Raw genomic sequence first — 72,089 nt, forward strand, 5'->3', positions numbered from 1 at the left:
GATCTGGTCTTAGGACTTCATTGGTATACAGAATTCCCATATAAGAGAACTCCCTCCATTAATGCAGATTGGTTCCTATAACAACTTGTGGTCTTAAAAGAATTTTGCAGAGGACTGAAAATTTAAGTAATTTAACCAAGGCCCACACAAGATACATTTGCATTGGATTAGAGTTCAGGTTTTTCCCAAATTTGAGTAACTTTATTTTCTTGCTTTACCTTTCACTTTTATGTTGCATTTCCTAGATTTTTTAAAATCAATTCCACTAAAATATAAACTTCTTGAAAGCATGAACTTTTCATTTTTGTCTTTATTTCCTTAATACTTTACCATTGTGTCATGCAATACAATAGTGTCATATTTCAATGTTTGGCATGTTCTTATTTTTGTCATTATCTAGTGAAAGTATTGTTTATATAATTTGTACTTTGATCATTATCATCATATATTTGATCATTAGCTTTATTTTTTCTATTAATTTTAATCTGTGCTTCAATGGTACTGTGTTGACTGTAATTTCTATTGCATTAGTGTCTGAAAAGGATGCATTTTATATTTCTTCATTTCTGCTTTTGTTTGTGAAGTTTTTAAAGTCTATTCCCTGGTCAATTTTTGTAAAGGTGTTGTTTACATTTTATTCCAGAAATATATTATACCTAAAGATTTCTAAAAATTATTCATTTCCTTAAATACTTTCTTATTTTATATTTAGATTTATAAAACTCCAAGAGGGGAAAGTTGAGAATCCTTTTACTATTTCCTTCAGTAACTTATTTAACTTTTCCTTTAAGAATATAGATACTGTACCATTTAATGCATATATATTATTTGTGCATATATATATATATATATTTTACTTGTCTATGAATCATTTTAGCAAGATGTAGTGTCTGCCCTTATCTCTTTTAGTTGTGTATTTGTTTTTGCTTTGTTTGAAATCATGATTGCTATTCCCACCTTTTTTTGCTCCAGCTGAAGGATAATAGATTCTGCTCCAGTCCCTTATTTTAAAAGGGACTGCATATCTCCCTGCTTCAAGTGTTTCTTCTAAACCATTTATTACATTTTTAATCAATTTTATGAGTGAATTAATTCCATTTACATTGAGTTATGATCATTCATTGTATTTGCCTCCAATTTCCTTTCCCTCTTTTTATTCTATCCCTCTTCAAAAGTCTGTTTCTAACCATGCCTTGTTAATCTGGTCTCACTCTTATCACCTCTTTTCCTTGATCCCTTTTTCCTTTGACTTTCCTATTGAAATATATATGATTATGCAATGAAATATATATGTTTATGCAATGATAGAGTTCAGCCAGTTGACAGCAGTTGAGCAGAACTAATATCTAATATGCTGAATTGGGCAAACCAGTGGCTAAAATGGCATTTGTAACCAAGAGTTTTCTCTACACTGCACACCAGTATGTATGTTCCTTCTGTCCAAAGGTGAAAAAAATTGACAAAACTATGCTTGTAAGATTTATTCATTTCTTAAAACTCATCATACCTTCAACTGAAATATTTTTTTAATTTCCTCATTTTTGTTTCTTCAGTAAACAATCATATAATGTAAAAAGAAAAAGTGTCAAAAAACCAGAGGATGACAAATTGTCATTTGTTTCTGCTTTGTGTTACACCCAAAACTCCACAGAGATATTATGAGTGCACTGGTGTTCTCTGAATGGTAACAAGTATAGAAAATTGGGACACAATGAACCGAAGTCATGAAAGTAGAAGAAAAAAAGAATACATAGAATGAATTTTGGTTCTGCATAAGTTCCAACATTGGCTGCTGTGATTATATGGCTGCTTTTGCTCCATAAGGATATGTTTGTTTACTGTGAGTAATATAATATAATCAAGTTTTGTGTACCTCTTTTATTATTCTTGAGTTAAATGAATGAAATATTAAATGCCATTTTGATATATCTATCTGTATACTTAAAATGGTCAATAAGGCAGAGACTGTTAATTTATTTGAATCCCACCACTGTACATATGCATATGGATATATAGTACATATATTACATATGTATATGTAATATACATATATGTATGCACACACACATATATGGGTTTAAACATAAAAATATTTTTCTTCTTTGAACCAATTCCAATAAGATTGAGGTTCAATGTCATACAGATACAGTAATATTATGATGAAAAACTGTGAAACACATAACTGTTCTGATGAACACAAGGATCCAAGATAAGTCCAGAGGACCTATGATAAAAAATACTATTCAGAGAGAACTGATGAAGTTTGAGTGCAGATTGAAGCAAACTTCTTAAACATTTTTTTCTTGTGTATTTTCTTTAGTGTATTTGGAAATATATTCTACATGACTTCAGATGTATAATATATTGTTACCTTCTCAAGAGATGGGAGAGGATGGAAAGATATGTATTTCTAGCTCAAAAATTTTTTAAATAATATTAAAATATTTTACAGGTAATTTGGAAATGTTTAATTAAATAAAACTATACTTGAGAGAAGTTCAGCCATTGTTTGCTCTGCCACCATTTTCTTTTCCACTATAAAGACTTCCTTGTACACCTCTTTTATGTGTGTGGTAATGTTCCCCATTCTTCTCCCATCCCCCATCTCCAAATCTATCCCTCTTCCATACCTTTCCCTTTTTTTGCAGAACATCTCAATACAATTTATTCACTCTTGTGCCCTGTCTGTGGAGTCCTAATTACCTTAATAATGCTAAATCGGTGAATCTATATAATGCCTTTCCACATAGTAAACTAATCCTTCATGATTTCTGTTTTATGTTTGCTTTTTTTTTATGTTTCTCATTTGTCATGTTTGCAAGTCAAAATTTCTATTTATCTCTTTTCATGCCTAAAAGTCCTCCATTTCATTAAATGTCCATTTTCTCCCCGAAGAATTATCCTCAAATTTTCTAGGTAGGTTTTTCTTGGTAATCTTAGCTCCTTTGCCTTTCTGAATAAAATAATTTATACCCCCTTTTAACATGGTAATTGCTAAGTATTATACGATCCTGACCATTGCTATATGGTATTTAAATGGTTTCTTTCTTCTGGTTGAACTATTTTCTCTTTAGTCTGTAACCTCTGGAATTTGGTTCTGATTTTTCTGAGAGTTTTTACTTTGAAAATTATTTTAGGAAATGATTGGTATAGTCTTCCATTTTTTATCTTATACTGGTTCTTGGATACCAGTTCAATTTTCTTTTATAATTTATTGAAGTTAGATATCTATTTGTAAGCATGTTTTCCTTATAAGGTAGTTGACATTTTGTTGTTTAAAAAAAAAATTTGTCTTTATTTCTTGATGTTTCATGGAACCATTAATTTCCACTTACCTAATTCTAATTTTTAAGGAATTACTTTCTTCAGTAAGCTTTTGTATCTTTCTCTATTTGGTTAATTCTACTTTTTAAGGTATTTTTTCCTTCAGTATTTTTGTGTTTCCATTTTCAAGCTATTTGTCCATTTATAATTTTCTTGCATTGCTCTCATTTCTCTTCCTCTATCTTATTTTATTTTTATAATCATTTTAGCTCATCTAGGAATTCTTGTTGGACTTGTATCCAATTCATAAATTTCCTCTTGAGAATTTACTTTTATTACATTTTTTAACAGTGAGTTTGTGCCTTTATCGTCCCTGTCACCATAGAACATTTTTATGGTCAGGTTAGTTCTCATTATTGTTTGCCCATTTTTCCAGATTATTTCTTGACTTTGAACTTTATCTTAAAGGCCAAATCTGTTCCCAGGTTGGGAGAAGGGTACTATCAGAAGCTTCAGTCTTTATCACATTACTGTTATCATAATTAGTTTGGGGAGTTTTAGGTGCTTCCAAGATAGTGTAATTCAGGAAGAGGTGTGGTTTCATCTCTCCTGTCTAATCTCTGGTCCTTTTTATAGTCACAATCTCTAATGCTCTTCAGCACCCCTGCTCCCTTGGTATTGTAAGAGAATTGCTCATTAGGGACCCTACTCCCTAAGGCCAGAAGTTGCCATTTTCTGCCCCATAACTAAAATCCAGAAGTGGCTATGAACAATGGAGTTTCCAAATAATGCCTTGTCCTGCTCCTAGTGCCAGCAAAGGGGTTCCATATAATTACTTTCTTATTATTTGCCTAATCCCCATATTATCTGGGTCTTGAGGGCTCTTAAAACTGTTGCTACTTCTATATATGCCCCCAAGTCCCATAGTTTCTGTTGTACCACATGGGCTTTAGGCCCAGCCCACATCCATCTGTCATAAATTTGTCTTTCCAATATTCTAAGTTATCTAGGACTAGACTTTTCTTTTTTACTTTGGTACTCTGGCACTTGATTTGAAACATTATTTTAAATTTATCTGGAAAAGAATGTTGAGAGAACTTGGCTGTTGTGCTTCCTCTGCTCCATCAGCTTGGCTCTTCCCCAAACCTAAAGTTCCATTAAAGTTCAAGAAAGCACTAAAAATATCGATGGGGGGGGTAGAGAAAGGAAACAGTAAATATGTCATCTATCTGTGTCCTTACAAATGTTCTGTACTGAAGAAACTTTGTATATCTACAGATAACAATCAACAGATAAAATTTCTGAGAAAAAAGTGGTATCAATAAGATACTTTTTGAATATTACTTTGAATACTCTTTTGGTATTGCACATCCTGTTTTTTGCTATCTTGCTTTGATTAATTGTCTTAAAGAAATAGAATTCATTTTTTTTTTGGATGCCAGATTAATTGCAAAGGAAGAAATGAAAACTTTTATGCAAAAAATGCAAATGTAAAGAAAATTTTGAAAAGGATGTGAAAGACCAGAGAGAAAGTTAAAAGGATATAGCAGCAATCATTTTCTACTTTCACTCTTTCATTGCATAAGACAAATACACCCCCAATAATATTTATTTACTCTCATTATAAGCTCCAAGGACATCAAGACAAAGATGTAGAAGTGTAGAGAATAACGTAGTATGCATGATTGTGAATGCCATACATTCTTTTTTTTTTTTTGCAAGGCAATGGGGTTAAGTGGCTTGCCCAAGGCCACACGGCTAGGTAATTATTAAGTGTCTGAGGCTGGATTTGAACTCAGGTACTCCTGACTCCAAAGCTAGTGCTCTATGCACTGCACCACCTAGCCACCCCCCATGCCATACATTCTTTCACAAATCCATATTTCCAAGGAAAGAAAAGGAAAAGGCAATAATAATACAATAACCTAGGTTTAAGAAATCTCTTTTGGGTATACTGACTGAGCCTCATTTTTCCAATTGGGGGTTATTTTAGATCATTACTACAAGTGATTTTTCCAGCAGGATAATTTTAATGTACACTGAAGGACAATTTCTATCATGTCTTCCTTATGGCTAAACTGCTAAAAGTGAAACAGAATCTTGAAGGCCTCTTCTTTGTTTCAACCACTCTTTAATTCCTTCCCTGACCATTTACTAATAAAAACCAAATAGGAGAATATACGATGTGATGTTCATGGCAACAGCGGTTTGAAGTTCCTATGTTTCAATTCCTTCCCTCACTAATACTTATTTTCATTGCTGATCATGTAATGTTTCTAAATCAACACTCTACTCATATTACCCCTTTTTTGCAAAAGACTTAAGAAAATGTCCACTGCCAATGGAAGGAGTAACCAAATTAAAAGATAAACTTCTCATTTTAGGAGTTAAGGCCCTCTTCAGTGTGGTTTCATTCTGTCTCCAAGCTTATCTCATGAAATTCTTGTTCATATGCACTACTTTACAGCTATCATGGACAAAAGCATCATTCATTGTTCTTTCCTTTTCCCTCTCTCATGTTCTTATTTTTAATCACTTTATCCGGAAGGCATATAAAGGATTCCTTCCAGCCCTGGCACTTTGCTGTCTGATAACATCCATTACTTATTTTAAGGTAAACTTCAGATATAAATTCTTGCATGAAGCCTTATGTACATACTGTGTGCCAAGCATTGTCTTAAGCAATGGAGAAACAAATGGAATAGTAAATAGTTCTTACTCTCACATTGGAACTGGAAAATTCAACTGCAGGGTACATGGCATGGTCCTGTGCTCCACCAGTTTACAAGAAGGATTTATTTTTATCTACCTAGCCTTTACAATGATTTTATTTGACCATCTATTGTGTTTTGTTTTCTGTGCACATCTTATCTTCTGTTTTGATCCTAAGTTCTTGTAGGGAAAGGGAATTATTTTATCTTTGTGCAAATCACAGTACTTTGTATATAGTACCCAGTTAATAAATGATTATTGAAATTAATTTAATTGTTCTACATTCCCCCATAAGTACAATACCTAAGAAATAATTCTAATTTATGTGAGTGACATTACATGGTTAAACTCTGCCACATAAAAGATATTAACAATGCTAACTACAATTTAATTACTATTCCATTTGGAAAAAAAGAACTCTAATAACTGTACATATAATTGAAGTCTACTAATCCTGCTATATCATTCCTAAATGACAGGTTTTGATCTCTTCTGTAAACTCTTCATTAATTTTTTCTATGTATTCCAAAAGTTTGTTATATATTTTAATGACAATTTGAGTTTTGTTTGAATCTCTATTAATAGTTATATTAGTTTCTCCCATCTTCTTTTTTCTCTTGTACATTCAACCAAAAGCTCAATACTATAAATGGAGAAGGCAAGTTATAGGAAATCTCAACAGTTCAAGACCAGTACAGGTTAAGGACATATAAAGAAATAAAGAATTGGGATGGAGAACAATGTGTACCTGGACTGGTTAACTACACAGTCAAGTTGTTAAGACAAGAAACTGATGATGTAATGAGACAATAAGGGTGAAGGTTAGGTTTAGGAGGAAAAAATAGGAGAAAGAGCTGGAAGGATAAGTGATAAAGATCATAGAGGGGAATTTCAAAATTCAAAATGTAAGAAGTCACCTTTGAATTCCTAGGCCAAGTTTTTGCTAATTTTCTTTGTGGCGATGGAAAATTCTCTTCATTCCCATTCATTTCCAGTTTAAAACCTTTTTTAACTGGTTTTAAACAATTCCAGTAAAATATATTCTTACCAATACCATTTAATCCATCCCTGGCAAGAGATCTCATCACTCTCTTTTATTCTAAGATCCAGAAATAAGTATGCTTTTTTTCCAGTCATCCTCCTCTTAATCAGCTGATCTTTTTTACTTTGATCAGCAGCAGTGATTAAAGGCAACATTTGTGCTCTTCAGGTTTTTTGTTGAAGGCTTCATAATCTTTAGCAATATTTTCTGGCTTCCTCCTGATAATATTGTACACATGCATGTGAATTTCTCCAAATGTGTAGGTCTCATCCATTTTGACAAACATTTGGATTTGGCAAATATTCTCTGGGAACAGAACAGGACTCTATTATTATATATCAGGTTGACAATAGCTGCCTCATTATTCCTCACCAGGGAATTACCAATCATTATTGACTCTTCTTCCCCTGACCCTTACTAGATTAACTCTCACCTTACATCCTTTTTGATCCACATCATCATTTCTCAGAAGACAAGCAGCTGTTTTCTTCTTCATTGATCTAGTTTCTTTCTCTTTGGGAAAAATTTTATATCTTAATTAAGTCTATGTCTTCAATGATTCTTCTTCTCTATCTCTTCTGTCATATGATTCTATCTTCCAAAAAGTGAGAAACATATCACAATTTCCCTCTGCCTTTTTAAAACTCTTTTTTCCTTCATTTTAGATACATATACTGAAGTCCTTCCATTTTTAAAGGAAGCTTTCAGTCTTCCTGATATCTTGAAAGTAGGAACTGAAATTCTTAGCTGACCTTTGCTAAGCAGAGATACAAATTACTTACCTATGAAAGAAAAACTTTTCTCATTCTCTACAGATGACTGATAACTTTTTCCTCGCTACACTTTCTGGAGGGAAAAGTCTTCTTATTAGAAAGTGATTGCTTAAAATTTGAGAAATCAATTAATAAAAAGTATTTAAATGCCAAATATTTAAATAAGACTTTTTTTTCTTTTCTTATTATTTCCAATTCAGAAAGATAATTTCAAAACTCTGAATACTTTACTTTTATAATGTGGTAGCTTAATATAGAGATGAAGGTATATCTTTCAGGATACTCTATCAACTAAAATATGCAAAAGTTCCATTATGTATACAAGACAAAACCACAAGCAGTTGGAAAGATTCCTTAGCTTTGGACCTGAATGTGGATATTCTTGGTCATTCTTCCCCATTAATTTAATAGTTACAGTTCCACTTGCTACTCACTAATTTTCATAGATGTCTTATATGTCAATGTTCAAATTCATCCATTGTGGAACTACTTTTTAGGAGCCTCATGCTGTCAACTATTTTCCTTAACATCAAAATTCATAGCAAAAATTGTAATGTCGATCGTTCAATACCTCAGAACAAATTTAACACAATGGATTTTTTTCTATGGGCATCTTTTTTTTATGTCATCTTTAAGTACAGAGTTCAATTCAATTTGATAAACCTTTCTTAAGGTATGCTATGTTCCAGACACTATGGTAAGCATCAAACAGATACAGTCTCTGCCCACAAGAAGCTTACAATCTATTAATGGGGGGGGGGGGGGAGAGACAAAATACAAAAGGCAACTCAACCATGAGGAGGGAAATGAGAAGCCATCAAAGGTCACCAGGCATAGGAACATGATATATTGTAGAATTAAATAAAGCAGCACTGCTAATGGAAAATAGAAAAATTTCCTCCTGTAGAGGAATTTAACACAGTAAAAATTAGTTAATGTAAATTATGATAAGTATGAAAATATAGTCCCATGTACCTGAAGTCATACTGGACTGACAGTCATTTCATTTTTCAACTTACACAAGACAACCCTGATAGTAATAAGTTGGAAAGTTTAATGAACATCTAAAATTATTAAATGTTTACTAATAGAAAACATAGTAAGGATGATGTGAATGTTAGCTATTATTATTAGATGTTTAATGGGTAACTAATAAGGGGTTTTTTTTTTAGATTTTGCAAGGTAATGGGGTTAAGTGGCTTGCCCAAGGCCAAAGGACTAGGTAATTATTAAGTGTCTGAGGCCGGATTTGAACTCAGGTACTCCTGACTCCAAGGCCAGTGCTCTATCTACTGCGCCACCTAGTCACCCCCACTAATAAGTTTTTTTTTAATGAATTGTTGTTGCTATTATTTTTAGTAGCTCAATAGAAAAAGAAAAAAATTCTACCTAATCTGAATCTTAATAGTTGGGAATCTTAATAGTAGTCATAGGGGAAAATATGAAGAAAGACACAGAAATAGACATTACAGGACAAAATCAGAGAATGAATCGGTCTGACATTAATGTAGAAGTTGAGATGAGGAATACTGTAAGATCAAACTGAAAATGTAGGTTAGTGTAAGATTGCAGAGACTGATTAATTGTAAGGTGAAAAGCTTATACTTTATTCCCCAGATAAGAGGAAAATATTAACTATTTTTGAGTAGGAAAGTGATATGGTCTAATCTAAGCATATGGAAGATCATTCTGTGAATAGTAGAAAAACAAGTTTGGAATGGCATGAATGCAATGTATACAGTTCATAGTTTATGGTAATTTTCCCAGCAAGAGGTAATTAAGTGCAATACTAATGTGACCATAGTGATGAAAACAAGTTGACAACTTTATAAATGCTGCTGATGTAGAATAGACAGAATTTAGCAACAATTGGACATAAAGGATAAAATGCTTATCTTGTCTAGGATATCTTTTTACATTTTTTTTTGTCCTGAATATCAACACATTGTCCATTTGTATCCATCCAATTTCAGTATATGTATATCTATAATAGTTTTCCTACTTTGCTTAAATTGATCAGTAACTGTGAAGAAAAGAGGAAAGTATACAGTCATAATATGATAGTGAGCAATATGAGGGGCCCCTCTGGAAAAGAAACAAGGAGGAATTGTTAGAGCCCTGAAAAAAGAAATAAACATTCATATCTCAGATGCTTTAGACTTAGAGTTTTTATTAAATTATATACACAAATACATTTACCCCACACTTGGGTTAAGTTTCTGTCACTTTATTTTTCTTAAAGGTTGAAGAAAAAAATAGGATCCAACATTTCTTCACCTAGAGAGAGGGAGTGGATTATGCATAGCCAAAAAAAGGATTTGAGATATTGAATTTCCATTTTCCCAAAATCATAAAATTACAAAGTTGGAAGAGCCATCAACAGTCATCTTATCCAATCCCCACTCAAAGCATGAATCCCATCTCTAAAATCTCAATAGGTGTCTTTCAGCTTTTACTTGGTCACCAGTGACAGGGTATTTGCTCACTCCTAAGGCAAACTATTCCACTTGAAAATAGCTCTAGCTGCTAGGAAGATGTTTTATTCCTTATTTGAAATCAAAATCTGTTTTCCTTAATTCATATCCATTGAAGCTGATTCTTTCCAGGGTCAACACTCTTCTCCATAACAATCCTTCCCTTCTTCAGGTTAAACATTCTCAGATCCTTTAAGCAATCTTCTTATGATATTGTTTAAAGACCTCCTAGCACCCTAATCATGCTCCTTTAAATTTATTCTAGATTGTAAATGTTCCTTCTTAAATACACAGCAGAACTGAACATGGTAACCCTGATATGATGTTATAGAGCAGAGAATATTGGAGCTAAATCACTACTTTCTTTGTAGATAGTGTTGTTGTCTTAAGAAAGGCAATGTGGAATTTTAAAATGAATAATAATATAATGAATAGTCAATTCAGAACCAGAAACATTTCTCCAAAACATTCTGGCTATGTCACTCTAGGCAATTTATTGAACATTTCAGTGGTCTAGGAAACTATGATTTGAAGATTATGAGAAGGTGAGGACCGACATTATTATTTCCTCATCTGAGGAAATCCCAGGTTCTGTTTGTTAGCATCATATTCATGCACTATAAGATATCATTAGTTTGTTTAGACTGCCACATCAGAAGATTTTGAACTGGAAATTCACAAGAATTACTTTCTAACTATATCTGCTCCACCCTATCCTTTGGCTCCATCCTTTCAAATCCAATTACAAATTATATTTTTCCTTTTAAACTTGATTTGTCCACATCATCCCCCCCTCATAGCATACAGTTGTTTCCCATTTCTATTACTGAATATATGAATATATTTGTCATCTCCAAACAATCTAAATTCCATCTATGTATTCATGAAAGTTATTGATAGAATATTGAGCAGAATCAAACCCAGAACAGAGACTTTAGTCGTGCATCTTTTGATTGGTATTGACCCATTATCAATAATGAGAGGTGGTACTGCAGGATTGTCTTAATTTCCATTTCTCAGGTTTTCTGGTCAAAATGGTGGAGTGAAGCCAAGCACTGTCCTGAGCATCTTTGGCTTTCCCTCAGAGATAACATGAATTGAGCCTCTTAACAGAATTTGGATCTGCAAAAGCCAGAAAAGAATCTAGGAGAACATCTACCAACAGGTCTGTCTCAGGGGAGCATGGGTGAGCTTGGGGCAGAGAGCAGAGAGCCAGTGCAGGGACAGTGGGGTGAGGTTCAGGGACTAACCTGAGAACAGCAATGGAAGCTTTGGCTGTGGGAGTGGTGGGTGGAAGAGTTCCAGTGAGGTTGGAGGGAGAGTTTCAGTGTAGTGGGCAGCAGAATTCCAGAGTGTGCCTAGACATCAGTCCAGTCAGCTCATTCTTGTGGGAGAAAGAGATTCTTCTAAGAACAAACATAGTAACATTACCCCCACTCCCTGCCCCCCAGACTCAGGTGTGGGCAACAGACTTCCTCGGTGCTGAGTGAGGTTTAAGGAGATTATATATCTGAGGGCCCAGTCCACATTGTTGCATGATAATCCAGATTCTGCTGCATCCCTCCACTCCCCACCCCCAACTCAGACCGAGGGAGCAGGTCACAAGTCAAGGTCACAGACATTCCAGAGAAAGTATCTAGCATCCCCTACTGACCAGCCCACTCCGAGTTACTAAGCCCAGTGAGCAAAGCCTCTAGGGTTTTCCACACTAAAGGTCTATGAAACAGACCCTCTCCCACACAAGATCCTAGGAAAATGAAGAAAAGTCAGCAGAAAGGGGAGTCCTTTGAAAGCTACCTCAAACACAAAGATCTCGATGCAAAGAGAGCTAGAACCTCTGAAGAGAATATGAATTGATCTCTAGCCTAGAAAGACTTTTTAGAAGAGATCAAGGAGTTTAAAAATCAATTGGAGGGGTGGCTAGGTGGCTCAGTGGATAGAGCATGAACCCTGGAGTTAGGATTACCTGAGTTCAAGTCCCACCTCACATACTTAATAATTTCCTAGCTGCATGGCATTGGGCAAACTGCTTAACCCCACTTGACTTGCCAAAACCTAAAACAAATCAATTGGAAACATTGGGAAAAGAAGTGCCAAGAGAAAATTAACACTACAAGAGAAAAATTTCATCTTACAAGAAAACAAAAATACAACTGGACAAGTGCAAAAAAAATAATTCTCTCAAAACCACAATTGGACAAATGGAAAACTCTTTCAAAAATAGAACTGACAAATTAGAAAGGGAGTTGGGAAAAGGTAAATGAAGAAAATTCTTCTATAAATGATTGGAATCTGTGGAAACTAATGACTTCATGAGACAACAAGAATCTGTTAAACAAAAACAAAAAAAATTGAAAAAATAGAAGAATATGTAAAATACCTAATTAGCAAAACAACTCACATAGAGAATAGATTCAGGAGAGATAAATTAAGAACACTGGGCTTCCTGAATACATTGAGGATAAAAAAAAGCCTGGACTTAGTATACTGAAGGAGAATTGCACTGATATCATGGAATCAGAAGACAAAATATTTATTGAAAGAATACATCAATCCCTTTCCGACAGGGATCTCAAAATGAAAACACCAAGGAATACTGTGTCCAAATTCTAGAACTATCAGATAAAAAAGAAAATCCTGCAAGCATCCAGAAAGAAATAATTTAGATATCAAGGAACCACAGTAGGATTTACACAGGATCTTTTTGCATGAACATTGATGGAACAAAGAGCCTGGAATATGGTATTACAAAGAGTAAATGAGCTTGGAATGCCTGCAAGAATTCACTATGCAGTAAAACTGAGCCTTCTTTTCCAGGGAAAAGATGGACATTTAACACAATAGGAGACTTCCAACTCTTCCTGATGAAAAGACCAGTAATCAGAAAATTAGGATATCAACCAGAAGACTCAAGAGATACATGGAAAGGTCAAAAAAGGAAAAGAAAAAAACTGTCATCCAATAAACTAAAACTGGCTATGTCCCACCTGGGAGAATGATTCTCATAACTCTTAATAATTGTAACTCCATTATATAGATACTTAGCCAGAAATAATGAACACTCATGATTTGTCTGAGACTCTGATAGAATGATTTAAAAATAGTATTTCCAGGGGCAGCTAGGTGATGCAGTGGATAAAGCACTGGCCTTGGAGTCAGGAGTACCTGGGTTCAAATCCAGTCTCAAACACTTAATAATGACCTACTTATGTGGCCTTGGGCAAGCCACTTAACCCCATTGCCTTGCAAAAACTAAAAAAAAACTAAAAAAACTAAAAAATATAGTATTTCCTTAAAAAGGGGCAACGGTAAAGAGAGGGGAGGATGGAAGAGATTAAATGGGATAAATTCAGTTTCATGAAAAAGCGCCTATTGCAATAGAGGGGAAGAAGGGAGGAGGTGAGAACCACCTGAATCTTACTCTCATCAGATTTGGCTTAAAGAAGCATTAACCTACACACACTCAGGTAAGTTAAGAAACTTATCTTACCTTTCAAGTATTAAGAGGGGAAAGGGGGAGGGGGGAGGAAAAGATGAAGTGACAGAAAGAAGGGAAGGAAGAAGGGGTAAAGGGAAATGGGAAAGAAAGGGGAGGGAGGTTGGATATAAAGGGGCAAAAACATTGAAGGAGGTGGTATTCAGAATCAAAATACTGGATAAGGTGAAAAAGGGGGAAAATACAAATGAGGGAAGATATCATGAAGGATGTTAAGGAGGTAAATAGAATCTTAGAAAAATCTAGACATGATAGACCTTTGGATAAAATTGAATGGGGATAGAAAGGAATACACTTTTTTTCTGCAGTATATGGCACCTACACAAAAATTGACCATGTACTAGGGCATAAAAACCTTATAATCAATTGCATAAAGGCAGAAATAGTGAATACTTCCTTCTCAGATCATAAAGTAACAAAAATCACATGCAATAATGAACCATGGAGAGAGAGACGTAAAGCTTACTGGAAACTAAATTACCTCATTTTAAAGAATGAGTGGATCAAATAGCAAATGTGGATAGAATTAATGATTGCAACTTAGACAATGACAATAACCAGAAAACATAGCAAAACTTATGGGATATAACCAAGGGCAGATATTGGGGACTATATTATATATTTAAAAGCTTATATGAATAAAATAGAGAAAGAGTAACTTAATGAACTAAGCATACAACTAAAAAATTAGGGAAAGAACAAATAACTCCCCAATTAAATACCAAATTAGAAATTCTAAAAATTAAAGGAGAAATTAATAAAATTTAAAGCAAGAAAACTATTGAACTAATAAATAAAACCAAGAGTTGGTTTTATGAAAAAAACCCAATAAATAGATAAACCTTTGGTTAATTTGATTAAAAAAAGACAGAAGAAAGCCAAATTACTTTGGTTAATTTGATTTAAAAAGAAAAGGAAGAATAAAGCCAAATTCATAAATGAAAAACATGAACTCACAACCAATGAGGAGGAAATTAAAGTAATAATTTGGAACTATTTTTCCCAACTGTGTGTCAATAAATATGAAAATCTAAGTGAAATGGATATTTACAAAAATTTAAGTTACCAGTTTAAATAAAGAGGAACTTAAATAACTCAATAACCCTATCTCAGAAAACAAATTCAATAAACCATCATTGAACTCCCTAAGAAAAAAATCTCCAGGCCAGATGGGTTCACAAGTGAATTCCATCAAACATTTAGGGAAGAGTTGGTTCCAATTCTATATAAATTTTTGGGAAAATAGGTGAAGAGAACTCTGACTAACTCCTTCTACGACACCAATATGGTGCTGATACCTAAACCAGGAAGAGTCAAAACAGAAAAAATATTATAGACCAATTCCCCTTATGAATATGGATGCAAAAATCTTAAATAAAATTTTAGCAAAGCAATTAGAGACCAAGCAGGATTTATGCCAGGAGTGTAGGGTTAGTACAATATTAGGACAAATGTTGGTATAATTAACTATATCAATAACAAACCTAACAGAAATCATATAATTGTCTCAATAGATGCTGAAAAAGCCTTTGACAAGATACACCACCCCTTCTTATTAAAAACACTAGAGACTGTAGGATAAATGGATTGTTCCTTAGAATGATAAGCAGTATCACCAAGCATTATTTGCAATGGGGATAAGCTAGAGGCATTCCCAGTAAGATCAGGGGTAAAACGAGTATACCTGTTATTGCCACTATTGTTCAATATTGTATAAGAAATATTAGCTTCAGCAGTAAGAGAAGAAAAATAAATTGAAGGAATTAGAATTGGGAAGGAAGAAACAAAACTCTCACTCTTTGTAGAAGACATGATGGTAATACTTAGAGAACTCTAAAAATCATCTAAAAAACTACTAGAAACAATTAGCAACTTTAGCAAAGTCACATGATATAAAATAAACCCACATAAACCTTCAGCATTTCTATAATACTACTAGCAAGATATAGCAACAAGAGCTAAAAAGAGAAATTCCATTTAAAATAACTTCAGACAATATAAAATATTTGGGAATCTACCTGCCAAGGCAGATTCAGAAACTCTATAAAAACTATAAAACACTTTTCACAAAAATAAAATCAGACTTAAATAAATGGGAACACATCTACAGCTCATGGATAGACCAAGCTAATATAAAATAAAATGAAAATTCTACCTCAATTGGACTACTTGTTTAGTGCATTACCAGTCAAACTTTCAGAAAAATTACTTTAATAAGCTAGAAAAAAATCATAACTAAATTGATATGGAGAAACAAAAAGTCAAGAATATCCATGGATTTAATGAAAAACATGCAAAAGAAGGTGGCTTAGCCTTAGCAGTCTAAATCTAAAATTATATGTCAAAGCATCAATCATCAAAACTGTCTTGTATTGGCTAAGAAATAGAGTGGTTGATCAATGGAATAGACTAGGTGCAAAAGAGAGAGAGGAGGAAATGATTATAGTAATCTGCTGTTTGATAAACCCAAAGAGTTTAGCTTCTGGAATAAGAATTCTCTCCAATAAAAACTGTTGGGAACACGGGAAGTTAGTATGGCAGAAACTTGGATTAGATCAACATCTTATACCCTATACCAAGATAAGATCAAAATGACTACAGGATTTAGACATAAAAGACAATATTATAAGCAAACTAGGAGATCAAGGAATAGTTTACCTGTCAGATCTATGGACAGGGAAGCAGTTTATGACCAATAAAGAGATGGAGAACATTATTAAAAACAAACTGGATAATTTTGATTACCTTAAATTAAAAAAATTTTGCACAAACCACTGTAATCAAGATCAAAAGAAATGTAGTAAATTGGGAAACAATTTTTACTACTAGTACTTTTTTTTAGGTTTTTGTAAGGCAAATGGGGTTAAGTGGCTTGCCTAAGGCCACATGGCTAGGTAATTATTTAGTGTCTGAGGTCAGATTTGAACCCAGGTACTCCTGACTGCAAGGCTGTATCACCTAGTTGCCCCACTACTAGTACTTCTGACAAAGGACTCATTTCTAAAATATTTATGTATTTTAGATTCAAATTTATTTAAAAAAATAGTCATTCCCTAATTGATAAATGTTCAAAAAAATGCAAAGGCAATTTACAGATGAGGAAATCAAAGTTAATCCATAGTCATATGAAAAATTGCCCTAAATCATTACTAATTAGAGAAATGCAAATTAAGGCAACCCTGAGGTACGACCTCAGGCCTCTCAGATTGGTCATTATCACCAGAAAGGACAATGATCAATGGGGATACTAACACATTGTTGGTGGAGCTGTTGGTGGAGCTGGAAAGGATCCAACCTTTCGGTAGAGCAATTTGGAATTACATCCAAAGGGCAATAAAAATGTGCATACTCTTTGTTCTAACAATACCACTACTGGGTCTATACCCTGAAGAGATCATGAAAAAGAATAAAAATATCACTTGTACAAAAATATTCATAGCAGCTCTGTATGTGGTGACAAAGAATTGGAAATCGAGAGGATATTCATCATTTGAGGAATGCTTGAACAAATTGTGGTATATGTATATTATGAAAACATACATATATTAGAAACCAGGAGGGATGGGATTTCAAAGAAACCTGGAAAGAGTTGCATGAATTGATGCTGAGCAAGATGAGCCAACCAGAAGAACATTGTGCACCCTAACAGCAACATTGGGGTGATAATCAGCCTTAAAGGACTTCCTCACTCTATCAGTGCTATAATCAGGGACAATTTTAAGGTAGATTATTACCTTCCATTTTTTTTTAAAAAAAGAAGTTGTCTTATGAACTACATAATTTTGCTATTTTACTTTTTCCTCAAGGATATGTTTTTTCCTCTCAACACATTCAATTTTGATCAAGCATGGAAACAATGTAAAGATTATCTGATTGCTTTCTGTGAGAGGGAAGGAGGGAGGGAAGGGAGGGTGGGGGGAAAAGTGTAAAATTCAAAACCTTACCCAAAAAATGATAGGTAGCAACTACTATTGTATATAATTGAAAAACAAAATATTTATATAATAAAAAATCATTTCTCTAATTAATAATGAGTTAGAGCATTTTTCCTAGTACTATTGTTTTAAGAACTTCGAGTAACTAATCATTTTGATTCATAGAGAAAAGTACAAAGGACATATGAAGATGCTATCAGCTTCTAGAGAAAGAATTGATAAATACAAGTATGTATAGTATGGTTTATATGTATATATACATATGTGTGGGGGGGTGTCTGTGTGTGTATAGGAAAGGGGAGTGAAAGAAAAAAGGGAAATAATTTCCATGATAACTTCATTATACATTTAAAAGAAATAGGAACCTTTACATAGCAGATTTGCATGTTTTATGCTCTCTAATGGAAATGCTTGTTTTATTCCATATATTAAAAATAAATAATTATAAACGGTAAAGTGGGATTAGATTAAATGTCCTCTGAGTTTTCTTCCATTTCCAGATGTTTGTTATCAATGATCTTCAGATTTTAAAATGAATGGGTACTTGGTTTGTTGGAATGTGAAGTTTTCCTTAAGAACACCATTAAATCCAACCTTTTATGGTCTTTAATTTTGAATTACTTTTAAATGTATTGAATTCTTATATGAAACATATTTAATTCCATATGATGTTTCTATATTTATCAACAAAAAGAAATCAAATTTTTCCTTTGTACTTTTGAATTTCTATTGAAATTCTTTTTTTTTAGTTTTTTTTTTTTTTTTGCAAGGCAAATGGAGTTAAGTGGCTTGCCCAAGGCCACACAGCTAGGTAATTATTAAGTGTCTGAGACTGGATTTGAACCCAGGTACTCCTGACTCCAAGGCCGGCGCTTTATCCACTACACCACCTAGCTGCCCCTTGAAATTCTTCTTTACGATGAATTCATATTTTTGAATTTTCTCTAAAAGTGTGAAAAGTATCTAAAGGTAAAAGAACATGGTGTATCTAAAAATTAATATCATGCCTGAAAATATCAACAGATGTTTATAAATATAAACACCTTTTTTAAAAAAAATTAATCAAGATATAAATTTCTTGCTGTTGTTCTGTCTCCTTGCTACATGTTCAGTGATCTCAGCCATCTGATCCTGTGATCTGTTGTAAGGATGTGACTTCCTTCATTGCCTTATTTACCTACCTGCTCATCCTCTAGTTGTTCTCTTGTTTGTGAATTAATAGTTGAATCATTGCTACCTTCTGTATTGATTCATTTCTCACTCTCTGAAAATCATCTTCCTTTGACTCTTTACATTAGGAAGTTTTTTTTATTTGTTTGTTATTGTATTTTTTTTTTGATCCTGAAATTACCACCCAAGACTTTATCCTGGTCTGTTTCCAGATAATATGGTGTTACTTGAATTCTGTCACCTGTCTAATTCTTGCACTTTTCAGTTGACTGATTGCTCCATCTGCTTTGAAATGGAAAATCCATTTATTCTAAAGATTCTTTTCTTTTATGAAAGAAAGGAATCTAAGGAAAAAGTGTGGGTGAGGGAGGGGTAGGGATCAAAATTGTGCCTCCCTATTCTCAAATTCAAAGCTATTTGACATTTGACCCCTCTAGTAAGGTCAAATGTCAAAAGCTCAGAGGTGACCTTGTACATGCAAATAATGAAACAAACTACTTTTTTGCAAAGATGATTTGTATGTGTGGGATGGGGGAGGGGTACAGAGGAAACATAAAGAATAACCTACTTCAGTATGAAACTACTGAGGAGTGATCATGGAATTTAAGGACAACCCAACTATATTTGATACTCTGAAGTAAAAGAATCAGTAATTAGGAAAGAAAAAAGGGGAGAAAGGTAAAGAGGAGGGGAAGAAGGGGAGGGAAGATGGCAGGAATACAGGAGAGAAGTAAGGAAGGCAAGAAGAGAAAAAAAGGAATGATGGAAGGAAAGAAGGTATTGGAGGGATGAAGAAAAGAGAAGAGAGAGAGAGAGAGAGAGAGAGAGAGAGAGAGAGAGGATGAGAGGATGGAGGAACAAAATGTAGGAAAGAAAAATAGAATCATAAAGATGTGAAAGTAAAAAAGTAAATATGTTGGAAAAGGGAAATAAAATTTAAGAAATATCAGCTTCTCAATATTTTTCATATCAGATTTTCTCATGGTAGAAAATCAAGGTTAACATTGGATTTGAAGAAGAATCAATGGGGAGAGCGATTTCATTTATAAATCAGGAAAACAAAATTCAATTTAATCTTGATGTGATCAAGCTGAACCTACTAGTTTAACTCTTCAAAAGTTCTTCAAAGTGACCTTTATCTTTAATTTAGCTCTGTATGACTGACTTACTATTGATCCTTAGTAAGACAGATATATTCTCCATCTTTTTCTTCTTCCTTGTTTTGTTCTTTTTCCCCAATATAAAGTCTCCTGTACTGGAATTACAGCACCGTTTTGGCATTAATCAAAAGTGTAAATTAAAAAAGAATAGAAAACATTAGTGCAATTTACTAGAATGTAAAAATCTCAATCTAGTAGAAATTTCTAATACCAAGAGAGATCATGAATGAGCAAGGCTTATCAGGTGTTATCCATCAGCTATAGACTCTAAGTATGACCCAAGACCATTGACAATCTCTATTGTATATCTGAGGAGGCCTGGTGAAGAATTCATGATGGTCAAATGTGATAATCCTTCACAAGAGAAAGGAAAAGAATAAATGTAGATCTTTCAGTCACCAGTCCTGTCATCCAACCCAGCACACACACCTAGAAATATACTGGTGCAACAAGATCCAGCCTGCACACCAAAAACATTGAACTACTGACTGTATCAGCACCACTCAGAGAGCAGTGGGATTTCTGCTACATGAGAGAATGCAAGAGAATATATATAGTGGACCAGCAGCTGGAAAAGTCATTGAAATCTAATGCTAGTCCTGAAATAGTTGTATTTTACTTTTTTGAGTTTTATAAATTGTTAAAGAAATGGAATCCACCTCTGGGAAATAATGTTTCTTTATGTCTCATCATATCCCATTTTCCCCCAAAGATTAAAACAAATGATTCTATGGCTGTAAATCATCTTCATTGGCTTTGAGAAGTCCTCTGAGCTCAATTTTTATGTTATTTCAATAGACAAGCCATACAAAACATGTAAAGTGGCAGTCACTAGTCTTTAGAAAAGGGGGGTAAAAGAAACAGAATAGGATTGAAATAAATTAAGTATTGAGGTGTAACTATAATCCAAAGGTTGATAATTGTGCTTGGCCCTTGTATTTAAATCTACTGTTCTATGGGTTCGGCTTTAATGTCAAAAATGAGCATTGACAAATCAAATAACTACATGATGTCACAGATTAACTGGTATTCTGGAGAAAAATAATGCAGCAATTCCCTACCCTCCCATCTCCTATTTTCTCAGGGATGTGAGGCACAGGAAGAGCTCTTTATTGGTGAATATATACTACCTAAATCTCCCAAGTATCCATGATTTTGAATTTGACATGGAAGGAGGATCCTGTGTTTACAGAAAAGAATGCTAGGCTATAATGATGATGATTCACAGCAACAAATGAGGTAATTTGGGTTGCTTCTCAGAAGCCTTGGCTTAAAATTCAATACTATCCTAACTAGTTGGATAACTTTATGACTTCAGTTTTTGGTTACCTCATTTTTAAAGTTAGGAAGCTGGACTAGATGGATCACTAAAGGTATTTTCTGAGTGGCATGGACTTTTTTTCCCTTTTGTTTTACTATCTCACTCTAATCTTTTTGTCTCTCAGCAGTCAGTGATTTTTCTTAAAGTTCAAATCTGATCAAGTCACCAGTCAGTCCCTGTTCTATAAAGTCCAATATCTCCCCCTCCAGCATCTAATTTAGGATCTTCTATGTGATATTAAATAAATAGCCAGGTGGCTCAGTGGATAGAGAACTATGCTTGGAATCATCTTGCTGATTTCAAATCCAACCTCAGACACTTAACTAAATGTGTAACCCTGGATAAGTCACTGAACCCTCTTTGACTCAGTTTCTCATCTGTGAAATGAACTGGAGAAGGTAATGACAAACCACTCCAGTATCTTTGCCAAGAAAACCCAAAATGGAATTGCAAAGAGTTGGAAACAATTGAAACAACCCAACAACAACAAGGTGACATTTAAAGGCCTTCAGCATTCTACCCTTTCATACCTTTTCAACCTCTCACATACTCTTTTTCATACACATAAAATTCTATCTCCTAACTGAGCAATTTCACTGATTATCCCCCTAATTTGGAAATTGCTCCCTTCTTTTTTCTCTACTTGGTTTCCCTGGATTCCAAGATACTCTTCAAATTCCACCTCCTGCAAAAGGACTTTTCCATTGTCTTTACCTTTGAGAATTCCATTCCACTTATACTATGCACCTGAATAGTCACTTACAGGCTTCTCTACCAATAGAATGTGAGCTCTTCAATGGTAAGAACTGCAGTGGGTTTGTTTGTTTTTTTTGGCCTTCCTTTGTCTACCCTGTCTATCAGAAAAGCCAAGCACTTAACAAGTAGGTGGTGCACTAAACTGGTTAGTACGCAGTATGTGAGCTGTTAACTGCTCTAGTGACCTATAAAGGAACAAAATGAACAATAACTTCTACTGTTTTGAATGGGATAAAAAATTATGTCCTTCTTTTCTTTTATCCCATATAAAGATTCTCTATCCTATAAGTATTAAAATTGAGGGTTAGATGTTTGAACCAACGTTCATTAAGCATTTTTTACAAGTTTTGTATTTTTTGTATTTTTGTCAGTTATTAAGCATTCATTTTATAAGTCAATTAGCATTTATTAAGTTCCTACTATGCACTGGACACTATGCAAAATGGGGATACTAAGAAAGTCAAAGAATTATCACTATTCTAAAGGCACTCAAAATTTAAATAGATAGGGGTGGTTAGGTGGCTCAGTGGATAGAGTATGGGCCCTGGAGTCAGGAATACCTGAGTTCAAATCCTGCCTCCAGACACTTAATAATTACCTATCTGTGTGGCCTTGGACAAGCCACTTTAACCCCATTGCCTTGCAAAAAACAAACAAAAAAAACTAAAATTTAGATAAGATAAATGAAACTAAAGATGTACAAACAAGATCCATACAAGATAAATTAGAGATAATCTAAGAAGGCTCTAAGTGTAAGGAGGACTGGTAATGGATTCTTACATAAGGTGCATAGTAACTGAGACATGAAGGAAATCAGAGAAGCTAAGATGTAGAAATGAAGAGGGAAAGTGTTCCAAGTATAGGGGACAAATAGTGAGAATGTTTACTCAGGAGATGAATTATACAAGACTACTTCAGTTAAAAAATTGAAAAAGAAAATATCTACACTCAAGAATTTTACATTTTAATGAGTTTATACAAGACACACAGATTTAAGGCAAGGAAATTTGAGAAGGATGAGAGTATTTACAACTAAGGGGACATCAGGGAAGTTTTGCTGAACTAACATGTTAACTGAGCTAAACCAAAAAAAAGAAAATAAAGATTCTGAGGGAAGGGAGGAGAGAGAATAGTGCAAGTATGGGGATTGGTTTGTATGAAGCAAATAGATAAGAGATTATCATATTGGGGAAGTAGCTAGTAATTCATCTTGGCTGTAACATAGAGTATTGGTTGAGAATAAAATAAAATGAAGTTTGAGAAACCAAATTGAGGGGGGATATCCAATGCCAGGTTGAGGAATGCATATTTTATCCTAAAGGTACAGGGGAGTCACAAAAGCCTTACAAGCAAGGTCATACCATTATTGTATCTTAGAAAAATTATTTCAGCAGCTATTTGGATTGGTTGAAGAAAGTAAGCAGAGAGACCATTTAGGAAACTATGACAATAGCCTAGGTAAGGGGTGGTGACTTCTTTAAGTAGTTAGCTTATGTGTGAAGAAAGAGGGACAGTAAAGGTCAAATAATCAACTTTCCACAAATATTAAAATAGGAAAAATGAGTCAAAGAAAAAGTCAGGGAGAGATTCAAATTTACAAATCTGAGTAACTGGGAAGAAAAGGAAAGCTTTGGGAGATAGTGAAAAAGAAATAATTATATTTTGGACACTTTAAATTTGAAATGCCAATTTGTCTAGAAATGTGCAGCTCCAGCAGTTGAATTTTGATACAGAATTGCAATTCAGGAAAGACATTAGTGCTACATATATAAATTTGGCATTTATCTGTATAGTGGTGTTCATTGAATCTATAGGACCTTATAAGATCATTAAGAAATGGTAAAGAAAGAAGATAAACTGCCTAGTTTTAGGAGATACCTGTGTTTATGGGATGGGACCTAGATTATGATATAATAAAAGAGACTGAAAATGAGAGGATTGCCATCTTGGCAGGAGAGCAAGGAGAGAATATTACTAAAAACCATCAAAGGAGGAAAAATATCCAGAAGGAGGTAAAAAGTCATAATCAGTGACAAAGCAACAAAGTCAAATTGGATGAGCAAAGAGAACAGGCTACTAGATTGAGTAGTTAATAAATAGTGGTCATTTTGAAGAGAGTAGTGAGATTGTAAATCAGAATGCAAGGGGTTGAGGAATGGTTTGTGAAAGATTATAGGCACTGAGCATCTTCAACTATCTTTTTTTTTAGGTTTTTGCAAGACAATGGGGTTAAGTGACTTGCTCAAGGCCACACAGCTAGGTAATTATTAAGTGTCTGAGGCCGGATTTGAATTCAGGTCCTCCTGACTCCAGGGCTGGTGTTCTATCCACTGCATCACTTACCTGCCCCATCTACAACTATCTTAAATATATTAACATAGTCAGAATAGCTATGGTCAGGTTAAGTTTTGTATTTTTTTTATTTCTTTGGTTTGGTTTACTTTCTTTATAGGATGGAAAAGATCCATTAGTACATTACGGTAAGACAGAAGAAGCCTGATTATAGGGAAAGGTGGAAATTGAGATAATGAATAATGGGACAATATTTTAGAGAATAATAATGACAATGGCTTAGCAAAGAAAAATTACTTTTGAGGTTGAAACCAAAGATTTGTGAGGCTAAAGAGGGTCTTGATCTGTGGAGAGAGCAATATGAAAGCTCATTAAAATTAACCTCAATTTTCTCAGTAAAAGTTATTCTTGCTATATTAATCTTCTGAAGGAGTAAATTGAGGGTGGTATTGGAAGAAACAGAAGAGGTTAGAGCATAAAACCAGACAGGGAAAACTTTTTATAAATAAGACTTGCTATCTTGTGATGAAGGGCTAGTGTAGATTAGGTGATATTAATTTGCAGTGCACTTCCACCTGATTTCATTTATTTACCTTTATTCACAATAATGGGAATATAAACAGTGAAGGTAGACCAAGGTAGAATACTGACAGGTTTTGAATACAATAGAATAAAGTTACAAGGTATTTTCAAGAATAGAGAAGAACCTATAGTTAAACAGGCAATTATAGTTCAAGGAAAATTTATGAGGTTAGAATAACAGGAATGATTGAAGGACTAGAGGTCCCATTAAAGACAAAAATTATTTGAAGGAGAAGTGGGAGTGAGATAGAAGATTAAAATTAAATAGAGGAAGTGTTGAGTTCAAAATCATGAAGGAAACATAGTTATATGTAATTTTGAAGTCAAATTTATCACAGCCCCTATGGATTCCTAGGTAAATATATGCTATGAAATTTAATTTATTTTTGATTGAATTTACCCCAGCTTTATCTTTAATTTATTTTATTTATATGCATGTGTGTGTGTGTGTGTGTGTGTGTGTGTGTGTGTGTGTGTGTGTATATATATACAGATATACTTAATAGGGATATAAAAATGACCTAATATCTAAAGACCATTTAAACATCCATGCTGAGTTTTCTCAGCTATTCCAAGCTGGCAAATATTCAAATTGTTATTTAAAATTTATCTGCAGAAATTTAAAGAATGGGAGGAAAATATTCTTCACACTCCTGAAAGATATGATGGAAATGGACAAACTTTGATTTTTTCATATCATTTCCAGGAATAGAGCTGAAGAAAAAAAATTGTTTTGTTGCAAAAACTGACAAATAATCAAATTTTTGTTAGACTGGTGAACAGTGAAACATGCCGTGGTTTTGCCTCCCTTCTTGTTTTCTACAAACACCAAATTTCTAATTTGTTCCAGGGTGGAATTTTGCTGTTATGTACCATAAGAAATTGGGTTTCCTGATAGAAGTGGAGGATAGTAACTCCCTTATGCCTGACAACTATGACCTATGATCAATTTTTCTCCAAATGCATATAGACATCAGTTTTCACATATGAAAATGCACAAAACAATAAATGATAGTTTTCCTTTGCCTTATACTATAATCCTACACAACAGATGAAGGCAAACTAAGGGTAAAATACATTTCAGTAATCTCCAAAATGTGAGTGAGAGAGAGAGAGAGAGAGAGAGAGAGAGAGAGAGAATATGTTAGAGTAAATGCAATAGAAATTCAATTTCCAAAATGCTTAACCAAAACATTTTCCCATCCCTTAGATGGGTTTTCTGTTTCCAATAAGGTACAAATTAACTGTTTAAACTATGTAAGTGAAGGATATCCAAGATGTACAGAAGCTAGAAATTACAAATCTACAAAAAAGCTGGAACTAAATCAATTGGAATTGACCATAAATCTAGTAAAGATAGAGCAGCATCAAGGTCAGCAATCCAACTGAAGAAAATATAAGGTAAGGAAATTTTACTGATTTTACTTTTCTCTCTTAGGAAAAAGATAAGGAATAAGTTTTAAATCTTTCTGAATGCCCAACTTTTTTCTAATGAACAAATAGTTCATTCAATGTCTAGTAAAATATACTCTGGGTTTAGGATAATTTGTATTTTCCTACCATATTATAGTTTCTTGATGGGAGGGAGTGCTTTCTTCTTTGTCTTTCCTTCCTGGAATATAACACAAGTTTTTTTTTTTTAATATTTTTATCCTTTGGCAAAGAGTTTATCCTTTGGTAAGAAGCATGAAGCTTCCTTCTACTTCTACTTCTTCCACTACTTACTTTTTATTCACTTTATATTTGTATAAGAACAGCATTATCAAGAGGTGGTATAATATACTGGATAGAAAACTAGTCAGAAAATCAGAAAGATTTGATCCAGCAAACATACATTGGTTATGTGATCCTGGATAAGTCATTAAACATCTCAATATAGTGATAGAACATCCTTACCCAAGTTTTCTATACTTAATGAAATCAAGGGATTGATATAGATATATAGATTGATATAGATATACATACAATCACTCCCTCTCTCCTCTTCCACCCTCCTCCTCCTCCCTCTTCCTTCCCCTCCCTCCCTTCTCCCCACTCCTCCCTCCTTCCTCCCCTCCTCCTCTTTCTTCCTCCTCCTCTCTCTCTCCTTCATACTAGAACTATTTAGCTCCATATTTCCATCCCAAAGAATGTAAGCTTTTTGAGGGTAGGGACTATAGGTTTTTTCAGTATTTAGCACAGTGTCTTGATGAATTAAATAAATTTGTGTACATACTTTGTTCATTTTAATTTCCATGCATTTCTTCTTTCTTTACAGCCTCTACCTTCTGATTAAAACTCAAGTTCTCATCTTTGTGACCCTCAGTTCAGAATTATATTTTCTTATCTTACCTGGTCTCCAGATCACTTTGCCACCTCCTTTCCAACTTTACTTCATAAAATTGTATTAATAAATATTACCATTAATATTATTGCCAATGTATTATATTACCATCATGTAATAATAGAATCACTATTAATTAAAATATATAATATTCCTAGAAACAACAGGCCAGTCTTTTCTCCAATGGTTCAAATCATGATTGTCTCTGATTTCCAAATCCACAACATTTCTCCTTGTGCATCACTACTTTTCATGTGTTGTTTTCATTTATTAGAATGTAAGCTTTTTGAGCACAGGGCCTATGTTGCTTGCTTGTATTTATTTATAATTCTATAGTTTTATCCCAGTGCCTAGCACATTATATGTACTCAATATTTTTATTTATTCATTCATTCATTCCTCAAACAAAGTTTTTGCCCTGACTCTTTTGCTTTTTATCCTAACATTGATGATTATAGAGAAATATAAAAGATGATGATGATTTAATGATGCAGTATTTCAATGGAACTGTAATTTCTTCAATTTGGTGACTCCTTCTAGTATATGATGAAGTTCATGAATTTTCATCTTCTTATATTTATTAGATATAGCACATTGTTCAATGGGGTTTTCCTTGGATATTTTATAATATATGTTATGAATAATAAATAAAGGTGAAGAATTTAGGTTGCCCACTCCTCATTTTCATTTCATAATTATTAAGCCTCCTTTTCCAATCATACAAATCTCTGAAACATATTGTTTCATCTATTTAAGGATCAACTTAATGAAATGCAATGTGTGACATTACTAGCAGAAAGACCACTTACTAGGTGATGGATATTTTGAACTTGGTAACTAGGAAGCAGACTTTTAAAATCATGTAAATATTATTATTTTGTAGTGCTTATAAAAAGAGTTATAAACCCAGCACTACTTAAAATTACATGCAGTAGTCTAAGAGATGGATTACCTAAAAGTCCTAGGAACATCATGCTCCAAACTTTTCCTTTAGGCCTTGTTCTTTCCCTGATTGAGATAAGCATAGTACGGTTGAGTTTCAGTTTGTCACTCAGCCATCATAATCCAAACTTCCTGTATAAACAGACAATATTCATGTAAAAATCCAATTCATTATAATTTGCGCAGATGGCTAACTATGAATGCCAATAGAGATAAGGTATTTGATTTTTTAAAAAAGACTCAAATGGAATAAACCTTTTTTCCCCCCTTAACATAAGGGATATGTAGGATACTTGAACTAATTTAGTAAAAGTAAGAAGTGACCCAAATCACCCTAACTTTTGCCTCGTCCTGAAAGGGAAACAAAATAAAGCCCACTTCCTTTTTTCACATGTTCAATAAAGTTGGTTTAAGGATATTCAGAACATTTTGAGTAAAGTATACCATATGTCTTGAAAGTTAACTAAACCCTTTCAGTTTTTAAAGGTTAACTTTTCTATTGTTGCCAGATATTTCAGTCAATTCTGCCAAGATAATATATAGCTGGGATGGAATATACCCAAATTCTTTTTAACAGCTCATGAGGTTCAAAGATTTCACTGTTTGATAGATATTAGATCTATTTTTCAACAATTTGAAGGTATCTTAAAATATGAATATTTGAATTAAGAGTCATGGGTAACTCCAAATACCAATATCAGGCTTAGAAAATTTATCTTTTGCTTTCAAAATTATATCTGAATAACAGACTGACCATATTAGCATTCCTAAATACAGTTTTCAGGCCAAATTTCCATCCTCTATAAATAGGAATTCTCCCATACAGTTACAGAAAATAGAAATTTGAACCAAGTCTGTACAGGAAGAAAACAGAATGTGTAGCTCTTAGTTACAGTGAATTGAACTTTGCAAACAAGTGCTATGCAATACACCAAAATAAATATATTTAAAGTATTTTATTTTATAATGGAAATAAGCATTAAGAAATGCACCAAAATTTAAAGTCAATTACATTATTTGATACTTCTAATAATCTGAGCAAAGCATTAAGATGAAAATCTAGGTCATATTGTCAAAATAAAAGTCATTAGTTATCTTCCATGCTTATTAAAAGTATAAATGAAGAACAGTTCCAACTGATGCCATCATAGATAAAATGTATTAAATTAATGAAATTGTTGGAACAGTGTAGCTCAATTTAACCCCAGAAATTTGCCTAAAGGAATGACTATTTAAAATATTTTACTATGAATGATAATTAGGAAGACTAAAAATTTTAAAACAAAAAGATTCCCAGTCTTATACATGGTGAGCTTGAAATGTGGCCAAATCAATTATATTCAACAATTTAATATGATTTAACTATATAGTTCATTCTTTACCTTTTCTGACTTGATGGCATGAATGCAAATCTTCATTTTGTTACTGGTTCCCAAATTTATCCAATAAATACCTTTTAATCCAAAGTTACCTAAACTTTCTTTCAAATTTTATAACTTGGGCAGCTATATGGCTAAGTCAACAGACCCCTGAGTTCAAATTCAGATTCATATATTTACTAGCTAAGGAACCCCTGACAAGTCACTTAAGACTGATTACTTCCCCACCCAAAAAATTTAGAAAGATTCTAACTTTGTCTTAATAGACTAGAAATGACTAATTACTGATGTGAGAATTATTTCTAAATCAATTGGCCAGATATAGGTACACTAACAGTTTACTGTACACCAATCAAAATCAGCACTAAACTAGAAAGAAAAAAGATGAGGAAAAACAACTGTGACATTTAATTAGAAGAATTTTAGACTGCCCTATTTAAATTAGCTATTGATAGCAATGAAAGGCAATATGGTTTAATAGATGCAATCTACTGAATCTCATACCCAGCTAACTGATATATCAGTCCCTGTTAATGATCATTTATATCCTTTCTCCAAAATATAGATATTACCCAAGTCTCTGCCCTAGGCTCTCTTTTCATCTCATTACATAGTTGTGCTCCATGTGCTCTCATGAGCTTGCAGAGATTCAATCAATATAAATATAACTATAATTGTCTCCTGAACTCCTGCCCTGCATTATCTACTACGTTAGACAGATCTCCACCTGAACTTACAAAGCCACCTCAAACAAAAATATCTAGAATAGACCATATTATCTTCCCCAAAACCTTCACTGTCCAAATTTGTTCCCATTGACAGCATACCATTCTTCTAGTCCTTAAAAACAGGAATTCTGGTCATCCTTAACTTTTTTCCTCTCTGGTATTACCATATGAAATTAGTTGCAAGTTTTGCTGATCATATTTTCACAAAATCTCTCCCACAAAGTCATTTATCTAGATCAGTTCCTTATCACTTTACACCTGTTCTATTACAATAGCTTTCCAATTGGTTTCCCTACTTCAAGTCTTTCCTTTTCCCAATCCTTCTAATCTTTCATTACTACCAAAACTACTACTACTATATTACTTCTGCTACTACAACAAATACTATGAATACTACAAAAACTTTGAATACTAATTATAATACTACTAATACTGATAATAATAAGCCATCAAAACCAACTCATCATCAAAGTTATGGAATATTATTCATGCTTATATACAGGGCAGAATTTGAATGCCTTAAGACTGAGACAAAAGCCATGAAGGTTTGGCTGGAACTTTGAAATATTGTCCAATTCTATCCATAATGATGCAACCATTTGGGATAATTCCGAGACAATTTGATGAAATAACTCCTATAAATCTAAGGAATAGATAAGTAGAAGGAGGTCTCAGGTTGGACCTACCTGAATTTGTCAAAATGATCAGGCTAACCCAGAGGATACTAAAATTAGTAGTATTCTTTTGGATCTGAATTTACAGAATGCATCTGAACAAATCAGAGATACCAATAATTTGTGATAGAAATGCTTCATAGTAAATGTTAATGACTACTAAAGATGACAAACTTAATTATATATGAAGAGGATTAAACACATAAGTACTTTTATCATGGGGTTAATCCAACATTATAATGATATTGGAAAATATCACCATTCATAAGCAAAAATTTTGGTCTATAGTATCCTCAGCTCCATACCACCCAACTTCCTGTTTCTGATCAGTGCAGGACAAAAAAATAAATAAATAAATAAAATGAAAGCAACACTTTATCCCTAAGCCTAGAATTGAGGGAATCGAGATAAAAATGAATTGTTTTTAGTTGAGGAGTTGCTTTTAGTTGAAGACTCCAGAGACATTACAAAAACGTTCATTTAATGAAATCTCCAGAATTAAGATAGAATGGATGGGGGCAGCTAGGTGTTGCAGTGGATAGAGTACTAGCCTTGGAGGCAGGAGTAACAGAGTTCAATTCTGGCTTTAGACACTTAATTACCTAGTTGTGTGACCTTAGGCAAGTCACTTAACCCTGTTGCCTTGCCAAAAAACAAAACCAGAGAGATGGAATGGGAAGAGCTTGTTGAAGATGAGATTTTTCTGAGAGTTGAAGGAAGTTAGGGAAGTCCAATGACAGGCATGAATAGAGGGAACATTCCAGGTTTGGGGACAGTTCAGTGAGAATTCATGGAGTGAAGAGATTTAGTGTTTGTATGAAGAATAAGAATATCAGTGTCACTAGATTATAGAATAAATTATGAGCCTAAAGTGTAAGAATACTGGAGAGGTAGGGAAGAACTAGAATATGAAAATTTTTAAAACTATATAGAATTTTATATTTGCTATTGTAAGTAACAGGGAACAACTATAGTAGGGGCATGGTATGTTCTTACTTGATCTTAAGAAGATCACTATGAATAGTGGGTAGACTGGAGTGGGGAGAGACTTATATTATAGAATTATATTATAGAATGAGAGCATGGATAAAAGCATGCTATGAAGATAGAATAGGCATAAGAATCAACAAGATTTGGCAAAAGATTGGAAATAGAGTAGGGTACAAGAGAATAAAGAATTGAAGATGCTACTTAGGTTGCAATCACTTAGGTGATTAGAAGGATAGTGGTGACTTTAATAATAGAAAAGTTTGGAAGAAGAGAATGTTTTGGGAAAATATAATGAGTTACCAAAGAAGTATTAGACAACTAACTGAAACATTCAAATTTGTTTGTGGAAAAAGAAGGGTTAAAATGGTAATTCAAGAGAAGGTCATTGCAACTTGAAATTACAAAAGGATTATCATTAAGGAATCCAGATTTAGTAGTTTATGTATATTATTTAAAAAATAATAGAAGAATATAAGATAGAATGATAGAAGAATATTTCATTGTAGGCTATAAAAATTTAGCATCTATTGAATACCTAGCAAGATATGACCTGTTGCCTAGAATTGTACATTACATGTCTGCCATCTTTCATGGATTAACAGATGGAGAATTGCCCTACCTCAAATAAAGACTTAAAGATATACTATAGGTATCCACAAATAGAGTGAGCTATTGCCTTAGATTGAACTTTTTCATAAAATTGCCAAAATAAAACAGTAATCATGAAAAATATAAGAACAATGCTTTAATAAATTTTGCCATACCAAATACTCAGTCACTAAACTATAGGGAGCAAAAAACTTTCAAACTGTGAAAACCTAGCAAGGGGAACAGACTTAGGTGCATCTCATTTCTGATGAACTCTCTACTCCTGGAATTTTTCCAAGGATGTTTTCTGTGAGGACACAGAAAATGAATTTACATCTTAGTACTTTAATGCAAGTATCAAAAGACATTGCTTCACCTACCACTATAAATATTATATTAAAAAAAGAATAATAGGAAGATAATAACTTGTCCTAGGAACTTGATTCACCCTCATCAAAAGATAAGGTGGAGATAATGACAACAATAATATTTTTAACAGATATTGTCAAACTGAATACTCATTATCTCCAGACTACATGGAATAAAAAACTTACCAAATATAGAGATGAAGAAAAAGAAATCAAAACATATGAAAAAAAGGATGAAAATATATAACATCTTATTTGTCCTGTTTGGTATTGAGATGAGATGTCCTCAAGAACTTTTGTTAAACCTACACAAGATAAGCTTTTATCTCCATAATTTTATTCATCTATTGAAAAAGTAGAAATTTTATCCACTTGTACAAAAGGTTGCAGAATATTAATTTCATAAGAAAAATAGCAGCATAGAGATTCTTCCCATTGGATTTGCAGTAGCAAGTAGCTGTAGAATTGTAGAATTCTCTGAAATTTGCTTCCTTCTCTAAGAAGCATGATTAAGGAAATTTCCCTCTAGAAGTTTAACACCAAAACCTCAAACTTCAGATATGTACTGTAACTGTAATTAAATTTATAACTCATGTAACTGTATAGTTAAATGTAATTCATATGTAACTGTAACTTACATATAAATATAAATGTTAACTCATAAGTAACTGTAAAGTTACCTATGAGCTGATGACACCCAGAAAATTTTCCCTTTTCTGTCAAAAAAGGTTAGGTTCTACAATCATTGTCTAGGAAATTCCAATCTTCTGTTATTCACTCATAGATCCCAGGGATAAATGAACACTGTCTATGAATGACCCTTTTGAACATGCATATGAATATTTCTACAATGTTCTGCAAGATATATATCATTGCTCCACCTATTGGATTGAGGAAACCCTTTATCAGAACTTTGATCTATGACTTATGTTCAAAAATGGAAAGTGAAGGTTATATAGTAGTGAGAAATCTAAAACCAAGAATTGTCTTCTAAAATCAAGTGACAAAGCACAGCAATTTATGAGTTGCTTCTGCTACAATTGCCATTAAATACTATAGTATTTAATTGCATTGGGGAAAGGAAGGAAAATACTATCCCCTTGTTTTACTCACTAAGAAGGGGCAATAGAAAAGGCAAAGGAGGAATTCTAAAGAAATAACAATGCTGTTAACTTTTATAAATATAGCTCCATCAACAAGCATTTATGCTCCTCAATCTCAAGTCAAGAAGTCATTAGAAATTTCTTGTGTCTTCTGAGCAAGATGCCAGTAGACATGTTCCTATTTCTTACAGAAGGATCTCTCAAATATCTTCCAAAAAATGGGCACCTTTTGCATCCTGCAATTTCATCAGGTTGTTTAAGGAACTCATCAAATTGATCAAGAATTTACTTGCATATACTAATTGTTCTCCAGACTTCAGTCTTTTGCCTCCTGAAGCTATGCCTTCACATACCTTGGCTCCTATTAATAAAATATACTTCCACCTCACCTCTGCCTTTTAGAATCTGCCTTCAAGACTCAAATCATGAGGCATTTTCTACATAAATCCTATCAATTGGTACTCTCTGATAGTGCAAATGACCTTACATCTACTAATGTGTACCTATTTTGTACACCAGCACCAGCACCACACACACATTAGAATCTAAAATTCTTGGGAAAAGACTCCTTGCACAAAAAGAGTCCTTCATGTTTGAAGAATTAAATTCTGATACAAATTCACTGACTGCCATTTTCATAGGAATCATGCCTAGGACTATTTGCACATTATTCATTAATTGGTCTAGATCTATGCTTTAATATGTGGCAGAATCTTTTATCACAATTGACAGATTGGTAACTCATTTGGAACTTATCTGGGAGTGCTAAGAAGTTAAATGCTCTGCCTATGGTCACAAGGTTAATATTGACCATGGCTTCCTGACTGTAGGTCCAGTCTTCTTCACACTTCTTCCACACTTCTTCACACTTCACACACATTTAAGGCTAGCTATGAAACACTGACTCTATAATGATTTCTTTGCTATAGATAATTTATTATCAAAAAACCACCTTTGTAATTTGTAGATTGTTAGAGCCAAAAGTGACATTATAGATTTTCTAGTCCAAATCCTTCCCTTTTAAAATTGAATATATATGTATTTATATGTATAAAACTGAATATATATACAAATATATATAAACATATATGTATATATACACCTATTGAAAGAGAGAGAGAGCAAACTTGACAATAAAACCTATTAGTGAACAGACCTAGACAGTAGCCTTCCTAATATGAAAGTAATGGAGCTAGGTTGATTCTTCATTCCTTTAAGAATGTCCCAGTCACTAACTATATTCTCCATTGTTATGCCTCCTAAAAATATTTAATCTTTGTCTTAAAATCATATTGTTATTTAATTTTATGAAAATTAGAACAAGGAAGAATAGAAATAAAAGGGTAATAAAAATTTCTTAAATGTTTCTGAATTGAAGATCAGAAAAGATGGGGAAAGAAACAAAAATATTTCTGTTAAAATATATTTTTAATGAACTGCTTAAACTCCAAAAGCATATATATGCTATGAAATTGATGGAATAAGAAAATTCATGGAAATAAGGCTAGCTTCATTGTTAGGCACCTGCACTACATAGGAGATTTTAAATGGTACTGAGAAAGAATTTTAAAAAAATAATGGGAATAAGAATTGCTATTTGAAATAACAACAGGAATGAGCCATGACAAAAATGATTTGCTCACAGAATTGGAGAAAATTGCTAATAATTTACTTTCTCTGTCTTTATAGATGCTAATGCTCACTCTACAAGATAATTTTCTTTTAAGAACTTACCTTCTAAAATGTGTAATTCCTGGGTATATGAGAGAGGTCTGTGTTCCATTATAAAGCAAAAGAGTTCTTTGATATATAACTATTTTGATTGAACAATGCAAGGCATGGAATGAAGTAGTCTGCACTTTGGCTGTCCAGTTCAACACATAACATTTGTCTATTTATTTATCCTACAACTGTAGCATCCAACTCTAGTTCCCTAAGTATGAGTGACCATAGAAAACCCTCCTCAGTTCCCCTGTCTTCTATCTCTAGTCTCTTTCTTGGGAAACTTTTTTGTTGCTAAGAACTGAAATATTTACTCTTCTGACCCTACTCCCCTTTTTGCACAAGAGGTCTTTGACCCAGGAAAATCTAGGTTCACACAGAACCAGACCCAAAACAGAGTTGTTAAATGAGCAAGTGAAGAACCCTCCAAAATGCTACTTGAACTAGATTAAAATATAATTGTAAAATATTTGACAAAAAATACGAAAGAACATAGATAATGTCAATATTTAATTTCCTAAATCAATATGTGGCTGCAGGGATCCCTGAGTATGTTAGAGTGGCCTCCGTTTGAGTTTGACACCACAGTTTGACACTAGCAGACTATGAACAGCTAATGTTGTCCTTTGAGGAAAGATACCTCTAGAGCTAAAGAACAAATTTAAGACTAAATATAGACAACCCTAACAATGCAGAAGGTCAAAGCCATTGGACCATAATCAATAATAAGATAAAGAGCTCTTCTAGAAAATTATGCTTTAATGTTTTAAAGTTATGATGTCAAGAAAATTCACTTCCCTCTCTTTCTTGAAGAAGTGATATAGAACTGTAATATCACATATAGCTTATTTCATGAACCACAGTTAATGTGTTATTTAGTTTAGATGAATTAGTGGTTTTTCCTTTTTTTTTTCAAATTTTGTCACAAGGCATGGCTGTCTGAGTACCAGAAGAGACAGGAAAGAAGAAAAATATATGTGGGTGTAAAAACAAAAGCATCAGTGAAAATCAGCTAAAATTTAAAAGAAAAGCCTTGATATCTCTATCCCTTTGTGTAAATGAGTAGTGGGTTTGAGGAGGTGATAACAGGGTAATAACCTTAGGTGATAATCCAAGTGATAAGGAGAGTCATAATCAGTGACACACCTTTTTGGAAAAGAGGCCCACCCACTGATTCAAGACTTTAAAACTGCTGAAAGATCTTAAACTTTGAAGACCAAAGACTCTTCTATTAGGAGGCTTTTCTTGATCCCCTTGGCTAAAGTGTTTCTCCTCCATCAAATTAAGAACTTTTCTTTTTATATATTGTAAGTCTACCATCACTCCCACCCTCCAGTCCCAATAGGATGCTTACATCTTCCTTGAACACAGGACAGGTTTTTTTTTTGTTCTTTTACCTTTGTAAAAGGAACCTAGGACCTTTGCACCAACCAGGACCTAGTAGAGGTTTTGTGCCTGGAAAAGACACAATGTGGAAATGGTACCCTCTAGTCAAAGCTAGCTTTAGTAGCACCAGTCACTGAGTCACTTGCCAAGAGGAAGCAGGACTGATGGTAGCCTGGTTCTAGGTTACCTCTTAGGATTATTTTTATGACAAAATGAGACAATAGTATTCAGCATAGTGCTTGGCACATAGTAGGTGCATAATGAGTGCTTTTTTCATGTTGTCCTTATAGAAAATCTTCCCTTGAGTCTTCCTCAAGTATGTTATGGATTTATTCTCTCCCTCTAAGTTGTATTTTTGAATATATGTGTGTTTGTGTGTGTGTGTGTGTGTGTGTGTGTGTGTGTGTGTGTGTGTGTATTTTGTAATTTCCCTTATATTACTTTGTGTCTCCTTCAGATTACTTTTCTCTCTAGTGCTGTTTTACTTTTCAGTGAGGCCATGATTTTTCTTGGCTTTCCTTAGTTGAGTCCCTTCACTGAACTCAATCTACTACTGAACTCCTTTGGAGAGAGTTGGATTTTCAGGACTCTTAATAGCATCATAGGACATGGTATTAGTGACTTCAGAGCCTCTAGGCCAGATGCAATCTGAAAGTTATTACACATTTATTGATTGCTGGTGATCCCCCCATCTCTTTCAAGGTACCTGCTGTGCGTTTCTAATCACCAGAGAATTTATTTCATAGCATTCTATTCTCTTAACACCTCTAAATATAATGCCTTACAAACTACAGGTGATGTGGACTTTGATCACACTGAGAAGCTTCTGCATTGTTTGTCTGAGACAGGCTATCTTTATTATCAGAGTCCTCTTTTTTCCCCCCTGTAAGTTCTAATTCAGTTCTTTTTTTGTTGTTTTTTGGCAACTAATGGGATTAAGTGACTTGCCCAAGGTCACACAGCTAAGGAAAAATGAAGTGTCTGAGATCACATTTGAACTCAGGTCCTCCTGACTCCAGGGGCCATGCTGTATTCACTGTGCCACTAGCTGCTCCTCATTCAGTTCTTAATTGTTGGACTTTCTGAGCTTCTTTGGCTTGGTATTGTCTTTTTTCCTGAAACTCGTGTGTGTGTGTGTGTGTGTGTGTGTGTGTGTGTGTGTGTGTGTGTGTGTATGTATATATATATATATATATATTCTTTATCATTATCATTTGCACATAATCAAGTATAGGTTTCTGTTGTATTATTCTCTTTTTTTATATCAAATATATTATTTAATTGATGTATGGGACTCTAGTGAAGAACAACCTAACTTCCTTTACCAAAAATGCAGATCAGTAACTCCTTTGCCCCTTATAGTGGTAAGAGCTGGCTAGGATAAGACTATGACTTACTATCATATACACAGTATGTATCAGAAGGACTTGGAAGTTTTCTTGAATCTAAGGCTAGTGCTCTCTCAACTGAAACTATGTAGCTTCCCAGTACCACTCTATCTTATATATTCCTTATATGTTACCAAATTAAGTACATTTTAATGTTTCTATATTAATCCCCATCCCATTAAGTTTCTTCAGCCCAGGGAAGAAGAATGTGTTTCAAGAGCTAAGGGAAAGTCTGCAATAACAGATTAGAATCATTTTCAGTCTTCCCAAAGGTAAACTATCAGTAAACAATTCAAGTTTACACTCCATACTTACTACCTGCAAGGCTCTGGGCTTTCAAGGACAAAAACAAAATAGTCCCAGCCTTCAAAGATTGGACCAGCAAGGAAATAAGAGTCAGTAAATAAAAATGCTAAGGAAAGAAACATTAACTTCAGGAGAAGGGAGAATGCACTGAGTGGATCAAAAAAGTATTGATATAGGAAGCAACCCTTTATTTGAAACATAAAAGAATCTGGGAATTCTGAAACATATGAAGAGGGAATCTACTTGGGTATATGGGCCATGTGAGCAAAATCACTGAGGTATGCAATGGAATGTCAAGTACAGGAAATAACTAGTAGCCCAATCTCATTGGAATACAGTATGCAAAGGGGATTAGTTTGCAGTAAGACTGAAAAACTGGGTAGTCACCAAATTGTAGGAGGGTTTAAATGTGAACCTGAAGATCATACATTTTATCCTAAAAGAAAATTGCAAATCGAAAGCCACTGACTATTGTTGAGTAGAAGTATGACACAGATCTATGTTTTAAGAATAGCAGTTTTACAGATGAATAGATGACCTAGGCACTGTGTTCAGTCCTGTAAAGATACAAAAGAAAAAGAATATGAAGACTGCTCACTAAAAATTGACCATCCTGTCACTATTAAACCCTCCCAAGGACAAGAGTAGAACATTAAAATTATTTGGGAAATAGTTCCAGGCTTTTCTTTGAAAGTGGTCTCCAATTTCCTTCACATGTGAAGGATTAACAGGTTTGAATGTCTGGTGGCAAAGAGATAAAGACCACTCTCCTCTTTTTTCCAAGTGAATGAAAACCAGAAGCAGTAAAGACTGTCTTATTTTCAAGAAGTGGGAAAGAAGCAGTGGGGATGAGTTGGGGATGGTTTTTCAATAATGGGAAAAGAGTTTGCTTGTGCTGGCACTTCATCCTCAGGACTACTGAGTGCTCTCCAGTTGACATCTTTACAGAAATACCCAAACAAGATACAATGGCTTGTGAGAGAAATTCATGCCATAGAAAAATTTACCTTGACAGCTTGGAAAGTTAAGCCTACCCTGGAGGCTTGGGACACATGCAGCACTTTGTTGAGGCTTTGGCCTTCCCCACCCCCTTTACTGCACCTGCATCCATATTGAATCAGCATCTGCTGCCATCACATAATACAGGTACAGACCTCAACAGAGCTAGTTGATGGTATCTATCTCATCATCTGGCCTGGCATTTGTCTGTCATGCTGTGGCGGGGAATGTGATACTGAGTTGACAAAGAACAGCCCACACATGCTCCTGGGGAGTGTCTTTGTTCCTAGGGAGGCCCCCCTGCTGTTAGTCGTTCTCCAAATGGATCAGTGATTCTGGCTCTCTCTCTGTGGCCCTTTCCAGCCAAATGGTCAGATCACAAGAGAGCAGGTGCTGTTCAGCCCCACATTTGTGCCTCTAGTCCAAACACACCTCACCACCAGGCCCTAGGATTTAATTCAAGAGACTTAGCAGTACTCAGTATAAATATATGTACATGTAAGTCCATGATTTCTTCCTTCTAACCCTCTCCTCTTCTACCATAGATTTCCCTTTCTAAAAAATGCTTTGATGTTTTTTTCTTGGTTTTGTGGAATTATTCTCTCTCTCTCTCTCTCTCTCTCTCTCTCTCTCTCTCTGTGTGTGTGTGTGTGTGTGTGTGTGTGTTCAGGACAACCTGCGATAAGTGGATATTAGCAGCAGCAAACTTTACAAATTACCAAATGGAATATAAGTATCTGTCAGCTGAAAAATAAAATTCATTTTAATAATAACTCAAGTGTATTTTTAGGCTTGCAAAATATTTTTTTCATGAAGTACATCATTTGATCTTCACCACAACCCAGTGAGGTAAGTGATATTATTACCTCCAGTTTAGAGATTCCTTAAACTGGAGTTATCATTGATCAAGTGACTTGACCACAGTCTCAAAGTTAGAATCCAAAGTAGAATTTGAACCCAGTTTTTTCCAGCTATCAGTCAAGCACTCTATTTAATATGTCATACTGTTTCTAACATACTTTGCTGTAATCACACTTCTGAATTAACTTTATGAAATCAATACTCCAGAGATGATATAATTACATAATTCTTAGTCTGCCTGGTGGAGGTGAAAAAGTGTTAAAGTAAAGTGTTAAAGGTAAATTTGTTTTTTATTTTAAACTCCTTGAAAACTCTATTCATAGTACATGTGAAATGTACATATCTGCAAAATATACATTTGATTATAACTAAAAAAAACACATTATTATTTCTTGGTAAGTGGATAAATGTGATAATAAAAATAGAATGACCACTTGTTATAGAACAGTATACAAATTAGAGTGTTATGCTTGTGTGATTGCACCCTCCCTGAATATGTGGTGTTTCTTTATCCAGCCCTCTCTTTATGTGAATCATTTTAACTACCCACAAAAGTCTTAATGAATCAGTGCCTTATATCCTAAATGTCATTCAGGTTTACTTTAAATATTACTGAAGCTTAACATTATTCATCACATTTATGCAACAATCCATATGAAATTAAGAATACTATACCCAGCTAAAATTGCTGGAGAAAATTGAAGTAAAAAGACTCTAAATTCAAGAAGAAAACATGAGGTAAAAACTTTTTTGTTATTTTAAACCAATGCCTGAGCACTGATCTTCTAATCAATCATAAAAAGCCAGGTTTGGACCATATTCAATTCAATTTTATTTAATAGACATTCAGTCAGAGCTTACTATGTAAAACTGTGATGGGTTTTGTGCTGAGGCTACAAAGTCAAACTGAGAACAATTCCAGACCTTGGGAAGTTTATATTCTACTGGAAGAATACAATATGTGAAGCCCAGTTAGGAGGCTGTAATCTAGTCTGTAATACTATAATTTAGGTGAAAAGGGCTTGAACTAAGGTAGCTGTTTAAGTGGAAATTAAGGGACAGATATATCTTGTTAAGTAGAAGGAACAAGATTTGATAACTGAATAGATGCGGAATACAAAGGAGAAGGGCAGTTGAGGATATTGCAAAAGTTGCAAAATTGTGATTAATGGAAGATTAAAGCTGCCATCCACAAAAAAAGAGAGAAATTTGAAGGAAGAGGAATTTGGGGGGGGATCAATGAATTCAATTCTGTACATGTTGAGTTGACATATTGATGGAAAACTCAATTAAAGATGTCTCATGTACAGTTGATGATACATGATAGAACCTTAAGTGTATATAGTTAATAACTCAACTTAGGACATTACTATGAAAGATGGTATATAAATAGAAGGTGACCCAGGACAGAGATATGAGGAATACCCCAAGTTAGAAAGTGGTTTGTTGTTGTTCAGTCATTTCAGTTGTGTAGATACTGAAGTGGTTTGTCATTTCCTCTCCAGCTCATTTGACAGATGGGGAAAATGAGGCAAACAGGGTTGAGTGACTTGTCCAGGGCCACATAGAAGATAAGTGTCTGAGGCCAGATCTGAACTCAGGAGGATAAATAAGTCTTCTTGACTTCAAGTTCATTACTCTATCCTTTGCTTAGGTGGTGGTACCTGAATGATAACGTAGCAAAAAAGTACTGGGAAATTACACAGGAAGAAACAGAAATCAATCAAGAACAGTGTCACAAGGTAAAAAAAAAACTGGGAATAAAGTATCTATGAGGAAGGTAGGTCTACTATATAAAATGCTACAGGGATGACATGAAAGATGATAAATAAAGAGTACTATAATATTTAGCAATTAATATAGCATTGCCTGGATACTGCCATGTCTCAATAATGTAAAAGATAACTGATGTGATTAAAAAAGATTGGAACTGGATGGGACAATAGATCTTTACAATATTTAGGGAAGTTAGATTTAGGGAAGTTAGGCCTTCAAGTAAGATAACTGATATGCCAATGGAATTATTTAAGCAGAAAATGAATGACTATTAGATATATATTCAAGGAGTTTCATCAAAGGATTAGAAAGTTGAACTAGAAGACTAAGTTTCTTATTTTACTTAGTTTTGTCTTCACATGTGGTAGCTACTACCAATAAGTAAATGATAACCAGGGAGCCCTCTGGATAGAAACCTCCAGAGACAAACTCAAGAGACCCCTCTTTTCCCAGTTAAGTATTTTATTTACTTTGAAAGTTATTGCTTTGATCCTTGTCTGGACAATGATTATGGAATTTAGGGTAGTGGGATGTGGCTACAAAATACCCTTCTGAGATTGATGACCATTATGATCTCTTCTAGTTCTAAACTTCTAAAGTTCTAATATGTTACGCTATCTGCAAATTCCATGACTTCCTTAGACCTCCAGATCAAAAATAAAATATTGTTTAGCATTTCAAGCCATTAGAAACCCATCCCCCCTTTCTATCTTTCCAGTTTTTGCTCCCCTCTTTGCAATCTGTGATACAGCACCTTCCTACCCCTGTGAATAAGGTCCAGGAAGGTAAGATAGATGCTTTGGAGAAGAAACTGGAAAAGGAGGAGTAGGAACCTAAAAGAGGACAAAAGGGATTAATGATAAAGTTCAATTTAACAATCTTTCCAAGGAGTAGCTCTAAAAAAGGGTCATGAGTTTAGTTATTAGCTTATCACTTCAGATTCTAAAAGATTTGCAAGCCAGGATACCAAAAAGAAATCTGATCCAGAAGTCCCAAGGTCTTCTGAAGACTATGGACTAGAGATTTCTGTTCCTTTTCCAGGGAGAAAGTATAAAAACAGTCAGGTAACAAGCACTTATTACTTACTACATATGAGAGTGCATTGTTGGGGGGATGAGGGGGGACATAAAGTTTTTTGCCATGCCTAGATCTATGCTTTAGTAATTTGGCACTATCCTGACAGGAGACAAGGTTGATCCCGAGGGTAGAAAGTTCTGACCAACTTGTCCTCGAATCACATAACATTTATACAACTACCGGGTCATCTTAGTCATCAGACAGACTCGCCTTGGTCTCATGTCTCTCAAATGTTATAAATCAAAGACAAGGCATTACTCCAAAGAGATTTAGAATAGAAAGCAAAAAAATAACTTATGACAACACTCCTTATTGGAGAGCACTATAGACTTGAGTTACTAAGACTCTTACCTAAAAATGAGGTGCTAAATTTAAAATCAAAGTACCTGATATCATTTTTTTCATACTCAAGATTTCATAGGTTCGTTTTGCTTTCGCTTTGAAGGGAGGGAAGAAAGAAGATGGACTTTCTGACAAACTCTATAGCATTAAATGCCCTGCTAGCCCATTCTGAGCTCTTGATTGGTGTTTAGTTCAGAGTAATCTGAGAAAGGGACTGACTTTTCCTCTTCTAGGGAGACAAGTTTGCAGATGGCAACTAAAAATCTTTTGGTTCCCTTCTAATAAGGGATTATTAATTTTTTGTGCTATGGAATCCTTTGACAATCTAGTACAGCTTTTAGACCCTTTATTGAAATATAATTATTGTTTGTTTGTTTTTTTTATTTCACAGACCTAAGTTAAGAAAACCCTGTTTAACAGAAAAGGGTAGAGTAAAATCCTACCCGATTACCCATGTCCAGTACCCAATTGTTTGTCTTTAATCACATCACATAAATAGTCATTTAATTACTGGTTAGCCTCTGTAGGAAAAATTAAAAGAAAAACAACCCAAAGCTAAATTCTTAGGCAGGTTTTTTTCTTTTAAAAACCATGAGAAAATGCTCTCAAAAAATTCTGTGGTCAAACCCAATGACCGACTCTTTTAGGTACATCTTATTTTTCTGATGACAGAGCACAGAAACCAGCCAAGACCCCAGGAGGCCACAGAAGCATCGAAGTCTGTCAGAAAATATCAGGGTAACCCCTCCAACTCTCCCCAAAGTCTGTGAAAAAAATAGAAAAGGAAAGTGTTGGCCAAATGGACCTTGTTTGCTCTTTTCATGTTTGAGGAACAAGGATTTCAGGCTTGTGAAGAGTCTTAGTCTCTGCCTATTCCTGGGTAAAACTACCTTTCCTGGAGACAAAATGTCTCTTCTCCTGGCAATATCCCAGCCAACTGCATTCAGATGCCTCTGTACTCAAGTGGCACATTGCTGAACATCTCTCATCAGGAGAGAAATTTCTCTCCCTCCCCATCTGCCGGCATGCATAAAAGGGATTACTGTGAAAGAGGAGGGTGGAGTGTGATTCATTCTTAACTGCAAAGTAACTCAAAAAGGAAATTGCCTGGTTGCCAGGATGACACAGTTCATTGTAACTTGTTGTGACCAGGCCTGCCTGTCATTCTACAGTCTACCTTCGCCTTGGAAATCAGACAGGTAAACATGCCAGGCACACTTCAGGTCTAAACCACTACAAAGTGACTAAGCTGCCTTTTTCTTTGCCCAGCCTTTCATTTCTGACAACTCCCAAACTTTATGCTGTGGTGATCCATTTCATTGACATCAAGACTCAGAGCAAATGGAAACAATTAAGATGTAGAGATAAGTCTGGACTGAGGGGGTGGAGGTGGGGGGCAGAAGAGGGATCACAGACAGCCAGAGCACTCAGAGACTTAAGTTTTTAACACATCTACTATGAATTGCTTCCTGCATAGTTCCTACTAAATACTAATAAATAATTTTTTAAAAATGTCTCGTTTTGATTGCATTGAAATAATTTTTTTGTTAGGTGAAAGGACTTACTGTGCTTTTCCTTATCTGTTTTAATGCTAAAAAAAATAGGTGTCTGGTTGAAAATAAGACTGGAATCATAAGCTTTCAAGCAAAAAGATGAAGGAGCTTTAGAGATCATCAGTCTCTATCACAAGGAACTGAGGACAGAGAGATTAAGTAATTTGTTCATCATAGTAAGTAGCAAAACCAGGCTTCAAACTCCTGCTTTCAGACTCTAAATATTCTTCATTGAATTTATTGCCTCTGTTTACCCAGACTCTTCAGTTATTAGAAAAAAATGAAAATCAGCAGGCCAGAGCTGTGCAGGTTTAATCTACTCAGGAGCTAGCTCCTTATTGTTCTCTTGTATATTTAGTTCTTTACTCAAGGCCCAGTACCCTGGGGACTACTAATAAGTACCTTACTTTCCCATACATCAAGAACTCCCAGAACTGACCCAAAACAGAATGATTTTTTAAATGATGGAGAAAGATGTAATTCACATTGGTACATTTGATACTGTTAGTACAGACTTATGTGGCATGCAACAATGATCAGACCTTGGATTTGGATTCAGGAAGACCTGTGTTTCAAACTTGCCTCAGTGTGTGCTAGGTCACATATGACCTGGGCAAATCACTTTTCCTTTCTGTTCTTCAGTTGCTTTATTGGAAAAATGAGGACTTCAGGGCTCTAAGTACTTTCCAGCTTTAAATCTATGATCCTTTGATAGAATGCAGGAATCTCCTCATAAGACATTCCTTTAGGAAATTCAAATAAGGAACTATCCTACCTCTGAACCACACATCCTTATATACTTCTAGATTAGACCTCCCCCAATCTAAGACATTAAAGATCAGATTCATAGATCTCTGAGAAGTATTAAAGGACAAACATGCCTAATTCTTTAAGACAATAACAAAATATCTCCTGTATGGTTTCATTTGTTTTCATCCAGTGACCCAAGCAAATAAATAAAAATATAGAGTTAGAAGGAAGTTCAGAGAGAAGAGAAATGAAGTATCTAAGGGATGGTTTAGCCCTATTAAAGTCCAAACAATCCTGTCCCTTCTCTTATAGAAAAAAACGGAACCAGAGGTGTGTTTTAGTTTTCCTTCTTTCTTGGCTTAAATCCAACTGCCCAGAATTGGGCCAGAAAATTCGGAATGGTCAAAAAGGAGACAGAATTAACTGAGGGAGAAGGAAAATGACTCAGGTGATATGTAAGAAAGTCTCATAGTTATTATGTGAATCACATACTCATTTGACTTTTTATGTTAGCTTTCCCATTCTAAGTTTTCTCTTCAGAAATCTGACACCTTAGCTCACTACCTGAATCCTCATAAAGTTAATGTTAAAAATCCATTTGGCAAGGGTTGATTTTCAGTGTGGCTTCTTAAAAGACTACCTAAAAGAAAACAAGGTATATCTAAACCAGGAAAATGCCAGATAAGTATAAAGGTGAGAATTTGTGAGGTTTGAAGGAAAATCTTCTAGCCCTAGTAAATGGTTTCAAAATTCAAATTCACAATATCCCTTTTTGCAAATTTTAAAATAATTCCATCCTCAAAACATTAATGCCAGCAAATTAATAATATCAAACCACATTTAAAAAGGCAGCCAAGACAAATGTTTATGATATCAGAGCACAAAAGAAGAGTTGGTTGCTACTTGCTTCTTCTTCTCCCTTAAAAATACAGTAAATGTTAGTTGTTCCACAAATTTGGGGCAAATGTCACAAATATTGTCTAAAATGGATCATTTCTGCAAATAACATCATAAGGTTTAAAGATGGAAGATGTCTTAAGGGAAGAGAAACAGAAAAGAGGAAGTACTAGAAGTAAAATTCTCACAATTCTCCTAAAAACCATTAGATAGAAATAAAACAAATGAGTTCAGAAAATTGATCACAGTGGAGGCATAATATAATGATAAGGCATTTCAATCATTTAATCATTTGCTGAAGTTCTCCCTCTGCCAAAAGCAGTTGTTTACTTTCTTGATTAGCCTTAATAATAACTTCATTTTTTAAAAAATGTGGTCAGTCAGTCATTCGATTGACAAACAAGTATTTATTAAACAGCTGCTAGGTATCAGTCGCTGCCTACTGTGTGAAAGGGATACAAACACAAATATGAAATAGTCCATGTCCTTAAGTAGTTTACATTCTTTCAGGGGCAGGAAGTAAGAACAAGAAAATTTTATAAAGAAGGTACTACTAATAGCTGAGAAAATCAAGAAGGGTCTTTTGTAGAAGGCTGGGGCTTGAATTGAACTTTAAAGGAAATCAGAGATTCCAAGAAGCAGAGATGAAGAGGGAGTGCATTCCAGGCATATGGGCCAGCCTGGGGGGAAAAGCACAAATATGAAGGATGGAATGTCATGAAGAATAGTGTGGGTAAGCCTCAGAGTCCAGAATGAAGGGGAGCAATGCCTTGGAAAGTATATTGTGAAAGCTTTAAATGTCAATAAAAGATGAGTTTATAACTGATACTTACAGGCAACAGGATACCAACTGCAGTTCCTTAAAAAGAGAAATTTTATGATCAGTTCTGTGCTTTAAGGATATTATATTGGCAGCTCTGAAGAAGATAGATTGCAGGAGAGAAGTATGAGTAAAGCAGTTCAAATATAAACCTATTGCAATATTTCAGAAGGGATTAAGGACCTGTGTGGGTAAATTACTTAAATCTGTTTCTTCATCTGTAAAATGAGCTGGATATAGGAAAGGCAAACCACTCCAGAATTCCTGACAAGAAAACCCTAAATGAGGTCACAATGAGTAAGAAACCATTGAACTGTCTGAACAACAAAAAATTAAGATGGTTATTGTGAGTAATGGAAAGGGGACAGATAGGAGAGATGCTGTGAAGACATGATGCGTGCGTGTGTGTGTGTGTGTGTGTGTGTGTGTTTGTGTATGTGTGTGTTCCATTATTTTCACTCACATCTGATTCTTTTGGGATCTTTTTGGCAAACATCCTGAAGTGGTTTGACATTTCCTTGTCCAGTTCATTTTACAGATGAGGGACTGAAGCAAACAATGTTAAATGAATTGCACAGGATCACTTGCCCAGGTAAATGTCTGAGGTTGGATTTAAATTCAGGTCCTGAAGATTCCATGGCTGACTCTATCCACTGCATCACCTGACTTGACTTAAATGGATATGAAGTATGGTGAGGGAACAGCCCTATGGTGAGAACCCAAGAGACTAACATTAATTACAGAAATAGGGAAGTTGATGCATTTGGAAAGAAAAATGAGTTTGAGTTTGAAACAAAGTGAGTCTAAAGTCCTTCCAAACTTTTCATTCAAAGTCTCCAATAGACAGCAAGTAATGTAGGCCTGAAACTTAGGAGACACACACACATACACACACACACATACACACACAAACACAAACACGAAATCAGTTTAGAGAGTGATAATTGAGCACAAGGGGGTTGATGAAATCACTGAGAGGAGAAATATAGAGAAAAGGGGGCCTAGGGTAAGGCCTTAAGGGAAAAGATATAAATGATGATCAACTAAAGAAGGCTGAGAAGGATCAGTAAAAAGGTAGGAGAAAATCTGAGAGAAAGCTGGATTCCAGAGAATCTAGAATGAGAGGATAATCAAAAGTAATTTAAGCTTTTGTTCTTTGTCTTCCCCTCATTGTCTCTTTCTTTAAATATCTTATAATATCCCCTTTTGAATCCCTTTGAATCCCAATCTTACCTTTGAATTCATGATTCCCTGACTTGATCCTCTCTATATCATGCACACTTTCTCAATATGTCAAACATTTTATTCTCCCCATCTTGTTTTGAAAGTACCAAAACATAAAATTCTACTTTCTATAAGCTCATCTACAATATCCAACTTGTGCCTATCTGAAAAGGTTTCCTGATAAGACTGTATAGACTTCCCAGAGTCCATCAATTCTTCATCTGGATATAGATAGTATTTTCCTTCATGGGTCTTTTGTACTTACCTTGGATTATGTTGCTGAACTGGACATTCTCAGTTGATCATCACATAATGTTGCTGTGTACATTGTTTTTCTGATTCTACTCATTTCACTTTGTATCAGTTCATGTTGTCTTTCCAAGTTTTTTCAAAAGTCTGCCTGTTCAAAATTTCTTATTGCACAGTAGTATTCTGTTATATTCATGTACCTCAGCCATTCTTCAACTGATGGGCATCCCCTCAATTTCCAATAGTTTGCCACCATGGAAAGGACTGCTATAAACATTTTTTTCACATGTAGGTACTTTTCCCTTTTTTATTGTCTCTTTAGGATATAGATCCAGTAGTGGTATTGCTAGATGGTAGGATGCCACATTTTAGAAAAGGTATTTATATACCTGAATACAGCTAGAGGATGATGACCAGGATAGGGAAGGGTCTTAAGAGCAGGCCATGTGAGGGTTAGTTAAAGAAACTAAAGTTATTTAGCTGGGAGAAGAAATAACTTAGGGGTGATACAACATCTGTTTTCAAGAATGTGCAGGGCTGTCATGTGGATGATGGATTAGACTTATACTTCCTGGATTGGAAAGAAAAAGCAGTGGGTGGGAGGCAAAGAGAGGCAAACTTGGGCTTGATGTAAGGGAAGTCTTCCTACCAATTAGCTATACAAGTACATTGGACTGCTTTAGAAAATAATGCATTCCCTCATCACTGGAAGTTATTTGACAGTTACTAGATAAGCACTTGTCAGAGATGCTATCTTAGGAACTCTTGTTTAGTTATAGATTGCACAAACTGGCCTTTGAGTCCCTTCCAACTATGAGATTCTATGCATCTGTGACCATCTGGTTTAGCCCTCTGCCCCCAATCAGGCAAAGGTATTATTTTTCATATTTTACAGATGGGATCCTCCTCAAGCTTCTTTAAAAAAAATCCCCATGGTAACTAAAAGGAAAAAAGAAAAATGAAGATTGAAACCAAAGTCATTCAGTCTGTTTTTGGTCTTTTGTTAAGAGTTGAAGGCTAAACAGATGCTTAGACAGAAGACTGCTTTAGATACATCTGACCTATAATTCTTTGCAACTCTCTTTTCTGCAAACTTACCTCTCTCTAGTCCTCCAAACTCCACCCAGCCCATCCCCAGATTTCATGGTTAGCTGAACCAAATTGATTCTGCATTTAGTGCAAAAAATGACATTTCTTCCTTTTCTCATCTCAATCTCCCTTAATAGGCTTAAGACCCTAGGGTAACACAAGGACAAGAAAGCTACCTTAATCACTTCTTTCACAGCCTTAAGGATTTTTTGAAGGTCTCCCCTACAAGCACTCTCCTAAGCACTGTAAGATGAAACAACATTGACAATATAGCTGGCAGCTCTGCTCAGCTATGAAATGCTGAAAATATAGTTGCTTTGTGAGAGAGATATTCAAATTCAAAAGCTGATGTGTTGGTTTTTTGTTTTTGTTTTAATTTTTCCTTGCTATTTTCTCTTTGTATGAGCTATTTGAAATCTCCATCGCTACATATATATATATATACACACACATTCACATATTCAGTTATTCCGTGTATGCCTAAAAGTAAATAGAAACAGATCCACATTTTTAGTTAACTCTAGGAGAATTGTATACTAGAAAAAAGCTTTTGGCTCATATAATTATTCATCTTGCCTGCTGTAAATATGGGGATTAAGGGTGAAATTAGGTTGGACAAATTAACCCAATAGAGACTAGAGAATGTGAAGCTATTGCCCCTTAGGCAGGCTATGAGACAATGGGGAAAGAGAAGACTATGCAGATATCCTAGAATTCTATTGAATGTGACAAAAGTAAAATATATCATTGCTCTAATTCAGAGGTCATTCTAGTAATGGCAGTGTCAGAACAAAACCAGGCCTAGTCAGGAATTCACAGACACAGACCTGCTGGAAAGGGAGTTAGCTGTTTAATGAGTAAGGAAATATGCACAGGCCCCTCAGGTCAAAGGTTAACAGGCCAGGTTTCAACTACCTTATTAAGTAGACACAGACCACTAGAGGATGTACAGGGGGTGAAGTTTAAATGGGCAATATAAAATCCAGTGGAATTTTTTTTTATTTTTAAATTTAATGAAGGTAGAGAAAGCACACTTAAGCTCTTGGGAAATTGAAGTCAAGTTTTTACATCCCATTTGGGCACTCTGCCCTGATTTTGAAGGGCAACATCTCCCTGAGAACTCTGTTCTTAACCTGAGAAGTTGTTAGGCTATGGACAGGAAAGGAGGAGAGCTAGACATTTCCTATTTTGCTCCCACTTTTCTTTAACAAGGGACAAACTTCTCTCCCAAAATTACTTACTAAACTGATAGTAATTTTTTTAAAAGAGGACTGTCCTTAAAACAATAACTCCTCAACATATTCATGATAGGTATTAAATTGTGCTTAAAAGTTTCAGCAAAACACAAGATGCAAAGTTTGCTAAATAATATCCAAACTCGGGGCAGCTTAGGTGAATAGAGCACCAGCCCTGGATTCAGGAACACCTGAGTTCAAATCTGACCTCAGACACTTAATAATTACCTAGCTGTGTGGCCTTGGGCAAGTCACTTAACCCTGTTTGCTTTTTTAAAAAAATAACCTAAAAATGAAATATGCAAACTCTCACTATGCTTATGAGCATGAGTGTGAAATCTTGACACTGAATCTAGCAATGGTTAGAAAGGAAGCATTTTAATAGGATAAATAGTCTCCCTTTGTTATTTAAGGTGTTTTTTTTTATCTACATGCAGTACATAGCAAACTCATCACTCATTATGTGTTAACCATAAATCCTTTCTTTGAGACCAAGATATAAATACAAATCAGCAGTGTCTCTTAATCTTCTAAAGATGTGTCAGGCAACTAGATGGACTGGACTATCTCCTTATAAAATACATCCCTTAGTTAGTTAGGGTTAGGACATTTAAAGTCCCAGCACACTCTTACATATAAATCTGATATCACAGCAGGCTCTTGAGTATCCGGGGCATGCTTAGGAATTGTTAATATTAGATTTAAAGCTATTTATACTGGCACACATATTGCTTCCTGAAAGATCACATACCAATCGGATTGTGTACAATTGCTTAGGATTCAAGTTCACAATTGTGCAAAATGTTATTCTTTCATCCATTCTTCTAACACTAGGTCCTTCATCCAAAATCTCAGACACAATGTTTTATGTAGTCTTTCTATCCAAATTCCAGCTAGGATGCATTCCTGCCCAAGCTCTTCTTAAGCAACCCCCTCCAACTCTCTCTCTTATTCTGGAAGACTTAAACATCAATGTGACAAAAAACACATACATTTTACTTTCATACCATATTGTACAGGGTTGTTAAGTACAGGCTTCCTACACCAATGAAACACTAACTTAATAACACAACACTCTGTCATTGGTTACCATGTTGAATGTTAACTTCTATGTTCTTTGCTGGATTGGGCCTCAGGAAGTAGACATGGTACAGCCCTGGTCTTTTCTTAAAGTCTTTAGAGATTAAATGGGGCTTCCAGAATCCATTGTAAAGCCTTCAGTTACCCAGGGGCCATGATAAAAAAGAAATTCAACCTGAATGTATAATTGATCTCATTCTGTATTAGAAGTGACTAACACAGGCTGAATTTTATGGAATGTACTCTCTAGAATAGTCTTCCTAACCACTCACAGATAAGGTAAAAAAATAAACATGTAAAAATAAAGCATTTGGTTAAGCAAATCTATTGTTTAAAAGTGTTGGTCATGTTACCTTGCTATTAATGTGAGCTTTGATAAAATCATTCCATACCATCTTAAGGCTATAAATCTATCAAAAAAATCACTTTAATAAAGAAAGCCAAATAAGGTGCTTTTCTTTCTCCAAAATATATCCTTAAAATGTTCTTTCTGGCATCAACAAAGTTTTCCTACTTTACTAGATACTTTAGAGGCACTACAACATGACACAAGAATTTTTACTTTCTCTCAGTTCTGTCACTGACTTGTTTGGTGACACAGATTACATTCTCTACTTCTCTTGGATTTATAAAATGCTAATTACAATTCCTTCCTTGTAGGAATCTCGTAAGGGCTCATTAGTTATTTGTCTGTCTATATTAGTGCCATGTTCAATGATGTCCTCACTCCTAGAAAAAAGCAGCTGCTTTTGCCCCCCCAAAATACAGTAAATGTTATGATTTAATATGATTATCTACCTCAAGAGGCTTTACATAAAGCAACTCCTTGCAATTATTTCCCCTTAAAGAGGAAAGGTCAAAATGAAGAAATGCAAAATAAAACATGGCACTGAGTTCTAACAATATAGTTCTAGTTAGAAAGGCTTTATTTCTATGAATATCAGCAGTACAAGCAGTTCTAAAATTAGATCCAAAGGTTTCATTTCAGTTTCTGGATGCTGTTGAATGCTAGACAGCAGAGTAAAATGGATTTTATCAATTAACAGATTCCCTATCCAGTGATTGGCATCATGGCCTGTTCATCCTTCCCAATTCTTGAGTCATATCACTAAGCCTAAGGATTTAAATATCAGCATACTCATGTGGCCTGAGAGAGCCTGGGCTCTCCTACTTTGGTCCTTTGTACAAAACAGGGCCATGTCACAACCCTTGTGGTCAAAGACTACTCTGAAAGCCACAAGAGACTACAAGAACATATTTTCCCCTCTTGGAACTATTTGGTTCCCTGTTTAACCAAGTTTGGAAGAGTATAACTAATAATTAGGTCTAATGACCTAACCATAGGTAAGTGGTTTTCTCAACTAATAATAAAATGCTTCTTGATCACTTGCCACTGATTGGGCAGGTAAGTTCAAGCATACTAGGAGCAGCAGCATCCAAAGTCGTCATCTGAGAAAACAAGACCTAAAGAGACATTAGCTGGGTGCTGAAGCCACAACTACCAAAAACTGGAAAAAGAAAGCTCTTGTCTCCAAAGGCCTTGATGTCATCAAAAAGAGAACAGAAACAGATATGATTAGTGGAAATTAAAGAAGATGCAATACTATTTGTTTTTCTCTGTACAGTAAGTATTATAGCATCTTTCCATTTGATTTGTGCTGAAACCTTCTCTGTATGTTCTTTCCCTGTTAGGATGTGGATTTCTTGAGAGTGTGAAATTTATTCACTTTCTATTTGTATCAAAAATATTTATTACAGTGATTTGCTTGCAGTAAGTTCTTACTACTTTTTCATTCATCCATTCAAATGTTTTGAGCAATGTTTTAAACATTCAAAATGAAGATTCTTAATTAAGACTATTAGCACTCAGATTCTTGACTTTTTCCTTATCTCAGTCTCAGAAGAGGTTGGTGAGTGAACCTGCAGGACACCTTATGCACTAAGGAAGGAAATCAAGTCCCTTCATTCTACCTTCTTTCTGGCTCACTGCTAAGGCTGTGAGTCAGGACATTGGCATTAGCCTTTAGTGTGGAGGAGACTGTCTATTCACAGGCTCATCACTGAACTTTACTGAATTTGATATTAAAAGTTCTTCTAACTAATAATTAACTAAGCAGTTATAAATGTAGGAGCATTTCAAATGAAGGCCATATTATATAATTTCTCCTGTAGAGATGTAATATGTACATAATGATATAAAATAAAAAAACTGGATGTGCTTTATAGGTAATTAATTCTTAGCATGAGAGCTAAAGCCTTAGATATCATCTAATCCAACTGCTTCATTTTATAGGCATAGCTCATATAAGCTCTGAGGAGATTTATCCCATACTGATTTTCACAAATGCTTCTCTGGCTCCACAACATAACTAAATCTTCCCCTCAAGGTACTAGGGGTACTACTGAAGAGTCAAGTTCTATTCTCTAATGCTGATGGTTCACTCTCATAAGCTTCCCTCTTGAGATTCTCACTTGAGAATCATTATAGCCATCAAGGTTGAAGTAGTCTTAGAAAGCATATTTAATAAGGTGGTATAATAAAAACCATTGGTACAATATAACCACCCTACTCCCAATGTCTGTGCTACAGATTTCCACAAATACCTATAAAGTTTAGAGATCACATGTGGCAAAGGATGAAATTTCTTTGCTGAGCTTCTTGTGGAGTCCTGAATCATCTATCTTTGGCTCCCAAAGGAGCCATCAGTCAATCCAGGGTTGCCTCTTAATACTTATGGGAAACCAGAAAATCCACTGTCTCACCATTCCATGCTTGGAATTCTCTTTTCTCCTTGTCTCTGCCTGAGACTTTCTTGTCTTTCTCCAAGGCTCAGCTAAAACTCAAGAAATCTTTCCTAATTCCAACTAAATCTACAGTCTTCCATTGAGATTATCTCCAATATATACATATATACCTATATGTGTATGTGTATACAGATATATATATATATATATATATATATATATATATATATATATATATATAGTTGTATATGCAGGTTATCTATACATATCTACATACCTACATATAACTTGTTGCACATAATTGCTAACTTATTGTCTCTTTGATTAGATTATGATGCTGGGATGAAAGCAAGGATTGGTTTTTACTTTCTTTGAATTACTAGGGTTTAGCATAGAACATAGAATTATTAAATATAAATGATTAATGATTGACTTGAGTTTGATCCTTGAAGCTTGATCCTTGGCTAGTTCTGAGGGAAGGGATATAGCAAAGAGAGAAAGAAGTGATCTAAAGTGAGGCTTCTCCTCCTTTTAAGGAAATACTTCCTCAGGCAGAGCTAGCATTTGAAATCAGGCCCCGGGACTCCCAGTTTGGAGGTCTTTCTACTGCAACAAAGTTTCCATGAGACAAATTTGACAGGTGGAAATCCATGTTAATAAAAAAGATGTACAAAGGATGACTAGTTTGTCAAAGGATTCATTGCTTTAAGTAAGGATGATTTATCATGGACTTCTTCAACTAAGTAACTTCCCTTAATTCATCAAAAGTGTAATTCAATTGGAGCATCTAGGTTATTTGGTGGATAGAGTACTTGATCTTTAGAAAGGAAGTTTTAATTTCAAATTCAGCCTCAGACACTTACTAGTAAGTACATAAACCTCAGTTTCCTTAATTGTAAAATGGAGATGAACAATACAGTATTTTACCTCAGAGGATTGTGAGAGAACAAATGAGATAACATAAGGATTTTAGCATACATATTAGGCACTATGCTAATCACACAAACACACACACACATACATACATGCATCCAACAATTACACACACACACAATGGCAATATTTTCACCAATTTATTTAGGAAAAAATGTGTTTTGTTAAAGGAAGCAAAGATAAGCTCCTTTTTCTTTAGAAGAGTGGAGGATTTGGAGGAGGGTCCATTTTTTATATCAAATTTGATTTTCCTTGGTACACTGTTCTCTCTTTAAATATAGATATCCATCTTCAAAATTCTAGAAATGTCTGAGACAAAAATAAAACATTTTTGTTCACATGTATAAATGAGTAGAACTGCAAACACTCCATTAAATTCTCAAATTAGGGAAAATTTAAGGTAAGCATTGAACTTCAAAGTCAATCACAGAGACTGATTATCCTGAAGAGTTAGCCTTAGACTGAATCGCTCATATAAAATGGAAAAAAAACCTCACTAGATTATGAATCACATACTGAAATAACCTCTAAAGTCAAGTATTCAAAATAATTGCAAGTGATGTACTTAAGATGAAGGGACTGGACACATTTCTTTTGAAATGGAAGATTATTCATGTTGTGATTTTTGACACAGAAAAAACAATTAAACCTCATCCATAGGGGGAAGGTCTTGATAATGCTTGAAGGTTCAGGCTTTTTCCCCCATTTCCCCCAGGGTAACACAGGTGAGGTCATTCTATCTTGTTTCTGTCTTAACATTTGGTCAACTTTCTTATCCTTCCTAAATGACAATTCCAAACTTCAGGATTCCAGTGTTTTGCTCTTCAGTTTTACTTTCTGCTACACACAGCAAAAGAAAATTCTATTCCTCTTCTTTCTCAGGTCAGAAACATAATAAGAGTAGATGAATGACGTTGGACAATGTCATGTGACCACAGGAAAGCGTTTGTCCATTGGTAAGAGTGCCTGAATTCAGAATATTTTAGACTTCTATCATACTATACATTTGATTTTATTTTTGACTCTATGTTCATTTAAATTTGAAGTTTATGACATTATTTCCAAAGAGAATTTTCCTTTAAACAAGTTGAGAAGCTATTGGACAGAAAAGCCTAAAAGTTAGAGTGACTTAGAGTGCAGCTATGGCTTGGGAAACAAGTCAAGGTTTATACAGGCATAAGACACAAACAGAGCTGCCTAGAGATTTGGTCCCTGAATGAAGCTAGTTCCACACAAAATGTGTTGTCCAAAGCCAATAAATAAACTGAACTTTTTTGCACTGATCTTGCCTCTTTGTGGATACCTATTACCCCAGAATAAAGCAAAGGATATGTTATTACAGAGATTTAAGGCTTCCTTGGCAGAAGAAAATGCTTTTTTCAAAGTGGAAGTTTGTCAAACAAGAAATCTGTAATTCAATGCATAAGTCAATTTGTAATACTATGCGCAATTTCTCTCCAGGCACCACTTTGCTGAGAAAATATTACTGTGATTGCATCTTATCCTTGTGAAATAATCCCCACACAGTGAAATGAGAAATCATGACCATGAAATAAATTGACTTGCTCACTGTAACAGAACTCACTAAGTAAATGTTCTTTAACTATATGTTTCCTGTTTAGCTAAAGCTATTTTTTTGCCTTATATAGGGAAAAAAAGGAATTGGGTGCTGCTAATTCTGTGAGACACATACTTTCAATTTATGCCATTGATTTAATTTTTCTAATTAACTTCTGAGACTTGGCTAGATATATTTCAGGAAGCATCATGGTATAGTAGATTAAGCATCATTTGAAGTCAAAAACCTCAATGCAAATCCAAATTCCAATATTCAATGACTTGTGTTATCCTGATAAAATCATTGAGACTCAATTTCTAAAGGTCCTTAAAAAGTTTTTAAAAATCTTTCAGCATTATATAACCAAGAAGCATTACTTTTATCACTTCTCTAATGTATTTATGTTATCCTTTTATATGTCATATTCCTACTAGAAAATAAGTCCTATGAGGGCAAAGGTCATTGTCTATCTAAAAGTTGTATCTCCCCTGGCAATTTGCACAATGCTCTGAATGTAAATATTTGTGGAATGGAATGGAATGTATGTGAAAGATTTTTGAGTAGCAAAATTTACCTGTTGATTCTTGCCTATTCTGTGCAGTTCCCCTACCCAGCCCTGTACTCCCTCCCCATCCTCAAAAGAGTATGTGTCAATAACTTGACATCTCTAAAAAAGTTGCAGATAACTAGAGCATCAGAAAATTCATAATTGATGTTGATCAATATTTCCTTTATGATCTATGACCACACATAGGCCACGTCCACAAGAACTAAGATTTAGGAAAACTTGCTAGAGTGGATAAGATAACTTAGCTACAGTCCAAGCTGGAAAGAAATCATACTAATACAAAAAGTCAATAGGCACTCTTACTATGGTGTCTATGGAACTACAAGACATAAGGACCCAAGAAAACAGATGACCTAATGGCCAATCACAGACTTAAAACTGAGAGGATTATAGGTTATTCAGGAGCACAAAATATCAGTAATGCAAGGGTAGTGATATTTGTCCACTCAAACTAACTTTTAAAAGCTTAGGTATTAGTACAGCAACAACTTTTCTTATATGGTCCTCACATAGCATAGAACACCCAGAGTTATAGGAACCTTCTGCTAATTTTTCCACCGTACCATGGATACATACAGACTTTTTCTTCTTTTCTCCTTCAAATTTGCCTTTGTTTTTCTTTTAACTCATTTTACAAATGGAAGTAAACAAAAGGAATCTACAATGTAATTTGACCTTGGTTCCATATGCCCCAGGGAGAGACTTGGACTTTTTATTAAGAAGATGAATGTGATCTAGATGAACCAAGAAGAGGTTCCAACTTCAAAATAGGTGCCGAATAAGGACTAGAGCACCATACCCTAATTCCAGCTTCACACTTTAAGGATACCCACCACCATCAAATGATAATTAGTTACTGGTTAAAACTATGTTAAAGACACTTGATTATATTTACATATTAATATCCCAATATTTAGGGCAACTAGGTAATGAGGAACTTGAAGAGAGAGAAAACATAGTTTAAATATTTACTCAGGAATGTATCATCAGTTGTTTGACCCTAAGCAAAAAAAAAACTTTGGCACTTAAAAAACTTTGGGCCTGAGATTTATCATCAGTAAAATGGGACAAACACCTTTCTAGGCACATATAGGAGCTGGCTTGACTGTTGTTAATTTTTAATGTAAGCATGATACCTTGAAAACTGGTATTCCATAAATCATTGTAAAGATTTAAGAAAGTGAGGGGGTAAGTCTTAAAAGTATAGATTAAATTCAAGAATGTACTGTGTATAGCTTTATTTCTTTTCCTAGAGAGTCAGTTGATTAACATCTACCAGCATACCATAGGACTTTAAAGGGCTGTTGTGAGGACCAAATGAGTTAACATGGAAAAATGCTTTTTAAAACCCTAAAATTGCTATATAAATTCCAGGAATAATTATTATTGATAGTATTTTATATACACTACTATGTCTTTAAGTTTCCAAAATATCTATCGTACTTCTTATATCCCATAGAAATTTTTTTAAAGAACTAATACTTTTAGGCATAGTTCTACTGAAATTGTGGATATGATTCATAAAAACAAGAAATTTTCCAACTAATGGCCAGATGCAAAAATAAATAATATTGAATGTATTTTGCTACACCAAGATTTTACTTTTCCTTCTCTATTACATAAAACAGGATTCAAGGCCCAGATGAATAGACTAGTACAAAACACAAGTCCCCACCCTTAGCAATTGAAATGGTTGAAATGTGAAGAATGCTTATTCAAAATTCTCATAATATCAAACCCCAAATCAATTGTGCACTTTTCAGTATATTCCCTGCTCCAGAGTGGAATGCATTGCAATAAATGTATGAGCACTGGAACAGAGGATTTAGGGAAACTGAAACAGTAATTCCACAATTTCTTCACAATGTATATGTTGCAGTTAAGTCATTATAGTTGGGTCAGTCTTTTCATGACCCCATTTGGGGTTTTTCTTGGCAAAGATACTAGAATTGGTTTGCCATTTCCTTCTCCAGCTCATTCTACAGATGAGGAAACTGAGTCAAATAGGATTAAGTGACTTGCCCAGGATCACACAACTAGTTAAGTAAGGCTGGATTTGAATATATGAAGATGAGAAAACTAATTCAGAGGCCAGTGCTCTATCCACTATGGCACATGACTATTCCTCAACCTATATTTTACAAACTTATTCAAGATGAGTTATGAAGATTTCCAGAACAATCCAGGCATTGCCACACATGCTATGAAGGCAAACCAACCACAATTAGATAAACTAAGTAAGCAATTACATTTTGGGGAAATAGAGAATGATCATGAGTATCAGGAAGTCACAATATAGAATGTCCTTTCCCTAAACTGTTCTGATGCATTTATTTTCCATGACACATTATTTAAAGAGTGATGGATATAGAATGTGATATTGTTGCAAGAGAAAAAAGACATTATGTCATGTATCCTTTTTAAAAATAGTATTTTATTTTTTCTAATTATATGCCAAAAATATTTTAACATTCATTTAAAATTTTGAGTTCCAAATGTTTTCTCTTTCTGCCTTCCCTTCTTTCTCCCTAAGACAGTAAGCAATTTGCTATAGGTTATAGATGTGGAATCATGTCAAACATTTCCATATTAGTCATGTTGTGAAAGAAGCAACAGAACAAAATAAAAAAATGAAAAAGATGAAAATGAAAATACCATGCTTCAATCTTCATTCACATTCCACCAGATCTTTCTTTAGATGTAAAAATGCATCTTTACTCATAAATCCTTCCAAATTGCTTGAATAGCTAAAGTCAATCATAGTTAATCATTGTCCAATGTTGCTTATGATTGTGAACAATGTTCTCCTGGTTCTACTTATTTCTCTTTTCATCATGCAAGTTTTATAGATCTGAAATCTGCCTGCTTATCATTTCTTATAGTACAATATTCCATTTCAATTATAGGCCTCAACATGTTCAGTTATTTCCCAATTGATGAGCGTCCCTCCAATTTCTAATTCTTTGACACCTCAAAAAATATTTTTGCATGTGTTGGTCCTTCTCTCTCTGTTTTATAATTTTTTTGGTAGTGGTAAGCTAGGTGGCACAGTGGATAGAGTACTGGCCCTGGAGTCAGAAGGACCTGAGTTCAAATTTGACCTCAGACACTTAATAAATGCCCAGCTGTTACATTGGAGAAGTCACTCTTAACCCTATTGCCATAAATAAATTAAAATAAAACTAAAAAAAATTTTTCTTTGAGAGAAATTTCTTAGTACAGGTATTGCTAGATCAAAGAGTAAACAGTTTGCTTTTTTGGCCATAATTCCAAATTGCTCTTTAGAATGGTTGGATAAGTTCACAACTCCACCAACAAAACATTAGTGTCCCAACTTTTTCACATCCCCTTCAATATTTATTATTTTTCTTTTTAGTCATATTAGCCAATCTGATAAATGAGAGCTGATACCTCAGAGTTATTTCTTTTATCATTACTCTAATCAATAGTGATTTTGAACCATTTTATATATTTCTTTCTTTGGAGTATTTTCTTCATTCCTATCAATGTAACTTTGTGGATGCACAAGTCAAAGGATAATTTGCTCAAAATTCCAAGATCAAGGTAAACAAAAGTAGAAAGATGTTGTTAAACAATAGACTAGAGAATGAAAAGAGTAAATCAAAAGGAAAAGTGTGGGGAATAATAAATGAATCTTGGAAAGCAGGCTCTCCTATGGGAAAGAGTAAGAAAGGATCAGCAGTGTTGATTTTAGTCAACATTTGGTAGAAGAATTCTCTTCCACATCATCCCTTCCTGCACTTTATCCATGGAGCTGTCATTTTGCCACTACCTTGAATTTTATTCCCTGCTTCCAAATTTCATTCCAACTTTGATGAAATAAAATGGACCAAATGCAACAGAAGGAAAAACAGTTAAAAAGAAGGTAACTCTTAGGACAGATTTTTTTTTAAAAAACCTCTTACTTTAGTGAACATTTGTAAAGAGATCATTTAAAACCTTATAGCACTAATGTCTTGAATTCTTTTAAACATCTCAATTTCTTCTTTTTTAACATACCAATTCATGTTTTAACAGAAGTGTATGTGACTCTCCCTCCAACAAAAGAAATTATCTACCCCCAAAACTGTTTGATTAAATATTTTTAATTTTTCATATTTCCACAGTGTTTAAAATTTGAAATAAACTTAGCATAAGTGATCACATTTACAAACAACCTTATAAGTTAAACACTTACAAGTGCTATCATCATTTTACAGAGAAGGAAACAATTTTGGAACTTCCAGATGGTCACACACCTAGGAGGTATCTTTTGTCTTCAAATGCAATGTTTTTATCATTGTATCATCCTGCCTCTCAGGATGTGTTCTTTGTTTATAGTAAAATATTTGGATCAAATGGTCTAGATTTGGATATTGAAATCTCAAACTCTACAGACCGATTTGGTAAAAATGCCACCAACCAATAAAACTATATCTTAATATTCTGTTTAATATTAAAAGCACTTAAAGGCCTTTTTCATCCAGTTTTTTGTAAACCCCCCCCCCCTAAAACTTTCAAGGACAGACTTTATAAGCATAATTTTTTCCCTTTGCCATGTCTTTCCTATGATTAAAAACAATTTTAAAATAGTATCTTACTAATTCACTTGAAAGATTTGCTACTATTGATAGAGTATTTTAACTCCCAATTATTTGTATGTGAAAAAAACTATGTCTATTGTTGATTAGTCCAGAAGTTCTAATCCTTTTTCAAGAAAAAATCCTCTATTACACCAGGAGCACAATAATCCAAAAAACACTAAATATAACATTGTCATTTGTTTGTAGAACCAAGTAAAACTGCTTCTTAGAGACCTAGAGAGAAGGTCCCTCTTGAAGACCCTTGAAGGCTATTGAAGAAGGCCTTCCCTTTTGAATCAGGAAAGGAGCATCAATAAAATATCCCCAGTCCAGAAAATAATGGGTAATGCAAGCACCAACTGAACATTTATTGACTTATCTTATATGCCTCTATGTAAGCATGTATGTACATTAATACATTATACATATATATGCATATATGCATATATATACATATAAATCAGCACAGATAATTGAGATGTGACCATATATACTAGTAATGAAAAAAATGAGTCTTGAGGCAGTTGATGAGGCCTATACATTTCTTAGAAGTAATAGCTGCATGTTTCATCTTAATTCAAAGGACTATACAGATATTCCATCAAAGTACAACATATCCAACACTATACAAACCTGGTCAAGGTATTTCAATAGCTTTAATGAAATTATCTAATTCATTTCTGACCCATTGAATTTCTGTTATGATATTTGTAAATGAAGAGAACAAGAGACTAAAAAGGCGTAAGAACAAAATGTGTAAAGTCAAGCACATACCATGCATATAGTAGTTACTTAAAAGACTATTTCATTAATTGAACTGAATAGGAAAGGGATAATATGGACTGTTGGACAAATCCTGGTACTCTAGGAAGAGAGGCAGTATTTGATGACTGAAGGAAATTATTTTAGGATATATAAAAGTTATAGTTTCCCCAACAGGTATTCAGTATCCAAAGGGTAGAAAATATAGATGTTCAAGAAAGGTAGATAATATTCAACAATGAAAGATATAGAACAGGGATAATATTGTCCTTGATGGAAGAACTGAAACAAGTCTCCTAACAGTTCCATCCATACTCCATTCCACATCAAATAGAACTGATATAATTACATGTGAGGATATTATCTAAGCTATGCTTAAGCAGTTTTTTTCTAATATTTAAACTATGTACATGTATTCTCTTTTTAAGTTTTCTTTATAAAATTGTAATGTCAAAAAAAGTGGAAAAACATTTAAAAAGTCCACAAAATAGGCAACTTTTCTGGTTTTCTCTTATTTTGATAGAAAAAATTCTCAGCTTAAAAATAGCATTGGATCCTCATTCTTGTGTTTTGTTTTTCCTTTCTTCTGGCAAGTCTAAAGAATTCTCATTCACCTAGTCCCTTTCTGACAGTAACTTGATAATTTTCATCTAAATATTCAAAATGCAAATAAGAAAGAAAAGAGCAAAGGACTAAAGGAAGACCATTTGTCATCGAAGTTCTAGATAATGTCAATAAGGCTACCAAATGAGAAAACTCAGAAGTAACAAAATCTTAATTCACTCAAGGATGCTTTAGTCAAAACACTGCAGCATTAGCAGATAATAAATACACATCTTTCAGATTATATAATTTATTGGAAATATTCTCTTACAGAAAAATAAACTTCAGAGAAACACAGGGGAGCCTTCTTAAAAATTAGCCCAAATGCCTAAAGTCCCAAGAGCTACAAAATTAAAAAAAAAATTTAAACACATAATGTTGCTGAGCAACCTGGCTCAGCCTTAAACAACTTTTCCTTGTATGAAACCTTTCAGAAAGGGACTACTGTGAAATTTGTGTAAGTATTCACCCTATGGGCAGTGTTATTATAATCTTTTAATGAACAGTTACATAAAACAGTGACTGAATCCAATTATAAAGAGTCTCCAGGGTTATCCTTTGCTCTTACTACCATTGCTATATATGTATGTATAAATATGCATACAAATAGACATATGCAGATACACATAACTTGCATAACTTTTTAGGAGGGTGGATCCCAAATATACAGATTTTTATCCAATTCAAAAAAGAAATCTTAACTATATTTAAAAATTGATCAAAATCCAAATGTCTTATCCTGGCCCATCATACTTTTTTAAACTTTGATGTGTGTTTTTAATATAAAATCGGCACCACTTAGTCTAGAGCTGACAGAGGTGTACCCGGAAGGATCACAGGCGATGCCTCCAAACTTAGGAAGGGGAAACATTACAGATAAAATATGACTTGTTCCAAACCCTTTCCCATAACTGGAGCCTAAGCCAAACCAAGTCTGTTTTGAAGTACATAATAAGAAAAAAAAATTTGGTTAACTTTAGGGATTGGTTAGTTGTGTGTGTGTGTGTGTGTGTGTGTGTGTGTGTGTTAGTGCTTTCTCCTAGATCTTTATCCACATGAGAATTTCTGTACTTCAGTATCATTTAGATATATGTACATTCCTGGAAAGGTATGTGCCAAATGTGCCAAAATGTGCCAAAAACAATGAAAGCACATATTAAGTACCTATTATATACCAAGGATCAAACAACTTTAGAAAATGCATGTTGGATGACTTCTATATGCAAAAACACCAGAAGTAGGAAGTGAATTTTGTATGTCTTATCTTCATATTGATCTGCTTCTCCTCTAAAGAGGGTCCCTATCTGAGAATTATTATTTTTTTTTCTTTTTGCAAGGCAAAGGGATTAAGTGACTTGCCCAAAGTGACACACAGCTAGGTAATTATTAAGGGTCTGAGGTCACATTTGAACTCCGGTCCTCCTGACTTCAGGGCCAGTGCTCTATCCACTGTGCCACCTATCTATCCCCTGAGAATTCTTCCTTAACAATACGAGTAAACTTTTGAACTTTGTATGCCAGTCAAAAATACTTGATGGTCCAAGTTATTAGTTCTCTATGCCCATAGGAATCAGACAATGATCAGAGTATAGCTCTGAAAGCATTGCAAATCCTATACTCTATTAAGGAAGTGGAGAATCAGGGTAGGTATTCTGAAAAGGTTAAATTCCCAGTGTCAATTTTCTATTTTTTGAAGCATTCCACTTTGAAAATCCTTTCATCTTTCATAAATAAGCTTTGGTTCTGGTATATACCCTACCAAAGGACATAGATAAAGAAAAGGAAGTGCAGAAATAGAAATAATTATGTTTTTAATGTGTTTCTGCATTCTAGGTTTTCTCATATTCTCTGACATACTCCCAAGATATCCTTTTGGGGAAATCAAAAGCTAAACTAGGATGCTTCATTGCTAAATTCCCAAGCTATTAAACACTTCTTAGAGTTCCGAACTGTCAAGGTTGCTCCCATGGGTAAGAACGCATGCAAAGTCAATAGTCCAAGAACATGCCAAATTAACAAATTTTCTCATATTTGTTAATATTATTTAGTAGTTCCATTGATAATGACTTATTAGCTTTGTTACCTTGAGCAAACTAATCACTCTTCAGCAATCAGTTTCCATTATCTCTAAAATGAGGTTGGACAAGAAAGATCTCTAAAATGCCTTTGGTTCCAAACGTTCTAATATTCTGTGAGCCAGTTGTCTGAAGTCCTATACCATATGGGCATCCAGTAGGAGTAAAGACCTTTGTATAGGAATCAGCTCCAAAGGATCTTTCAAAGGAGGTTTACTGCTTACCTTAAAGTGCTGCTTCTATGAAACCACTGTAAATCTGACAAAACCGGGAAATATCTTTAGTGAATACATATAATTGAAGATCTTCCACTGTGGCTTTATGACTGCCTACCAATTTTAATTTTTTAAGGGGAATAAGTTTTATTGATTCTTTTTGTTTTTATATCAGATATGTTATATAATTTACTTATATATCAATCACCCCCCACATAAACAACACTTTTGTAACAAAGAAAAGCTTTTGGGGGGGGGGGGTTAACAAACAGGTATGGAAGGGTTGTTACAGGTCTGAAATGCTACATGCACTTTAATTCAAGATTACAGTATTATGTTTTGCTTAACATTTTATTGTATTACTAAAGTCTTTGAGAAGTAGGAATAACCTGTACTTGTTGGGTATATTCAATATTCTACTCTAATAGTCTCATCTTTATATCCAAAAGAGGGTTATCCATCTTATCATTTGCTCCTCTGGCACAAAGATTAGAGATTGCAATTTATCCTTTGCCCTCAACTCTTTTTTCTTAACTTCTTTCCTTTCAAACTATTTCGTAATCCTTCTCTTATTAGTAGTGTTTTAAACAATTTCTTTTAAAAGACTAAGGCAGAGAAACATTGTCACTCAATCATTCAGTCATAATGGAGAGACAAGCCCTCACCAAACCTGGAACTTACCAACTCACCAATAAGAATTTAATGAGTACCTATGATGTGCCCATTTAGCCCAACAAAATGATTTGACCCACTAATCTATGCTGCCTTTTCTACTGATATCCCATCGTGCAAATACTTGTAGAAAAAGGACCTCTTGAAACACTGTTATTTTTTTTTTTAATTTTTGCAAGGCAATGGGATTAAGTGGCTTGCCCAAGGCCACACAGCTAGGTAGTTGTAATTATTAAACGTCTGAGGTCCCATTTGAACTCAGGTACTACTGAATCCAAGGCCAGTGCACTATCCACTGTCACCTAGCTGCCCCAACACTGTTATCTTTTGACCTTCATCCTTGTTGCCCCAAATACTACACAAATATGACTCACCTGGTGACCCCCCCCCAAAAAAAAGCATTCCCTTTTTAAAATAGTAATGGAATCAGCTGGACTTTAGTACATGAAACTAGTACCAGTACCACCACCACTACCACCTGAAAATTACACCTTGGTTTGCAAGAACCATTTGCCTTGGACCAGAAATATTTTGGTATTTGATAGAGACAGGATTTTCCTAGATATTCAACAATTTTTCCCCCAATGTTGTCATATCAACAAGGAATTAACAAGAAAAGGGATTATTTTTCTGAGTTTTCTGATGCATACCTCAAGACTACAATGGTCAATTTTTTAAAAAAGTACCTAGGTCTTCTTGCTCCAAGACAGTCAAGGACAGATGTAAATATTACTCAGTTATCTTCTAAGCTGAGAAAAACAGAAAGTTCCATCTTATGCTCAAATGGAAATCTGCTTAATTTTAATTTAACAAGAGACAGAAAAGCTTGTTGAGATTTGGCTTAGGTACCCCAGAATGAAGAAGTCCAGCAGTACTAACTGGAAATAGGGCCTGAACCTCAAGGGGCTATCTTTTTTGGCTTGTTCTGGGCCCCAAGAAGCCAGCTTTTTCTTCCTCTCTCAACTAAGTGCTTACACCATCTGTCTCACAGAGCACCAAATGGGGCAATTAACTGGAACCCTGTGGAGACCCTGACTCATTCAAACACAAGCATATACTGATTTTTAAAAGTAGCTTCTCTTTATCAAAAAAAAGGAATACTAGAAATTAAACTGTAGGGTCGCTAAAGATGTAAAATATGCACATTGAAAGAGCCTAGTTTCTGAAAGAAATAAACAGTTCTTTGGTAATATTTAATGACTGAAAATAGTTCAGGAAGGTTATCAGATCCTTTGGCTTAAATCTAAAACTGAACTCCACTCAGACAGTCATACTGTGAGCTGTACCAGTGACTCTGACTCAGTCAAAGGACTCAAAGGAAAACAAGAGAGAAGAAAAGGTGTGAAAAGGGATTCCGAATGAAATCCCTCTCTTAGAGAGCCACTGGAATTAATTAACATGTTATAATTTGCATATCTAGCTTGCTCTCATAATGCCAGAGTTGTTAATGGCTGTCCAACTGTTTTTCAATTTATCAAGGCTGCCCCAGAAAGACCTAGACAAGTTAGCTTTAAGAGGAGAGTGCCAGTTGAATTTCCCAGTCAGGGACATGAATGCCTTTTTTTTTTTTTTTTTTGGTTTTTGAGTGTAACATTTCTCCAGAGCACAGATCAACTATCACAGTAAGAAAAAGAGTATGAGATGGCCGACCTTGTCCTTCACTGCTGAGGGCCTGTGGGTTTGGGCCAGGAACAGGAATTCCCTGTACAGACACTGAGTCTGCTGGAGGAGACAGGAGCGCCTACTCCACAGAAGAGCACTTTGTTCACTGCCACCAAGGAAAACTCACACAACAGACACACACAACCATGGAAAAATGAATATTTTAAAAGTCTGTTTTTTTTCCCTAGAATACACAGTGCTCTTATTTCCTTAGGGGTGCAGTAAAAATTGGCCAAGAACATATTGCCAAATGCAGCTAAGAGTTAGCAAGGATATTTATCTCCATGGGCTAGAGTTGCAGGGACCAGTCGCTGAAACAAACTTTGAATCATTTAACAAATCATAATGAAAGATTAAAATAAAAAAAGTATTCACTAATCATGTCTGGCAGGAGAGTTTTTAATGTCTTTTTTTCCCCATCCACTACTGCTTTGGGACTAAAGTTATATTGCATCCTATAGAGAAAATATGTGTTTCTAAGAGGAGACTAAATAAAAAAAAAAAGGTCATTATATAGATTCCTGGCATAAATTGCATATATTTTGTAGGTTAAAGAAATACTGTATTTAGAACTATATTCAGAGGTTATATTTGCAGCAAACAGAAAAACAAACAAAAAGGCACAGAAAACATACTCAGTAATGCCCCAGTCACACAGACTTAGTATAAGTGCCTGAATGAATAAAAATTTTTTTATTTTTTTTCCTATTTCAATAATATGGATTAACCACAAATTCCCTTAGAATATCTGACATTTTAAAAATTATTTACAACCAAATTATCACCTTTAGATAAATGGATAAGGGCAAAGATGATTAACTTAAATGAAAACTCTGCAAAATGAAAACTCTACCAAAATATTCAAAGATCTATGCCTTATCTACTGAGCTAGGTCCTAGTCTTTCTTCAAGACCTATCTCAAGAATTGTCTCTTCTAGGGGCAGCCAGGTGGTGCAGTGATTAGAGCACTGACCCTGGAGTCAGGAGTACCTGAGTTCAAATCCAGCCTCAGACACTTAATAATTACCTAATTGTGTGGCCTTGGGCAAGCCACTTAACCCTATGACCTTGCAAAAGAAAAAAGAATCATCTCATCTGAGAATAATCTTTGTCCTATATTATTTTTCCCTTCTCTCAACTTCAGTAGATATTATTGCCTATACCACTCATTTGACTGTCATATATTTTCATTTATCTTTTTATGTTTATATTCTGTCTATAGTCATTTTGATTTTAATTTCCTTGTAAGCAAGGTGCATTCATAATTCATCTTTGTATTTCTAGAACAGTGCTTTTCCATGATTCTAGATATGTTAAGTTTCTATTTGAAGTGACATGTATAATGAAAATTGTAGTATCACTCATGATCCAACTATAGATATATTGTCACTTAGTTCAATGTCCATGGTGGTATATACAAATTTGCTAGGGCTATCTGTTTTGTTTTCCTTAGTCATGTTGTTTTTCTTTCAATGTATCTCTAAAAACTGTTAAACCTTATTGGCAGAATACCATTAGGATAGGAGATATGGTATAAAACATAAATTTTCTTTGGGAAGGAGCCATATGTACTGGTACCAAGTTTTGAAATGTCCATCCACAAGGAGATAAGGATCATTAAGGAAAAGAAATATCATCCCCCAAGGAGTCCTAATAAACTGAATTTGCCATATCTATTAAAAACATGGCAGAGTACAATAGTTTAAACAATATCTGATCACTTGAGTGTTTCTAAATTAGGTGTGTTCTCTGCAGATAAAGAAATGCTACTTTATTTAATATACTTGATAGAGCATAATTTGATTATCTTGAGCATAAAAATGTGTCAGCATAAGAAAATATAATGTAAATCCAAGGGTAGTTATGGTTCCTCTATTCAAATTATATCTGGGATGTTTTAAGTTCTGTAGGCTATATTTTAGGAAGGACATTGAAAAACTTGACATTGATAAGCTAGAAATCATCCTAAGGAAGTGAACCATTAAGACAAAGTGTCAAGATCATGCTATTTGAAGACCAAAGTAGAGATGTTTGACTTACAAGAGAATATGGGGAGAATATGATGGCTCTCTTAAATTTTCTGAAGGACTGTCTTTTGGAAGAGATATTAGAACTTTTCTACTTGAACCCAGAGTGCAGAACTACGAAGAAATGGGAGGAAATTAAAGATCAAGGTAAGGAAAAACTGCCTAAAATAGTTATACAAAAGTGGAATGGACAGTTTGGTAATTGTGCATTTTCCCCTCTCTGGAGGCCATTTATGAAGACCAAGACTGAAGGACCATTCACTCGGTTAGGTTTACAATAGAGGGTGTTGTCATTCAAGGATAGTTTGGAACAGATGACTTCTGAAGTACCCATCTCTCAGATTGTGTGACTCCCTATGCATTTTCCATATCCTTGAGCCATCCCTAATGCCTGGAATGCCTTTTTGTCTCCTTGCATCCTATCCAATCTGAAATACCCAACTAAAGGATCTAAAGTTATTTATCTCCTCCTTCCTCTCTATTCATAGCATGGATTTTCTGTAAAAGTAATTTAGCAATTTATTATGGGTTGAGTCTCATGAGACAAATAGTTTTTGAATCCATTGTAAACATACTAAATAAGAGTGTCTCAGTGACAGACTACCTGATTTTGAAGTAGTGAACTTAGGGGAGTATCTTCTCCATTTAAATTTATTTCAAATTTAGTTAATTCTTTTGAAAATTACTGCATGCTGCCACTTTGATGGTTACCTACCAGAAAGAAATGTAAAACAAATCATGAAGCAGAACTAAAGATGTAAGAATAGTCTTCGTACTGAGGATTCTCTTTTCCCTTCTCACTATTGCCTTCATTACAAATCTCCTCTTTCTTATAAGAGTCAACTGGACATAGATGAATA

This window comes from Macrotis lagotis, chromosome X (genome assembly GCF_037893015.1).
Source record: "Macrotis lagotis isolate mMagLag1 chromosome X, bilby.v1.9.chrom.fasta, whole genome shotgun sequence".
Lineage (NCBI taxonomy): Eukaryota > Metazoa > Chordata > Mammalia > Peramelemorphia > Peramelidae > Macrotis > Macrotis lagotis.